The sequence below is a fragment of the Etheostoma spectabile genome, chromosome 15, assembly GCF_008692095.1.
Source record: "Etheostoma spectabile isolate EspeVRDwgs_2016 chromosome 15, UIUC_Espe_1.0, whole genome shotgun sequence".
NCBI lineage: Eukaryota > Metazoa > Chordata > Actinopteri > Perciformes > Percidae > Etheostoma > Etheostoma spectabile.
Window position 1 is genome coordinate 23,677,031 of NC_045747.1, and position 60,948 is coordinate 23,737,978.

Genomic DNA, 60,948 nt, shown 5'->3' on the forward strand with positions numbered 1-60,948 from the left:
CGAGTTGTTTGGGCTCTAAAAGGTCAGAAAATGGTGAAAAATGTGGATCATTGTTCCCCAAAAAGACCGAGACGACGTCCTCAAATGTCTCGTTTTGTCCCCAACTCAAAGACATTCAGCTTCCTGTCCCAGAGGAGAGGAGACACTAGAAGATATTCAGCTTCCTGTCCCAGAGGACAGAAGACACTAGAAGATATTCAGCTTCCTGTCCCAGATGAGAGGAGACACTAGAAGACATTCAGCTTCCTGTCCCAGAGGACAGAAGACACTAGAAGACATTCAGCTTCCTGTCCCAGAGGAGAGGAGACACTAGAAGACATTCAGCTTCCTGTCCCAGAGGAGAGGAGACACTAGAAGACATTCAGCTTCCTGTCCCAGAGGAGAGGAGACACTAGAAGACATTCAGGTTCCTGTCCCAGAGGACAGAAGACACTAGAAGACATTCAGCTTCCTGTCCCAGAGGAGAGGAGACACTAGAAGACATTCAGCTTCCTGTCCCAGAGGACAGAAGACACTAGAAGACATTCAGCTTCCTGTCCCAGAGGAGAGGAGACACTAGAAGACATTCAGCTTCCTGTCCCAGAGGACAGAAGACACTAGAAGATATTCAGCTTCCTGTCCCAGATGAGAGGAGACACTAGAAGACATTCAGCTTCCTGTCCCAGAGGACAGAAGACACTAGAAGATATTCAGCTTCCTGTCCCAGATGAGAGGAGACACTAGAAGACATTCAGCTTCCTGTCCCAGAGGACAGAAGACACTAGAAGATATTCAGCTTCCTGTCCCAGATGAGAGGAGACACTAGAAGACATTCAGCTTCCTGTCCCAGAGGACAGAAGACACTAGAAGACATTCAGCTTCCTGTCCCAGAGGAGAGGAGACACTAGAAGACATTCAGCTTCCTGTCCCAGAGGAGAGGAGACACTAGAAGACATTCAGCTTCCTGTCCCAGATGAGAGGAGACACTAGAAGACATTCAGCTTCCTGTCCCAGAGGACAGAAGACACTAGAAGACATTCAGCTTCCTGTCCCAGAGGAGAGGAGACACTAGAAGACATTCAGCTTCCTGTCCCAGAGGAGAGGAGACACTAGAAGACATTCAGCTTCCTGTCCCAGAGGAGAGGAGACACTAGAAGATATTCACATTTAACGAGCTGACACCAGAGAAGATTCACATTTATTTTTATAAAAAAATGAGTCAAACGGATTAATCGATTATAAAAATAGTTGGGGATAAATTTAACAGTCGACAACTGATGGGTTAATCTCTACAGCTCTAAATAAAAGATCAAAAGTACTACCCTCCCCCCCGATTACTCCCCCCTCCAGACAGACATGCCTGGCAACAACACCTCCCTGGTGACTAAGCAGAAGCATGAACTGTTCATCCACTAGAGGGGGGCCTTTATCATGTATCGCACTACATTCCATTAGGGGTGGCAGTAGGCCAGGTGCCCTTGAGCAAGGCACTGTACCTCCCCCAACCGCTCAGGGGGCTGGTCCAGCAGGCAGCCCCCCCCCCCCCCCCCCACATCTCTCCATTTGTGCACCAATAGGTCCTGAGCATGTGTGTATTTCAGGCCTGTGTGATTGATGATTACTAACACACAGTGTAAATTGTAACATTAATTGTAATCAATAAAGTATAAATTAATTACTAATTAACTAATTAATTACATACTTGGACTAATACTCTGATGTTGATCCAAGATTAACGACAAAAACCAAGACATTTCAAAACGGTAAAACTTAAATATAAAGCAACTCAAAGCACTCAGAACAAGACGTCCCTAGTTTTGTTCCTGTTGAGATTTGGGTTATTCTGGTCATGATTAGGGACTGTTTGGTATTTATTTGGGGGGGGGGGGGGAGGGGCCACGGAGAGTTTCTGCTCTTTGCCCAAAATAGACTTGACTCTCCCTTCGCCAGCAATACGTTTTTTAATGACCCTGAAATAATTGGGGACAAGAAGCATGACCCCCCCCCCCCCCAAACAAGGTATTGATGCCTTCTGTTGTGGTGTTGCTCTTGGTAAAGATGTACAGACAGCCACTGATGTACAATTTATTTTATTACTGCTTTATTTTTTTTATTATTTTAAATTAAATTTATTATTTTATTGGTTTTATTTTAAATTTTAACTTTAATTTTTTAATTTTTTTATTTTCTTTAAATTAATTTTTTATTTTTTTTATTTTCTTTACATTAATTTTTTCTATTATTTTTTATTGTCTTTAAATTTAAAAAATATTTTATCTATTTATGTATTTTCTTTAAATTAAAAAAATATTTCTATTCTATTTTATGTATTTTCTTTAAATTAAAAAATATTTCTTTTTTATGTATTTTCTTTAAATTAAAAAAATATTTTTATTCTATTTTATGTATTTTCTTGAAATTAAAGAAATATTTTTATTCTATTTTATTTATTTTCTTGAAATTAAAGACATTTTTATTCTATTTTATTTATTTTTTTAAATTTGTTTATTATTTTTAATAAAAAAAAATGTATTTACTACTACTACTACTACTACTACTACTACTACTACTACTACTACTACTACTACTAATTCATCCATTGTCCCCTCACTAAACAACTTCTAATTTATCGAGCCAGAAGGCAAAGCTCTCCATCTATTGGTCGGTTTTCGTTCCTACATCACCGCGTTATTAACGGCGTTAACGCTAACCCATTTTGACGGTGTCAATTTTTTATTTATTTTTTTTATCGCTAGATTAACGATCTTTTCGGCCTTGCAGACTTTGTAGTTTTTTTTCCCAAAAGTGTTGAAAAACGGGACAAAAACGTAAGAAAAACATCAATAAAAAAGCGTTGATTTTCAACACGAGGACTAAGTTACGAGGCAGCCAATCGTAGACGTCGTTCTAGCGTCGTGCATGCTAACCATGCTAACAGTTAGCCAAGCAAGTAGCAACTATGAAAACGTCTAATTTACACGAATAGGCAGAATTACCCGTGGAGAAGAAAGCCGGAAACGTCGGCGTCTCTTTGACCATCCTCGCTCTCTCCATCTTGGGAAAAGCTACTCCAACATTACCCTTTTGGTTGTTGTTTAAATTCTCTTTAACTCAGTTACACGTCCTCGAGAAAACAGTTCAAATCTGTCTGCAGTGGAATAATGCATCAATGCCTTCTGTTGTGGGTTTGTCGCTTGGCAAATATGTACACATTTATTTTATTACTGCTCTCATTCTTTTTTAATTAAAAAGTTATTTTATTTATTTTTAAATTAAATATATTCTTATTTATTGTATTTATTTACATTAAAAAAATATTTTATTCTATTTTATGTATTTTCTTTAAATTAAAAAATATTTTTTATTTTATTTAAATTTTTAAAATATTTTTATTCTATTTCATGTATTTTCTTTAAATTAAAAAATATTTTTTATTATTTATTTATTTTATTTTAAGTTAAAAAAATATTTTTATTCTATTTTATGTATTTTCTTTAAATAAAAAAAATATTTTTTATTATTTTATTTATTATATTTAAATCTTTAAAATATTTGTATTCTATTTTATGTATTTTCTGTAAATTAAAAAAAATATTTTTAGTCTATTTTATGTATTTTTTTAAATTTTTGTATTATTTTTAATAAATAAAATCGGTTTTCGTTTCTACATCACCGCGTTATTAACGGCGTTAACGCTAACCCATTTTGACGGTGTCAATTTTTTTATTTATTTTTTTTATCGCTAGATTAACGATCTTTTCGGCCTTGCAGACTTTGTAGTTTTTTTTCCAAAAGCGTCGAAAAATGAGACAAAAACGTAAGAAAAACATCAATAAAAAAGTTGTGCATGCTAACCATGCTAACAGTTAGCCAAGCAAGTAGCAACTATGAAAACGTCTAATTTACACGAATAGGCAGAATTACCCGTGGAGAAGAAAGCCGGAAACGTCGGCGTCTCTTTGACCATCCTCGCTCTCTCCATCTTGGGAAAAGCTACTCCAACATTACCCTTTTGGTTGTTGTTTAAATTCTCTTTAACTCAGTTACACGTCCTCGAGAAAACAGTTCAAATCTGTCTGCAGTGGAATAATGCATCAATGCCTTCTGTTGGGGTTTGTCGCTTGGCAAATATGTACACATTTATTTTATTACTGCTTCATTCTTTTTTAATTAAAAAGTTATTTTATTTATTTTTTTAAATTAAATATATTCTTATTTTATTGTATTTATTTTACATTAAAAAAATATTTTTATTCTATTTTATGTATTTTCTTTAAATTAAAAAAATATTTTTTATTTTATTTAAATTTTTAAAATATTTTTATTCTATTTCATGTATTTTCTTTAAATTAAAATTTTTTTTTTATTATTTTATTTATTTTATTTACATTTTTAAAATATTTTTATTCTATTTTATGTATTTTCTTTAAATTAAAAAAATATTTTTTATTATTTTATTTATTTTATTTAAATTTTTAAAATATTTTTATTCTATTTTATGTATTTTCTTTTAATTAAAAAAATATTTTTTATTATTTTATTTAAATTTTTAAAATATTTTTATTCTATTTTATGTATTTTCTTTTAATTAAAAAAATATTTATTATTTTATTTAAATTTTTAAAATATTTTTATTCTATTTTATGTATTTTCTTTAAATTAATCAGTGGAATAATCCTCTCCCTCCCTCCCCCCCCTCCCTCCCCTCCCTGGCATTCCTCACATTCAATGCCCCCGAGTGAAAAGAACGAAAGGTGGAGCAGGACGTCCCACTCGTCCCTCGCCCGCTAACGTACAGCATTTACAAGATGGCGCGTGACTACGGAGCGTCTTCCCCACTTCACGCAGGCGTAAACGTCCAATTCCAAGCTAATGGGAACGCTTAGAGTTGATGGTGGTGGTCGATGTTCATACAACAAGGACAAGGTTGAGAACCGCAACACAGATTTTAAAACACGAACAACCAAAAAACGTTACGCAACGTAGCTTTAAGTAGAACTCCAAGTCTTGAATCTTCCAGATATGTATAGATATCACAGACATATAAGTAATAAATAAATGAATCTTCCAGATATGTATAGATATCACAGACATATAAGTAATAAATGAATGAATCTTCCAGATATGTATTGATATCACAGACATATAAGTAATAAATAAATGAATCTTCCAGATATGTATTGATATCACAGACATATAAGTAAAACCTCTAAAACACTTCTCATATGTCCTGGGAGTCACACTGTGAAGAAATAATCATTATAACTTATACAGTTGACCAAACACATGCATTTTCTCCAAAAAAGTCAAGACGTTTTGCTCTCATGACATTTACTTACGCCAATAATAACATACTAATGTCATATTTATTGATATTACACCCACAGCAATGTTACACAAGCAAATATGTGTCTAAATAGTGCAACATTTGGCCTTTAATAGAGTCTATAGGCATTTTTGTCCCCTCTGGCCTTCCATACAACAGGGGTGCCTTTATCTCCCATATATGGGCATGTACTTCCTAAAAATAGACAGAACAGACAGAGAGAGAGACGGAGGAGCGATCCAGCGGCAGAAATGAGCCAAAACGCGATGAATTATGGACATAAAGTGGATCAATCTTGGATATAACAGTATGGATTTAAAGCCCAAAGAGGCTGAAGTTCCAGGCTGGATAGAAAACCCCCTGTAGAGGCTAGAAAGACCCGGGAAAGACCGCCGTAAAGATGAAAACGTCAGGATTTAAACAAAACCGAAAGTAAGTAAATCGCTTGTATGGTTCAAAAGTTATTAAACTATGAATCAGAGGTGCTTTTTTACTCGTGGGCGAGTGTCTCGGGCTCAGAGGGTTAAGAATTCAAGAATTCAACTTTATTGTCACAAGTACAAGCAACGAAATGTGGTTTACATCTATCCAGAATTGCTATACAGGGTATAAATATTGTATATAATTTTATGTATAACCAAATGTAATAGTAAGGAACTTTAAGATGTGTAAAAATATAAATATGGGAGCTAGCGTGCTACTAGCTTTCTAGGCTAGCATAGCGTCCCTTTAAAATTAAATTTCCTTCCCAGACTACCACATCATGTGTACAGTATACATGTACATTGTCATGCTATGATTAGGAGATTGATTGTTATGATATCTTTCCACAGTTGGAGACATTTTGGCGAGGAAAGAGGGGAAAAACTGTGCTTTACGTACCGTCTCTGCACAAAATAAAGCACCTTTTCTGTCTCTATGCAACTTTTTTTTAGGGTCTTTTAACAGCATTATTATTTTTAACCCTCGTGTTGTCTTCTCGTTAACCATTGACTTGTCCTCCCAGGTCAAAATTGAATTTATTTTGTGCTTTTCTGATGTTTTTGCCGCTTTTTCTGATTTGTCACTTTGCCAGCTTTTGGCGTTTAAAAAAAATATATATATTTATTTTTTTATTCTTGGAATTCATGGTCAACAAACCTCATTTATAACAAATCATACATAAGCATTTTTAGTTTAAAAAAAGGCAGAAGTTAGGAATTATTTTAACTAATAGTTAAGATCAGAGGATGTTGATGCCAAAGTTTAGTCCGGATACTGTTTCGAAACCATTAAAAAAAAAAAGAAATTCAAATGCTATAAGATTAAATAATTTTTTTTTTTTTTTTTTAAATTCAATGAAAGTAATCATTAAATTTACCTGAAGAATGTTGTAGGGAATCATCCATGTTATTTTTGGGCAATTTGGTTGAAAGAAATCTAATATTTCTAATATAAAACCACACTGAAACGGGTCAATTTGACCCAAGGACAACACAAGGGTTAAATTTAATTTAATTCCCAGACTACCACAGCATGTACAGTGTATATATATATACATATATATATATATATATATATATATATATATATATATATATATGTGCATTATGCAGCACTGGAGTCTAGATAGAAGCTTGGTCTGTGGAGTCTCTGCATATTAATTATGTATAATTATATTAATTATGTATGTGATCTGCAGCAAACAATTACCCAACGAGCCCTGATTTGGCTTTTAGAGAAGGCCCAGCTTCCTGTTAGAAAGAGCATGGGGGGGGGGGGGCGGTTAGCGCCGTCGATAGAGCGGGTGCACATGTGTAGAGGTTTGTTCCTCGACGCAGAAGGTCAAGGGTTCGAGGCCAACCTGTGACGGCTTCCTGCACGTCTTCCCCCCCCCCCCCCCCCCTCCTTCATATCTGACCATTCCTATCCTTTAAAAAAGGCAGAAATGCCCAAAAATAATCTTAAAAACAAAGAGCACGGGTGTCCTTGTTAGGGCTGCGTTTACAAAAACAGATTTCCTGATTCAAATGAATCTTCGTTGTTTCCACCCAACGCTCTTTGCCAAGTACAAATCTCTACTTTCATTAATTTTGGGGCGTCTTATTCAATTTTATAGCATTGTAAAACAAAGTGAAGTGTTGTTGAAATAGTGTTGAGTAAAAGTTGACATATTCCAGTCTGAGATTATCATCAACATCCATTCCTTTAATTTTAGTCTCAATAATTCCTAATTTCTGCTTTTCTAACTCCAACATTAGGTATTATTTCCTATAAATTGGGTTAACTAGAAGTAAAAAAAATAGGTCTTTAAAAGTACAAAACGTGAACAGTTACAGACTCAAAGAAAAGGGGAAGCCGTGTTAACTTCAATATGTATATTAATATTTAGGAACCAGAGACAGGCGTGGTGAAGCATTACAATAATAAGCAAGAAAAGCCTTCAGCACAGGGGTGTTTGTGCAAGAGAAAACACTGATAAAAGAACTCCCTGTGCACACACCTGAACAATCTCACACACACACACACACACACACACACACACACGCACGCACGCACGCACGCACGAACACACACACACACACACTTCATTCCCAGGCCCATTTCTAAAAGGGGCCTTTAACCTAATTCTAACCCTAAAACCAAGTCTTAACCCTCAAACTTTAAAGTTGTGGGGTCCAACATTTTGGCCCCACAAAGCTGTCGGGACCCCACAAGTATACTGAACTCCGGTCTCACTCACTCACTCACATACTGACTCACACACACACACACACACACACACACACACACACACCACACACACACACACACACACACACACACACACACACACCACACACACACACACACAGTCTCACTCTCATACATATACAACACACACTGTGTCACTCTCACACACAGACACACACACACACACCCACACCCACTCTGTCTCACTCTCACACACACACACACACTGTCTCACTCTCACACACAGACACACACTGTCTCACTCTCACACTCAGACACACACTGTCTCACTCTCAAACACACACACTGTCTCACTCTCACACACACAGTCTAACACACTGTCTCACTCACACACACACACACACTGTCTCACTCTCACAGTGTTACACACACGAGTCCTTTGACTTTTCTTAGATGAATACATAATGATGAAACAACATAGAGCCGTTACCATTCTTTCCATAAAACTCTCCTTCCCTTTCCTCGGGCATGTTGGTATTCCTCTCTGGGCCGAATGTTGAAACCTACAAGAGGAGAGGATCCTTCCAAAGCCACGTTCTCCCCGGATCAGTCCTCTTCCTGCGTCTCTCTGCTGCTTCAGCGGGGGAGACACTGGTATTGTGGCGCAAACCAGTCCAACCTGTCCCCCGAATGAATAGCTGAGCCCTGAGCAACGCTCCACCTCCCCTCCTTCTTCCCTCTGCTCACCCTGCAAACTAACCGGCTCTTCCCAATCGGCTTCCCACCTGTGCACCCCCCCCTCCCTCTCCCTCCTCCTCCCACTCCCAGAACACCTCTACCTGTCTATTTTCTTTGTGTCTGCCTCAAAAAAAGAGCAGAAAGGTGTAGTAATCCACCCGAAAAGCTGCCGGTGAAAAGAGAAGAGGCGTGGACACAGTCAGGGTGGAGACGGTTGTTGTTGTTGTGTGCGAGCAGGAAACTCAATTTCCATTAGTTGTTATCAAGAACATGTGTGTGGAGTTTGCCGCCTAGTGGTGAGTTATGGCACTGCAGAGGAGGAGGAGGAGGAGGAGGAGGAGGAGGAGGCAGGATTAGATTCAGGTGTGCAGGACAGATCAATCACCTGCAGTGAATGAATGATGTTAAAGTGTAATTTAGGTGTTTTTTGACCCTATTTTCTTGTTTTTTTGTGACCGATGGGAACAACAATCTCTGAAATGGGTCCAGTATTAACCCTTGTGTTGTCTTATTAACTTTAGTTTTACAGTTATTTTTGGAATTTATGGTCAATAAATCTCATTTATAGGAAAATATACCTAATGTTTGAGATAGAAAAGCAGAAATAAAATGTTTAAAATACGAACTTAAGATATGAAACTTAAAGTCCTTTGAACAAAAACACAATAACAAAAAAAATAATCAGTGTTGCCAACGGGGACGATGTAGAGCGTCCTCTGGTGGACAGACTATGCAACACCATCACTAACAGGGACGTTGTAGAGCGTCCTCTGGTGGACAGACTATGCAACACCATCACTAACAGGGACGTTGTAGAGCGTCCTCTGGTGGACAGACTATGCAACGCCATCACTAACAGGGACGTTGTAGAGCGTCCTCTGGTGGACAGACTATGCAACGCCATCACTAACAGGGACGTTGTAGAGCGTCCTCTGGTGGACAGACTATGCAACGCCATCACTAACAGGGACGTTGTAGAGCGTCCTCTGGTGGACAGACTATGCAACGCCATCACTAACAGGGACGTTGTAGAGCGCCCTCTGGTGGACAGACTATGCAACGCCATCCCTAACAGGGACGTTGTAGAGCGTCCTCTGGTGGACAGACTATGCATCACCATCACTAACAGGGACGTTGTAGAGCGTCCTCTGGTGGACAGACTACACATGTGTATATTATATGTTATATATATACACTCACCGGCCACTTTATTAGGTACACCTGTCCAACTGCTCGTTAACACTTAATTTCTAAGCAGCCAATCACATGGCGGCAACTCAGTGCATTTAGGCATGTAGACATGGTCAAGAGAATCTCCTGCAGTTCAAACCGAGCATCAGTATGGGGAAGAAAGGTGATTTGAGTGACTTTGAACGTGGCATGATTGTTGGTGCCAGAAGGGCTGGTCTGAGTATTTCAGAAACTGCTAATCTACTGGGATTTTCACGCACAACCATCTCTAGGGTTTACAGAGAATGGTCCGAAAAAGAAAAAACATCCAGTGAGCGGCAGTTCTGTGGGCGGAAATGCCTTGTTGATGCCAGAGGTCAGAGGAGAATGGCCAGACTGGTTCGAGCTGATAGAAGGGCAACAGTGACTCAAATAACCACCCGTTACAACCAAGGTGGGCAGAAGAGCATCTCTGAACGCACAGTACGTCCAACTTTGAGGCAGATGGGCTACAGCAGCAGAAGACCACATCGGGTGCCACTCCTTTCAGCTAAAACAGGAAACTGAGACTACAATTTGCACAAGCTCATCGAAATTGGACAATAGAAGATTGGAAAAAACGTTGCCTGGTCTGATGAGTCTCGATTTCTGCTGCGACAGTCGGATGGTAGGGTCAGAATTTGGCGTCTACAACATGAAGCATGGATCCATCCTGCCTTGTATCAACGGTTCAGGCTGGTGGTGGTGGTGTCATGGTGTGGGGAAATTTTCTTGGCACTCTTTGGGCCCCTTGGTACCAATTGAGCATCGTTGCAACGCCACAGCCTACCTGAGTATTGTTGCTGACCATGTCCATCCCTTATGACCATAATGTACCCAACTTCTGATGGCTACTTTCAGCAGGATAATGCGCCATGTCATAAAGCTGGAATCATCACAGACTGGTTTCTTGAACATGACAATGAGTTGGCTGTACTCAAATGGCCTCCACAGTCACCAGATCTCAATCCAATAGAGCATCTTTGGGATGTGGTGGAACGGGAGATTCGCATCATGGATGTGCAGCCGAAAAATCTGCGGCAACTGTGTGATGCCATCATGTCAATATGGACCAAACTCCCTGAGGAATGCTTCCAGCACCTTGTTGAATCTATGCCACGAAGAATTGAGGCAGTTCTGAAGGCAAAAGGGGGTCCAACCGTTACTAGCATGGGGTACCTAATAAAGTGGCCGGTGAGTGTATATCATGAAATGAAATAAGAAATAGTATCGGTCAGGCTCTATCAGAGACTGTAGGTTGCAATGACCAATGCTCCACACACACACACACACACACACACACACACACACAACACCACACACACACACACACACACACACCACACACACACACACACACACACACACACACACACACACACACACACACACACACCACACACACACACACACACACAACACACACACACACACACACACACACACAACACACAGTAAATCACTCTGTTTAACAACCAAAGGCAACCAGAGCGTGTCAGATGGATTCATAACTCTCACACAGGAGCACTAAATGCTGCAGATGTTTTTAACAGAAACTTTCATTTCAGCTGAAAAGACTGAAAGTTTCCAACTTTCATTTCAGCTCGAATGGCTTAAAGTTTCCGTGCTCTCTGTTCCTGTTTCACGGCCAACGTTTCTGCACATGGAGCCCTTCCCGTTACCAGTTATTATTTCCAAAACAAACACGTGACTCTGAACCAGAGTCCAGCACTTTCTGGGGAATTTGATTTCTTTCCTGCATCCCTACAGATACACAACAATACTTAAATATTACTTCACTCTACTGTCCTGTGATCTTGTCGTTTAACTGTTTAAGTGCAATTAATCTGAACCCTTACCTTGGACAGTTTTAACCCATTTGACCCATTTTCAAAATTACTATATCATAAATTTGGGATTCTTTTAACCACACTGCTCCAAAATCACATGGATGGTTCCCTGAGATGCTCGTCACAGAGGAAATTAAGGATCAGGTCTCTATTTTCGGAGATCAACTGTATAGCATTATCCAGACTAAACTTTGACAGATCTGTGATAATCCATTACCTTCATTCATTAATTAATCCATTCATTATTTAATAATTAATCACAGTTAGAAAGGGGAGAAATCTTCATGAAAACACAAAAACAACAAATGTCCTCGGGTCAAACTGACTCATTTCAAAGTGTTTTATATCAGAAATATGGATTTCTTCAACCAAATAGCCCAGAAATAAGATGGATGATTCCATACAACGTTCTTCAGGTAACATTCATTCAATGAATTTGGGTGTTTTACTTAATCGTATAGAATTTGAATTCTTTTTTTTAATGGTTTCTAAACAGTATGGGGACTAAACTTTGACATGTACCCATCTGAGATCCACTCAACATCCTCTGATCTTAACTATCAGTCAAAAATAATTCATAATTTCTGCCTTTTTAAATAAATACTTGTGTATAATTTGATATAAATGAGGTTTGTTGCATTTCCAAGAATAAGTGTAAAACCTATTAAACCATCTCAGGTTTTCTATATATATATATTTTCTTTTTTATAAAAGCGCCAAAAGCTGGAAAAAGTGACAAATAAACCAGAAAAAGTGACAAAAACATCGGAAAAGCCCAAAAAATTAATTTTAAATGTTGACCTGGACTCGAGGGTTAAAGGATCAAAGTTACTGCTCAGCTGTAGTAAGTGAAAGTGAAAGAGAACTTGACGTTTGGCATTGTTTCTTTCCGCCTTTTGTTTCTTCCTCAGTGGTTATTTATTTATAAAGCGTCCCGACATTCCTCAATTTCCCGCCTTTATTCTGTTGCCACCGCCCTCCTAAAGAAGGGAGGGGCAGGCCGGGAGGTTGTTGGTTCGATCCCCGGACAGATCTGGTTAGGGAAAGGACAACAGAGACAAAGTGGTGCTTTCTGCTCCATAGCTATGTGTATGTGTGTATATGTGTGCGTCTGTGTGTGTGTGTGTGTGTGTGTGCGTGTGTGTGTCCCTGTGTGTGTGTTTGTGTAAGGGAGCGTGGGCCCGGGAGGTTGTCGGTTCGGCGGGACAGTGGGACGGCGGGAAAAGTGGGACAGCGGATGGTGGGGCAGTGGGACAGAGTTGGACAGTGGGGCAGTGAGACAGCGGGACAGTGGGGCAGTGAGACAGCGGGACAGTGGAGCAGTGGGACAGTGGAACAGCTGGACAGTGGGACGGTGAAACAGCTGGACAGTGGGATGGTGGGACAGTGGGACGGTGGGACAGCTGGACAGTGGGACGGTGGAGCAGTGGGACGGTGGTACAGTGGGACGGTGGAACAGCTGGACAGTGGAACAGCTGGACAGTGGGACGGTGGAGCTGTGGGACGCTGGACAGTGGGACAGTGGAACAGCTGGACAGTGGGACGGTGGAGCAGTGGGACGCTGGACAGTGGGACGGTGGAGCAGTGGGACAGCGGGACAGTGGGACAGTGTGAGGCCGGGAGGTTGCTGGTTCATAACCCCGGACAGATCTGCGTAGGTAAAGTAAAAAAGAGACAAAGCGGCGCTTTCTGCTCCATAATCACCCCCACCGAGGTGCCCTTGAGCAAGGCCGTTCACCCCCAACCTGTCTCACCGAGTGTCTCCCCCCATGTTTCCTAAACTTTTCATCCACGTCTTATTTTTTTTAACTTTGAGTTCCTGTGAACTAAAACAACGGTTTTCTATATTCACTTTTTCTATTGTATGTTGGGATTTTACTCATTTTGTCAAGCACTTTGGACCCTGCTGGTTGGTGTAAAGTGCTACATCAATACATTTTGATTGATTGATTGATTGATTGATAATATATGGATAATATAGTCGTAATAATATATAGATACTATATAGATAATACATAGATAATATTTAGATAATATAGCCGCGGATCAGACTTTGAAACCGACAGGTTCCAGCTGCTGCTCTTCTCTTTCATTACGGGACCACATCTATTTTAGTATAGTTTAAAAAGGAAGACAACACACACACACACACACCACACACACACACACACACACACACACACACACACACACCACACACACACACACACACACACACACACACACACACACACACACACACACACACCACACACACACACACACACACACACAGGCGCCAACAAACACACACGCACACAGGCGCCCACAAACACACACGCACACACAAATTGTCAATCTGCCACATGTGACACACAGTAGCACACACACAGAGGCGCGCACAAACACACACATGCACACACAGACACACACTTACACAGCCAAATTGACAATCTGCCTCTGTGACACATAGTAGTGCATGCATACACACCACACACACACACACACACACCACACACACCACACACACACACACAACACACACCACACACACACACACACCACACACCACACACAACCACACACCACGACGGGCACAAACAGACACACACCACCACACACACACACACACACACACACAAGGCGCCACAAACACACACGCACACGCACACACAAATTGTCAATCTGCCACATGTGACACAGTAGCAAACACACACAGAGAGCGCGCCACAAACACACAATGCACACACAGACACACACACTACACACCCAAATTGACAATCTGCCTCTGTGACACATAGTAGTGCATGCACACACACACACACCACACACACAACACACACACACGACGGGCACAAACAGACACACACACACACACAAATTGACGTTCTGTGACACACAAAATACACACACACACACACACAAATACACACACACACACACACACACACACAACACACACACACCCACACACACACACACACAGCACACACACACCACACACACACACACACACACACCCACACACACACACACACACACACACACACACACACACACACTAGCTACACTAACATGTTATAACATCTGGAAGTCGAGCAACAAAGAAGCTTCCTTCTTGTTGACGCAACAGCTGGAATCAGAGCAGTATCTCATCTACACGTGGTCTCTAACTTCTCTCCATCTTTTTAACGTAACATCTCGTGTGAAACTCCCGACCGCACAACCCCGGTGGAACGCCACTTCCCCTTTCTACCAAAATAATGAACGGCGCCTTGTTATCTCTGATGTTTCACCGGCTGTAGCTAGTGCTGTAACACACAGACGACAGAGAGTGAAACAAACGTTCATGCACGCAGGCAATACAAACTAAGCGGCAACAAAGGGGTATTTTTTATTTTTTTCCCAATTAACTGTGAAATTCTAGAGCCCAAAAGATTTCGGGGGGCCCGATATTATCCCCCCGATATTAGGTTTTCCCGTTTTATTTTGGAAAAAATCGGCATTTAAAATTTCTGATTAAAAAAAAAAAAGATATAAGTACTGCCCCTTTTTGGGGGTATTTGTAGGCATGTATTTATGTATGTTTATGTAGGAAAGTGGGGCAGCATATCCAACACACTGTAGTATGTGTGTATGTTGTATGTATGCTACCCAAACAAAAGGTAGGTAGTGTTATGTTGTATGTAGCATATGCAAACAACGGTATGTGGGTTTTAGGGTGGATGTTTTGCAAAATGCAAACACATGTAGTGTTAGTAGGGAGTATTTTGTGTGGTTGTAGTATGCTTTGCATATGCAAAAAAACACTGTATGTGGGGATGTTGGGTATGTATGTGTGTATGTATGCATATGAAAAACCAGGGTATGTGGGTATGTTGTATGTATGTATGTTGTATGTAGAAGGTTTTTTTTTGGGTAAGTGTATATGTTCTTTAGATTTTTTGGAATATAATTTAGTTTCTTTCCTGTCTTGTAGATCTTTTTGCTTGATAATGGGTTTTTGTTAGTTTAAAAAAGGTGCCCAGGGGGGGGGGGGGGGCTGAAAAAAGGGCTGAAGCCTCTGCCCCTAGGCCCAAAATGAATTCATTCACAAATTTAAAAAATTTTTCCCCATGAAACAAGGACGTTTCATTTGACTCAAGCGATGGGATGTTTACCAAAACAGCTGTCGAGTAATTTAATAGCTGACGACCAATCTCTGCAGCTCTAATGCAAATTAGACAGAATGAGTGAATCTCAATGAAAGAGGAAAAGAAGACATTTTCGAGTCCAAATATTCTCTTCATGGCCCAATTCCTAAGATACAAACGCCCATTCCTGACTAAACTGTAAAGGAGACGTTGCGAGGAACACTAGGGGAACACAACAGCTGATAAAAGCTGCTTTCCTAATTACAAAGAGAGATATTCCTCATAATGAGGAAGGTCAACGCGATCAGCCAAGATCAACAACCAGCAGCCGGCTGGAGGAAGAAACTGGCTAATGGGGCAGATGAATACATAAATACAGAGGAAGAGATCACAGGGTGGGTCCTGCTTCCACGTACTCATTAATCTCATTAGTGTCTCCTCATTTCCCCAGACCTTAACAACCGGTCTCACACTCCCACCAACACGCCTCATCTCAGACGATATGTATCCAAGCAGGGCGGAGTTTGTAAAACCCATTTGAATAATTCAAATCAAATTTTCCTGTGAATAATTCAAGACTGACGCAAAAGATTCAAATCCAGAATTGACCTGTCAATTATATAATAAACACTAAATATAGCAGCTTTTCCATCAGTGCAGGACTCAGAACATGATCAAGGCGGGGAGCGCTCCGTCTGAGAGGAGGGGGGGTCCAGCTCAGTTCTCTTCAGGTTGCGTCCCTCCTCGTGGAGGGGGGGGTTAACTCACATCCCTGCTGTTGTTATAGTCACATGCATGAACCTGGATGACCTTAGGAATCAGCCTCCCGATACGATACCATCACGATACTTATGCTACAATACGATGATATTGCAATTTTAAACATATTGCGACATATTGCAATTCATAACCTTTTTTCCAACGCGCACGCACGCACGCACGCACGCACAGAGGCGCCCACAAACACACACACGCACGCACACACACACACACAGAGGCGCCCACAAACACACACACACGCACGCACACACACAACAGAGGCGCCCACAAACAACACACACGCACGCCACACGCACACACAGAGCGCCCAAAAAACAACACAGCCACGCGACCCCACAACCACACAAATGTCATCTGCCACGTGACACACAGGCGCACACACATGCACACACAGACACACACACACACACACACACACACACACACACAACACCACACACACACACACACACACACCCCACCCCAACACACACACACACACACCACACACACACACACACACACACACACACACACACACACACACACACACACACACACACACACACACACACACACACACACACACAACACACACACACCGTTATAACATCTGGAAGTCAAGCAACAAAGAAGCTTCCTTTTTCCTAAAGAAAAGTTGACACACAGCTGGAACACGGAGCAGAATCTTATCTACACGTGATCTCCGACTTCTCTTCATCTTTTCAACGTAACATCTCGTGGGAAACTCGAGATATTCTCTTTGTGACCCAATTCCTAAGATACAAATGCACATTCCTGACTAAACTGTAAATTTAGTCCTTTTAAACCTATTTTAAACCTATTGCGATATATTGCAATTTCTTACTTTTTTTCCAACTTGTAATTTTTCCCCAATTTCAACGACGTCCCCAAAAGGAAACTTATCAACATCTGTTTCATCTAAAAAGAAACATTTCTCGGTTTGTTCATCTCACTTCAATGTTATTAATGGGACAAACTGACCAACACATATATAATATATAATATATAATGACAGATCCATACTTGGCGCCTGTGTATCGATACAGTATTGCCACTGAAAATATCACGGTACTATGCTGTATCTCTCCCCCCCCCCGTACCAACAATATCATGCTAGCTTGTCAGGAAAATGCTCCAAAAGTCCTATGGATGGCGGGCCTCGGGTCAAACTGACCCGGGACTTATTTGGGGTTTTAAAAGCAATTCTGAAATAACATTTTCCTTCATAATCTATTAACAAATATTGTCTTTATCTCAATTTCACACGGCTGAGATAACATCTATGTTTAGGGAATGCATCAGTCTCTACTAGCACACTATTAAACATGGAAGTGGGGTTTGTTATTTGTCATCAGGTTATAATTCATGTTAAAAATCCACTATGGAAACAACATAAGTGTCAAATCCAGAATAATGTTCTGAGTCAGGAATACATGTTTATCACAGGAAAGATGGAGATTCTGTGTGTTCGTATCGGGGAGATCACAGGAACTGAACGGAAGTGAAACAGAATGAAACTAAAGCTGCAGATGTTTGCTCTCACAACTTTTAACAAACTGCTCGAGGAAACTGAAAGAGAGGCTGGACCGGCTCGGCATCGGGTTCCAACCACCCCCTCTCCTAAATATGGCTCCTAATTACATCTGTGCCGCTTCAGATCCTGTCATTGAGGTTTCTTCTTCAGCCTGAAATTACTCCAACATGGGAAAATAAAGTGGATCCAGCAGTAGGTTCTGAAATGTTTTTAGGTTTTTATGCACGACTCCTTTTTTTTTTTTGTTGCCATGCCGTTGTCCTTGGTTCAAATTTAACCCCTTTTAAAAATGTCTACATCAGAAATATGAGTTTCTTTTTAACCAAATTACCACATAAAAAGGATGGATTCCATGCAACGCTCTTTGCAAAATACAAATAATCACGTTCATTGAATTTTATGGTGTAAATTGAAATGGTTTAAAATCGGCATCCTGACCGAACTCATCCCCTCAACATATGCTCCTCTGATCTTAACTATTAGTCAGAATAATTCATAATTTCTGCTTTATTAGCTCAAATGTTACATATAATTCTATACAAATGAGGGTTATTGACCCTGGATTCCAAAAAGTTAGTGAAATAGAAAACAAGTAATGCGTTGCAAATGTCAAAGGTTGAAAATAGGGCAAAAAAAGTGATGATCTTTTTGACCCAGAAGGTTAAACTGGGTTTTCCTGAAGTCTAAAGATGGGCCAATGACTATCAAGGTCTGTGTTGCAATAAAGGTTTTAACAGGGTGTTATCTCAGACCTCAAATAGTCATCATTCCAAACTGATGGATTGATGAACTGAGGTGTTTTTGGTTTGGGCTGCGTATCGCCACTGATTTCTGGAACTGATTTGGGATTTTTGAGTTACAATACCAATGTATCCTGTATATGAAAGAAGAGAACTAATGCTGTAAATTGTAGAAGGAACCCTCTTAAGCCGCCTACACGTGATAAGCCATTTGCTTTCTGCAGAGCAACGAGCAGCGCAGGTAAACATCACCAAGGGTGGCTATTTCCCGTCGCCAGTTAACGACCTAATGCTGTTATCTCATTGGTTGCGCTTTAGAAAAGGTCAGAGGCAACCAGGTCAACGCTGAAATAATTTAAACAAAGTGGCAAATCTGAGCAGTGTGCAGCGCCAGGGGTAGTGCAGGGTATAGTTGGGCGTCACCGGACGTTTTTGGTGAAGCTGTTCGGTTACTAGTCGACTCGGAAGAAAGCGAACGTTTTGACAATCAACTCCATCAACCCAACAGTACGTGGAGTTAAACTGGACGCACCCAATCTCTGAATAGTTCTACTTGTAGTTAAATTGCAATGTGAGCTGCAGCCAACGGTGGGGGGGGTGCATTACGTCCGCAGGATCATTTAAAAAGGCAACCGCGACTACATTGTGCGTCTGGCCTATTTCTGATACTGTGGTGGCAAGAATTGTGCCACGGCGGGCCGCCACTACAAAATCAACATGAATCCGTATCTCATCATTTGAATGAAGATGGATTTAAATCGGGGGAAGAGTGGGAGAGAGAGTCTGCAGAGAGAGAGAGAGAGTCTGCAGAGAGAGAGAGAGAAGTCTGCAGAGAGAGAGAGAGAAGTCTGCAGAGAGAGAGAGAGAGAAGTCTGCAGAGAGAGAGAGAGAAGTCTGCAGAGAGAGAGAGAGAAGTCTGCAGAGAGAGAGAGAAGTCTGCAGAGAGAGAGAGAAGTCTGCAGAGAGAGAGAAGTCTGCAGAGAGAGAGAAGTCTGCAGAGAGAGACGTCTGCAGAGAGAGAGAGAAGTCTGCAGAGAGAAGTCTGCAGAGAGAGAGAGAGAAGTCTGCAGAGAGAGAGAGAGAAGTCTGCAGAGAGAGAGAGAGAAGTCTGCAGAGAGAGAGAGAGAAGTCTGCAGAGAGAGAGAGAAGTCTGCAGAGAGAGAGAGAAGTCTGCAGAGAGAGAAGTCTGCCGAGAGAGAGAGAAGTCTGCAGAGAGAGAGAAGTCTGCAGAGAGAGAAGTCTGCCGAGAGAGAGAGAAGTCTGCAGAGAGAGAGAAGGGGAGAAAAACTCTTGAAGCCACTTCATAAAAAGGCAGCAGACAGAAGAAGTGCCTCCTACCAACTCCGTTAACATTCAGCAGAAGCTGAACATGCTCAAAATGTTGCTGCACAACAATCTAAAATAGCCGGATCTCTGTTTCAAAAACTAAAAGAGCATCATTGTGTACAAAAGACAACGTCATTGGCCCAAAGAAAAGCTTTTTCCGACGTTAACCACGCTTCCTAAACGTGCTTTCTCTTCTGCTGTGAATGGTTCATGGTCTTTATTTCTCTGGAGGAAATGCCCTTCCCCTGTAGGAAGCAACGAGCTGCGTATCACACCCAGCCTACCACAGGGCGAGTCCCTGTGAAGCACATTAATAAGACATATTTAGGGTAAAGGGGGGCATCGTTACAACCACAAAGCACTAGAGAGGCAAGCCAGGCCGCTAAAGAGATCTGGTTTCAATGGTACAAACAGGGGAAATGGATTTTAAAGTGTTAAAGGTGTGGCCTGTAGAGCTGCATTTAAATTGGTTATTGAGTGAATTGACAATTATTTTCATAATCAATTAATGCGAAAAAAAAAACTTTGGATTTCAGCTTCTTAAGTGTGAATATTTTTCTGGTTTCTTCCCCCCTCTGTCGATCCCTGATGACTAATCTGTCCCTGCATTCCTGTTCTAAAAAGGTCCCATGACATGGTCTCTTGGATGCTTTTATATAGACCTTAGTGGTCCCTAATACTGTATCTGAAGTCTCTTTTATATAGACCTTAGTGGTCCCTAATACTGTATCTGAAGTCTCTTTTATATAGACCTTAGTGGTCCCTAATACTGTATCTGAAGTCTCTTTATATAGACCTTAGTGGTCCCTAATACTGTATCTGAAGTCTCTTTTATATAGACCTTAGTGGTCCCTAATACTGTATCTGAAGTCTCTTTTATATAGACCTTAGTGGTCCCTAATACTGTATCTGAAGTCTCTTTTATATAGACCTTAGTGGTCCCTAATACTGTATCTGAAGTCTCTTTATATAGACCTTAGTGGTCCCTAATACTGTATCTGAAGTCTCTTTTATATAGACCTTAGTGGTCCCTAATACTGGATCTGAAGTCTCTTTATATAGACCTTAGTGGTCCCCTAATACTGGATCTGACTTTCTGAAGGCATGGAGCTGGCCAACGCAGACTCTCTTCACGTGTTTGAGGTATTTTCTAATGAGCTCTATACATAGCTGGGCGTCAGCTGAGGAATGTGGCATCAACTGGACAAGCAGAAGATAAACTGGGACATTGTACCTCCTGACAATATATCAATATATCAGCTGTGTGTGTGTGTACCACCAGCTTTACACACAACGTACAACCTGCATTTTAAAAACTGACGGACAAAAAAAAAAAAAACGCTGTATGGAGTAGGGATGCACAATTAACCCCAATTGGTATCAATGGGGAGACAGAAAGAATTGCATGTAATGTGTAATATCCAACCTGCAGTGGGGGGGGGGGGGGGGGGGGGGGGGCTAGTCTATATCCACAACCTTCCACTTCTGGACTAACCTTTAAAAAACCTTAACCACCATGATACCAGTTTATCATCCTATACTCGTGAGCAGCACTGTGTATAGTAGGTCATAAAAAAGGAACCCTCCAGTCACCAGGCTGTAGCTGGTGGACCCCCCCCCCCCCCCCCCCCCCCCCCCTGTGGCTGTAGTCCAATCTTAATTTTTACGTCTTTCCTTGTTCATTTTTGGGTTTTTTTTTTTTACCAAGGTCTATTTTTCGGTGTGTGAGAGCAGCAAGGGGGGAGGTTTTCCCCTGTAACTTAGTTTTTTTTTTATTTTTGAATTTAATTGTTGGTCAAGTCATTTAAAGTTTCTAAGAGAAAGGGGCCCCACAAAAAACCCCGGCTAGAAACACAAATAAAAAACCGGGGAATGGCCTAAAGCTAGCACAAAAACGCCATGTTATTGTGAATACCTAAACAGTTCCAAGGAATATTTGCAGCCAGTATTTTTAAATAGTTCGTTCGGTGGGGGGCAGAAACCCGGGGAAAAAGTGAGTAAAGCGACCCCCGTTTTGGATTTTGGAAATAGTTCCCAATTTTTTCGGTTTTCCTCCAGTTCCATGGGACGGAGTTTCCTTCTGAGCAAAATTGTTAAAAGAGAAATAACCAGATATCTCAGGGGGACAGGGGTTTTTGGGGGGAACAATTTGTGTAAAAATCCGCTAAAAAAATCTGACCGCCCGACAAATTTAAAAAGGAAATCCCTGAGGGGGAGGCCGGGCCCAATGAGAAGCGGACGCCGGTTGACAAGGCGCTAAACTAATCGCGAGCGAAGGCGGGGCTTTGACGCCCAAATGAGACGGCGTTCGTCCAATGGCTTTCTTTTTAAACAGAAACAACGCGCAAAAACAAAATTTTAACGTTTTATGAAAAACAACGAGGGCCCGATATTGGTTGTCTTTTATCATTAAGCGAAAATGTGCTCAGTCAGCCAAGAAGCAGCAAACAAAAGAAACCCCCGGCTAACTTTTTTTGGGGGGTGTTTTAAATTCAAGAAAAATTAAATTTAAAAAGGGAATATTTATTCCTAAATTTAAAATTACAGGCTTCGTTTCCCGGGGAGTCAGACAGCTCTAGTGGTGCAGAGAGTAGAGGTGATAAATCTAATTAATTCAAGTAAAAAAATACTCCATTTCAAGTACACATCTACTACAATGTGTCTAAAAAAAAACCCATTTCAAGAACATCTACCAAATGTAGTCTAAAAAAAATTTTACAAGTACACATCCCACTACATGGGTCTAAAAAATCCCTCATAGTACACATCCTATCAATGTAGTCTAAAAAAATCCTTAAAACCATCCTAACAAAGTGTCTAAAATACTCCCTAAAAAACACATCCACCAAAATTTGTCTAAAAAACTCCATTTCAAACATCTACCACAAGTGTCAAAAAAAATCCACACTGTAACATTTAAAAAATGTAGTCTAAAAATATCCCTTACAAGTAACATCCTATACAAGTAGTCTAAAAATAACCATACAAGTACCTCCTCCCAAGTAGTCTAAAATACTCCCTTACAAATACAACCATACAAGTAGTTTAAAAAATCCCTTACAAAAATCTACCCCAATGTAGTCAAAAAAAATCCCTTACAATACACATCCACCAAAGTAGTCTAAAAATACTCCATTAAAGTCAATCCTACACAAGTGTCAAAAATACTCCATTTTTCGTCAATCCCAACCACAATGTAGTTAAAAATACCCTTTCAAGTACACAACACCAAATGTAGTCTAAAAAAACTCCATTTCAGTCCCATCCTACCCCAAAGTAGTTAAAAACCCATTACAATCTCTAAAGTGTTAAAAATATCCCAAAAAGTACACATCCACTACAATGAGTTAAAAATCCCATTACAAGTACAATCCTCACAAAGTAGTTAAAAAACCCCTTACAAGAACTATCTACCACAATGTAGCTAAAAAAACTCCCTACAAGTAACATCCTAACAAGGTAGTCTAAAAATTCCATTTAAAATACACATCTATAAATGTAGTCTAAAAATACCCCTTTCAAGCCATCCACCACAAGTAGTCTAAAAATACTCCATTACAATACACATCCCTCCCCCAATGTAGTCTAAAAATACTCCTTTAAAAGTACCATCCTCCCACAATTAGTCAAAAATACTCCATTAAAAGTACACATCTACAAAATGTATAAAAGACAAAAAAACCAGACTGTCAAAATAAACCGGAAACAGAGCAAAAAAAACAAAAAAAGTATAACAAAAAAAAAAACCCCTAGCTTTTTTGGGTGGACCTTGAATTTAAGATGAATCTTGCCATACCCGTTAATATTGATTTTTAAATTTTAACACAATTCAAGGATTTTCCTGGCTGAATCCAATGTTTTAGATATGTTGTGGTTTTTATGACCATGACTTGTGAAATACAGGAGCATTTCAGTGAAAGATCATTCCCCCAGAAGCCCCACGAGGCCACGGAAGTCTTTTTCTCCCTGGGCCCCATAAAAACTTTATAACTCCCCCCCAAGGTCTGGAAAACCCCCAAACACACCCACAAACAGACACAACCAGAAAACAAAAAACCCCCAAGACACACACACACCACACACACCACACCACAGACACAACCAGACACACACACACCACCCCACACACACACGGGAACAACACACACACAAAACACAACACAGACAAAAACCCACAAAAACCCCACACACACAGAACAACAAGACAAAAAACACACACAAACCACCACACACCCAAACCCCACACAACAAACACACACTCCCACACACACACAGACACACAGACCACCACTCCACACACACAACACATCAACACACAGACACACACCCACACCCCAGAACCCCAACACAACACAGACACAACACCACCCACAACAAACCACCCCACTCACACACCAGACACACCCCACACAGACACACAGACACACCACAGACACACACAACACACTACACACCACACAACACACAAAAAACCATAACACCACCCCCCAACACACAGAAACCACACACACACCCCCCCCCAACAACCACAGACAACAGACCACACACACGACCAACAGAGAAAAAGAAACACAGAAACAACCACAAAACCCACCAACACACACCACTCACACACACACGGGGAACTTCACACACACACACACACACACGCCAAACACCCCCCACACACACAGACACTCAACCCCAACCACACACACCACAGCCCACAACACCACACTCACACCACAAAACACACATTTTAGAGAGGTGAAATGGACAATTACACTTTTTTTGTGAAAAACCCCGGCTTAAAATGTGTGCAATATAATGATACTTTTATTATTATTATTATTTTTAATTATTTTTTAATTATTTTTATGTCACCATAAAACCCCTAATTTAGTTAATTTGTAAACCCATCAAAATTTCTAAACTAGAAATACCAAATATCCCACCATTATTTTCCCTTTTTTCAATTCTTTTGATATTTTACTATTAGCTATTAACTTTATTATGAATTTTTGCTGTTTTACCAAAAAAAAAAAATTTTTTTTGTTTACTTCATGAGTAAAAAATCAGAAATTCCATGGGATAGTAAAGGGAACATTTTTCGGTTTTTAGTGATAAAACAAGAAGAGGTTATGTCACGCTATGTTTGGGTTTTTTCAAAAATTTCCCCCAATGGGATTCTTTTTTTCTAATTTAGGAGTATTTAGGATACAAAACAGAGCTTTGTTTCAGTTTTACGTTTACCCCCATTTTGGTTAAAAAGACGGGAAATTTAGGGAAAAGCTTTCTTTAGAACCCCGCACTTAAAACGTTCGGCAAATTGTCCCGGAGCAGCTTTTTTGATAAAATTGTTAATAAAGGGGGAGAAAGTGAAGAAACGGTAGCAGAGGGGCCGTTGCTGTCCCGGGAAAAGGGTTTGGGAGTGGGTTTTCTGGGGAAATGGGGGGGTTTTTCGGGAACTGAACCAGAAAACACCCCCAAAAAATCCCCCCTCCCACATCCAGCCTTGCTAAGAGCCCTCAGAATCGTTTCCCCTTTTTGAAGTAGCCCCGAGCCAGATGGGGCAATGCCAAATTAAATAAAAACGCCCCCCCATAGACAAAAGACTGGTTTTGTGAGAGAAAAGTGATCTAGAGCCTATTCTTGGCAGTTTCATTTTACGCGAATCAACACGGCACGTCCAGCTCAGCGTGCTTTACGTGATGACGTCAGGTTGTGTTTTGACGTTCGGCGTCACTACTGCGCCGTAAACCTGAGCTTTCAAGGATAGTTGTCCCATTTAACACAGGTAAATACAACTTAAACAACTTCCACTGTGGTTTTTAAATGATATTGTCAACCCCACAGCGCTCTTACAGTACATTGTAACCGTGGTTATTTAGGAAAAGCTGCGTTGTTACACCCATATTACTAGTTAACGTCGGCTAGCGCTGTTAGCTTGTTGCTAGCTAACGCTATTGCCGTAATGTCACACACAGGTTAACGTTGGTTGAGCTAGCTTAGCGTTAGCTAGCCTGTGTAACAGGTTGCTCCACAGATACTACGGTATGTACATTTTGACGTAGATAAAGGGGAATAAAACCGCTATTATACGTATATTTGTATGTGTTAAAGGTTTATGAGACACTGATTCAGGGCTAGTAGACCAGCTTCATCTGATGGCAGCAGCAGTTTAACTGTTAGTGCTTTTAAAAATCTTTTAAATGTTGTTGTTGTTGTTGTTGTTGTTGGGTATGGAAGCCCATTCCTGCCAACTGTCTCAAATACTGACTTAGTGTATTTTGAGATAGTATATTTTTTTTGAAGTCCTTATTTTGAGGACAATTCTCATTATTTTGACAAAGTCTTGCATTATTTTTGGAAATTGAGTCTTCATTTTGAGAAAAAAACTGATTATTTTGAGGACAATTCTCATTATTTTGACAAAGTCTTACATTATTTTGAGAAATTAAGTCTTTATTTTGAGAAAAAAACTGATTATTTTGAAAAAGTCTTGCATTATTTTTAGAAAGATTCTCATTATATTGAGAACAATTATTTTGAAAGTCTTTTATTTTGAGAAACCAAGTCATTATATTGAGAAAAAGTCATTATTTTGAAAGTCTTTTATTTTGAGAAACCAAGTCATTATTTTGAGAAAAATTCATTATTTTGAGAAAAATTCTTATTTTGAAAGTCTTTTATTTTGAGAAACAAGTCATATTTTGAGAAAAAGTCATTATTTGAAAGTCTTTTATTTTGAGAAACCAAGTCATTATTTTGAGAAAATTCATTATTTTGAGAAAAATTATTATTTTGAAGTCTTTTATTTTGAGAAACAAGTCATATTTGAGAAAAAGTCATTATTTTGAAAGTCTTTATTTGAGAAACCAAGTCATTATTTTGAGAAAAAGTCATTATTTTGAAAGTCTTTTATTTTGAGAAACCAAGTCATTATATTGAGAAAATTATTATTTTGAAGTCTTTTTTTGAGAAACCAAGTCATTTATTTTGAGAAAAAGTCATTATTTTGAAAGTCTTTTATTTTGAGAACCAAGTCATTATTTGAGAAAAATTAATTATTTTTAAAGTCTTTTATTTTGAGAAACCAAGTCATTATATTGAGAAAAATTCATTATTTTGAGAAAAAGTCATTTTTGAAAGTCTTTTATTTTGAGAAACCAAGTCATTATATTGAGAAAAGTCATTATTTTTAAAGTCTTTATTTTGAGAAACAAGTCATTATTTTGAGAAAATTAATTATTTTGAAAGTCTTTTATTTTGAGAAACCAAGTCATTATATTGAGAAAATTAATTATTTGAAAGTCTTTTATTTTGAGAACCAAGTCATTATTTTGAGAAAAAGTCATTATTTTGAAAGTCTTTATTTTGAGAAACCAAGTCATTATTTTGAGAAAAAGTCATATTATGAAGTCTTTATTTTGAGAAACCAAGTCATTATTTTGAGAAAAAGTCATTATTTGAAAGTCTTTATTTTGAGAAACCAAGTCATTATTTGGAGAAAATTAATTATTTTTAAAGTCTTTTATTTGAGAAACCAAGTCATTATATTGAGAAAAATTCATTATTTTCAGAAAAAATTCTCTTTATTTTGAAAAAAGTCTTACCTATTTAGAAAAAACAAATCATTATATTGAGAAAATGTTCTAATTATTTTTAAGAAAGTCCTATCATAATGAATTACAGATTATATTCATTTTCATGACATTGTTTTTCACTTAATTCCACTTTAAAGTGACACTAAGTCATTATCTTGAAAAAGTCTTACATTATTTTGAAAAACTAAGTCATTATTTTGAAAAAGTCTTACATTATTTGAAAACTAAGTCATTATTTGAAAAAGTCTTACATTATTTTTGAAAAACTAAGTATGACTTAGTTTTGAAAAACTAAGTCATTATTTTGAAAAAGTCTTACATTATTTTGAAAAAACTAAGTCATTTTGAAAAACTAAGTCATTATTTTGAAAAGTCTTACATTATTTTGAAAAACTGTCATTATTTTGAAAACTAAGTCCATTATTTTTAAAAACTAGTCATATTTTGAAAAAGTCTTACATTATTTTGAAAAACTAAGTCATTATTTTGAAAAAGTCTTACATTATTTTGAAAAACTAGTCATTATTTTGAAAAAGTCTTACATTATTTTGAAAAACTAAGTCATTATTTGAAAAAGTCTTACATTAATTTGAAAAACTAAGTCATTATTTTGAAAAAGTCTTACATTAATTTGAAAAACTAAGTCTTACATTATTTTGAAAACTAAGTCGTTATCTTGAAAAAGTCTTACATATTTTGAAAAACTAAGTCATTATTTTGAAAAAGTCTTACATTATTTTGAAAACTAAGTCATTATATTGAAAAAGTCTTACATTATTTTGAAAAAACTAAGTCATTATTTTGAAAAACTAAGTCATTATTTTGAAAAAGTCTTACATTATTTGGAAAACTAAGTCATTATTTTGAAAAAGTCTTACATTATTTTGAAAAACTAAGTCATTATTTTGAAAAAGTCTTACATTAATTTGAAAAACTAAGTCATTATTTTGAAAAAGTCTTACATTTTGAAAAACTAAGTCATTATTTTGAAAAAGTCTCACATTATTTGAAAAACTAGTCATTATTTGAAAGTCTTACATTATTTTGAAAAACTAAGTCATTATTTTGAAAGTCTTACATTATTTTGAAAAAACTAAGTCATTATTTTGAAAAAGTCTTACATTATTTTGAAAAACTAAGTCATTATTTTGAAAAACTAAGTCATTATTTTGAAAAAGTCTTACATTATTTGAAAAACTAAGTCATTATTTTGAAAAAGTCTTACATTATTTTGAAAAACTAAGTCATTATTTTGAAAAAGTCTTACATTAATTTGAAAAACAAGTCATTATTTTGAAAAACTAAGTCATTATTTTGAAAAACTAAGTCATTATTTTGAAAAGTCTTACATTATTTAGAAAACTAAGTCATTATTTTGAAAAACTAAGTCATTATTTTGAAAAACTAAGTCATTATCTTGAAAAAAGTCTCATATTTTGAAAAACTAAGTCATTATTTTGAAAAAGTCTTACATTATTTTGAAAAACTAAGTCATTATTTTGAAAAAGTCTTACATTATTTTGAAAAAACTAAGTCATTTTTTGAAAAAATAAGTCATTATTTTGAAAAAGTCTTACATTATTTTGAAAACTAAGTCATTATTTTGAAAAGTCTTACATTATTTTGAAAAACTAAGTCATTATTTGAAAAAGTCTTACATTATTTGAAAAACTAAGTTCATTTTTGAAAAAGTCTTACATTAATTTGAAAACTAAGTCAGTATTTTGAAAAACTAGTCTATTTTTGAAAAAGTCTTACATTATTTGAAAAACTAAGTCATTATTTGAAAAAGTCTACATTATTTGAAAACTAAGTCCTTATTTTGAAAAAAGTCTTACATTATTTTGAAAAACTAAGTCATTATTTTGAAAAGTCTACATTATTTAGAAAAACTAAGTCATTATTTTGAAAAACTAAGTCATTATTTTGAAAAAGTCTTACATTATTTTGAAAAACTAAGTCATTATTTTGAAAAAGTCTTACATTAATTTGAAAAAACTAAGTCATTATTTGAAAAAGTCTTACATTAATTTGAAAAACTAAGTCATTATTTTGAAAAACTAAGTCATTATTTTGAAAAAGTCTTACATTATTTTGAAAAACTAGTCATTATTTTTGAAAAACTAAGTCATTATTTGGAAAAACTAAGTCATTATTTGAAAAAGTCTTACATTATTTTGAAAAACTAAGTCATTATTTTGAAAAAGTTCACATATTTTGAAAAACTAAGTCATTATTTTGAAAAAGTCTACATTATTTTGAAAAAAAACTATGTCATTATTTTGAAAAAGTCTTACATTATTTTGAAAAACTAAGTATTATTTGAAAAAGTCTTACATTATTTAGAAAAACTAAGTCATATTTTGAAAAACTAAGTCATTATTTGAAAAAGTCTTACATTATTTTGAAAACTAAGTCATTATTTGAAAAAGTCTTACATATTTGAAAAACTAGTCATATTTGAAAAGTCTTATATTAATTTGAAAACAAGTCATTATTTTGAAAAACTAAGTCATTATTTTGAAAAACTGTCATTATTTTGAAAAACTAAGTCATTATTTTGAAAACTAAGTCATTATTTGAAAAAGTCTTACATTATTTTGAAAAACTAAGTCAATATTTGAAAAAGTCTTACATTATTTTGAAAAACTAAGTCATTATTTTGAAAAGTCTTACATTATTTTGAAAAACTAAGTCATTATTTTGAAAAAGTCTTACATATTTTGAAAAACTAAGTCATTATTTTGAAAAGTCTTACATTATTTTGAAAAACTAAGTCATTATTTGAAAAACTAAGTCATTATTTTGAAAACTAAGTCATATTTTGAAAGTCTTACATTATTTTGAAAAACTAAGTCATTATTTTGAAAAAAGACTTACATTATTTTGAAAAACCAAGTCATTATTTTGAAAAAGTCTTACATTATTTTGAAAAACTAAGTCATTATTTTGAAAACTAAGTCATTATTTTGAAAACTAAGTCATTATTTTGAAAAACTAAGTCATTATTTTGAAAAAGTCTTACATTATTTTGAAAAACTAAGTCATTATTTTGAAAAAGTCTTACATCATTTTGAGAAAGATTCTCATTATATTGAGAAAGTGTCTAATTACTTTTAAGAAAGTCTCTCATAATAAATTACAGATTCTTTTTCATGACATTGTTTTTTCCACTTAATTCCACCTTAAAGTGACAGTTTATTGCCAGTTGACTGTAGACGATGAATGATTGTTTTGCAGCCTCGTCTTCATCATGGCCCTGAGGAGCGCCGTGAGTCGTCTCCTCGTTAACCCTCTCAGGTCGTTAACCTTCGTCTCAGCGTCCAGAGGACACGGCACCGCGGCCCCGGCCCGATGGGGTGAGTTCCCCAAATTAACCCTCGTGTCGTCTTCCCTCCAAAAATGAAAGTCAACACTTTTGTTGACGCTTTTCAATCAATGTTTTTAACATTTTCTTACGTTTTTGTCCCTTTTTTCAACACTTTTTTCAACGTGTGTCACATTTTTTGACGTTCAACTCTACGCAACACTAACTTATTAACTTTATTTTTACAGTAATTTTTGTAATTTATGTTCATTGAAGCTCATTTATAGGAAATTAAACCTAATGTTTGAGTTAGAAAAGCAGAAATTAGGAATTATTGAGACTAAAATTAAAGGAATGGATGTTGATGATAATCACAGACTGGAATATGTCAACTTTTACTCAACACTATTTCAACAACACTTCCATTTGTTTTACAATGCTATAAAATAGAATAAGACCCAAAATTAATGAAAGTAGAGATTTGTACTTGGCAAAGAGCGTTGGAATCAATCATGTTATTTTGGGGAATTATAAAGAACATTGATATAGGACAACATGGGGGCAACGTGAGGGCAACATGAGGACAACATGAAGACAACATGAGGACAACATGAAGACAACATGAAGACAACATGAGGACAACATGAGGACAACAAGGGGGCAACATGGGGGCAACATGAAGACAACATGAGGACAACATGAAGACAACATGAGGACAACATGAAGACAACATGAGGACAACATGTGGCAACATGGGGGCAACATGAGGACAACAAGGGGGCAACATGGGGGCAACATGAAGACAACATGAGGACAACATGGGGCAACATGGGGGCAACATGAGGACAACATGATGACAACATGAGGGCAACATGAAGACAACATGAGGGCAACATGAGGACAACATGATGACAACATGAGGAGAACATGAGGGCCACATGAGGGCAACATGGGGGCAACATGAGGACAACATGAGGAAAACATGAGGACAACATGAAGACAACATGAGGACAACATGAAGACACCATGAGGAGAACATGAAGACAACATGAGGACAACATGGGGGCAACGTGAGGACAACAGGAGGACAACATGAAGACAACATGAGGACAACATGGGGGCAACATGTGGCACCATGAGGACAACATGAAGACAACATGAGGACAACATGGGGGCAACGTGAGGGCAACATGAGGACAACATGAGGACAACATGAAGACACCATGAGGACAACATGAGGACAACATGAAGACAACATGAGGACAACATGTGGCAACATGGGGGCAATATGAGGACAACATGGGGGCAACATGAAGACAACATGAGGACAACATGGGGCAACATGGGGGCAACATGAGGACAACATGAGGACAACATGATGACAACATGAGGACAACATGAAGACAACATGAAGACAACATGAGGACAACATGAGGACAACATGGGGGCAACATGATGACAATATGAGGACAACATGAAGACAACATGAGGACAACATGGGGGCAACATGAGGACAACATGAGGACAACATGAAGACAACATGAAGACAACATGAAGACAACATAAGGACAAAATGGGGGCAACATGGGGGCAACATGAGGGCAACATGGGGGCAACATGAGGACAACATGAGGACAACATGAGGACAACATGAGGGCAACATGAGGGCAACATGGGGGCAACATGAGGACAACATGAGGACAACATGAGGACAACATGAGGGCAACATGAAGACAACATGAGGACAACATGAGGACAACATGGGGGCAACATGGGGGCAACATGGGGGCAACATGAGGACAACATGAGGACAACATGAAGACAACATGAAGACAACATGAAGACAACATAAGGACGAAATGGGGGCAACATGGGGGCAACATGAGGGCAACATGGGGGCAACATGAGGACAACATGAGGACAACATGAGGACAACATGGGGGCAACATGAGGGCAACATGGGGGCAACATGAGGACAACATGAGGACAACATGAGGACAACATGAGGGCAACATGAAGACAACATGAGGACAACATGAGGACAACATGGGGGCAACATGGGGCAACATGGGGGCAACATGAGGGCAACATGAGGACAACATGGGGGCAACATGAGGACAACATGAGGACAACATGAGGACAACATGAGGGCAACATGAAGACAACATGAGGACAACATGAGGACAACATGGGGGCAACATGGGGGCAACATGGGGGCAACATGAGGACAACATGAGGACAACATGAAGACACATGAAGACAACATGAAGACAACATAGGACGAAATGGGTGGCAACATGGGGGCAACATGAGGGCAACATGGGGGCAACATGAGGACAACATGAGGACAACATGAGGACAACATGGGGGCAACATGAGGGCAACATGGGGGCAACATGAGGACAACATGAGGACAACATGAGGACAACATGAGGGCAACATGAAGACAACATGAGGACAACATGGGGGCAACATGGGGGCAACATGGGGGCAACATGAGGGCAACATGAGGACAACATGAGGGCAACATGAGGGCAACATGGGGGCAACATGAGGGCAACATGAGGGCAACATGAGGACTGGATCTGGATTAGCTTTGTAGCAACTGATTTATCAACAGCCTGAATGTTAACGGACGTTCATTAATATCAGAAAGTTCTGCACTACAGCTTTAAGCAGTTTAGTTGATTGGGGTTTCACGTACTCGAGCATAATCAACATTTTTCTTCATCAGATTGTCAGAAATAACTTAGATTTCTGTCAAATAATAATAATAATAACAGAATCATTGCCTTTACTGTACTCCAACCACTCATGCTTTACCGTGGTGCGTAGTAGTGGTATATCGTATGTATATTTGGAAGGAGACTTCACTAATGTGGTTGTATATTTGTATATTCTTGCATCATATTGATCTGGTTTATATTTTCCACAGATGCAGAGAAGACTGGGCAGAAGTCCAAAGCACGTAGGTGTTGATATTGCTGTTTTTCTGAAATCTATGTCAAATACAACGTTTTTCAATGTGAATCCCTCACCACAAAACATGTTTTTAGCTCTGGGTTTTTAAGGTTTTTTGAAGTGTTGCTCCTCTAAATGTCTGACAGCGAAGGTGCAGTTCGACTGGCGCGACGCCCTGGACCTGGAGGGCCAGCTGACGGAGGACGAGATCATGATCAGAGACGCCTTCCGGACCTACTGCCAAGAGAAACTCATGCCTCGCATCGTCATGGCAAACAGACACGAAGGTCAGAGACTCATCTTCAATTTTTCTTCTTCATGCTTAACCGGGTCAGATTGACCCATTTCAAATTTTTTCAAGAAGAAACATGGCACAAGTTACATTTTTTTCTACCTGAAATCAGCGTCCTTTCCTCAGTTCCTGTGATAAACATGTATTCTTGACTCAGAACATTATTCTGGTTAAGGTCAGAGACCCATCTTCATGTTTCTTCTTCACGTTTAACCCTCGTATGGTGTTCAAGTTCAAGTTCAAGTTCCTTCATTTGTCCCCGAGGGACGATTCATTTTGCTGCAGTAGCAAAGAAATTGACATCCAGCACACGACAACAAAGACAACGACGTCCATTTAAAATACAGACCAAATGGGGAAATAAACACCACATTACAAGGTAAAAGTTTAAGTCCAAGTGTGCCTAAATGTGCAGATGTTACCTTTTCTTTACAGAGTTGAGCAGAGAGATAGCAGAGGGTACGAAGGAGAATCTATATCTATTAGTTTTGGCTGGGAACCAGAGGGCAGCAACTTAAATTCTGCATTCAGGGGGTGAGATCTAGACCCCTTTCAAATCTTTACAAGAATAAAAATGGTACAAGTTACATTTTTTCCACCTGAAATCAGCGTCCTTTCCTTATTTCCTGTGATAAACATGTATTCCTGACTCAGAACATTATTCTGGATATGACACTTATGTTGTTTCCATAGTGGATTTTTAACATGAATTATAACCTTATGACAAACAACAAACCCCACTTCCATGTTTAATAGTGTGCTAGTAGAGACTGATGCATTCCCTAAACATAGATGTTATCTCAGCTGTTGGAAATTGAGATAAAGACAATACTTGTTAATAGATAATGAAGGAAAATGTTAATTCAGAATGGTTTTTAAAACCCCAAATAAGTCCCGGGTCAGTTTGACCCGAGGGACACGAGAGGGTCCCGGAGGTGAAGACAACACCAGGGTTTAGCCAGAGTCCTTTATTCATTTTTTGGGGATTTTTCATTCATCTTAAATAATTTGCGATGTTGCCTTCGCATCAGGGACGATTTTAAATTGACGATGCGATTTTCTCGGGATGTTTTTTTTAAAACCCTCGTGTTGTCCTCCCTTCCACCAGGAATTAGTTGTCCTTCTGGGTCAAAAGTTCAAAAAATTATTTTCTTTTGGCACTTTATGTCAAAGCAATTTTTTTAAATTCATGGTCAACAAACCTAATTTATATGACATTATACCTAAAAAAAAAAAAAAAAAAAAAGGAGGAATTATGAATTATTTTGACTGATGGTTGAGATCAGAGACCGGTATCTGGTATCTGGTTTCAAATTCTATAAAATTTAACAAAACACCCAAAATTCAATTAAAGTTATCATCAATTGTGCGAAGAAGGTTGGTGATAAGGTGCATGCATCCATGTTATTCTGGGTAATTTGTAAGAAACCCATATTTCTGATATAAAAAACCTTTAGAAACGGGTGAATGAGCTGCAGACAAATGAGTGAAAAATATACCTTTATTTCTATAAACTGTGTGAAACAACAAATGTGTCCTCTTATCAAAAGTGACAAAGTAGATTACGCCCTAGGCCGTTTAAAAACTGCATCCCGATGAATTTATTATCTCTACCGGTTGTAATCTTCACACATATAGTATACATACAGTGGGGCTCGAAAGTTTGGGCCCCCCAGGCAAAAATGTGTATTAATGTGCATAAAGAAGCCGAGAAAAGATGGAAAAATCTCCAAAAGGCATCAAATGACAGATTAGACATTCGCATAATATGTCACAAAAAGTTAGATTTCATTTCCATCATTTACACTTTCAAAATAACAGAAAACTACAAAATGGCGTCTGCAAAACTTTCGGCACCCTTGGCTTCTTTATGCACATTAATACAAATTTTTACCTGGTGTCCCTAAACTTTTGAGCCCCCACTGTATGTCCATTTTTAACCGATTCCCTGTGTTACACCCCTACTTTGCATGCATGATGTCCATGTTAGGTGTCTTTAAGTGTTGATGCTAAACACAGATTGTTCACAACATCTTTTACATTCAATGTATGCATCAAAATGACCACTTTGTCAGTTTGCTGACGTGCTCTTAGTATAAATAAAGCAGTGGAACGCCTCTGACGCCTCATGTTACAGTTTGTCGTGTGATCTTCTTTTTTTCAGTTTTCCACAGAGAGATTGTGTCAGAGATGGGGGAGATGGGGGTCTTAGGCCCAACCATTAAAGGTGAGTTCAACAGGAACACTGTTCACTACAGGTATGTTGAAGAGGCAATAACACTCACGTATATACCCGTTATTTTTGCATGACTTAAAGTGATGGTTTGGAGTAATTTTACCCTAGGGTCCCCTCCCCAGAAGCTTTTTTCACTTGGGTTGAAAATGGGCGAGTTAGCGTTATCTTAACTTAATCATTAACTTATAGCGCTAATGGAACCACAAGTGTATCTCGTAAATTACCCCACTAATAATGCCCGAAATTATACCAAATTTCTACAGTACTACAAATAGGTTATGAACTCATAAAACAATGAATTGGGCAGTTTGTAAGTACACCAGTAGTTTAATTAAATAACACTTGCCTGATGGCTTCTGCTCTCTGCTGCTAGCGCTACCGGCAGTAAGACGAGTGCTTAGGGACGTCTTCCAACTACAACACCCAAAAGAGATACAACAAAAAAAAATAGTCTAATTAATTTATTTTTTAAAAGTAAGTCTTGTAGTACAACTAGGAGAAGACAGGTTATAATCAAGGTACATTTGGAGACGCTACCGTATTTAATCATTAAATTAATACATATTTTTGTTGCATGTCTTGTTGGTGTTGTAACGTGTAGACGGGTTGCAACACTTAGGCAAGGCAGCTTTATCTGTAGAGCACATTTCAGCAACAGGGCAATTCAAAGTGCTTTACACAAAATCAGTTAAACAGATATAAGTATAAACAGTTAAAAGCAAAAACATTAAGACAGATAAACCCTAACCCCTTAACCCCCTAACCCACTTGAGACTACCTTCACACTAATTAAGCCGATCTAGCGCTGCCTTTCGTGGCTACTCAACAACCGTCTTTGCGCGATTTTCAGATCTTTCGACACTACACATTCACACTTTTTTTTTAAAATGCTACCCTTTGAGTCTGCTTTCTCTGTATAAAACCCTAAAACCCCAACCCCTAAAAACCCCCTAACCCCAACCCTCTTGAGATACCTTCACACTAATTATCCTGTTAGTGCTCCTTTTGGGGATCCCCTCAGTGTCTCTACCCTCACGACTCTATTTTTAGAGCGTTACTTTGTTCCTTGGGACTCTTCTTCCACTAATTGAGCCCGATCTAGCGTGCCTTTGTGTCTACTTTCGACACTACACATTCACACTTTTTCTTTAAAGTGTTACCCTTTGAGTCTTTCTTTCTCTGTAATACACAACCTTTATGCTTAGACGGTAACTGCTCTTCCTGTGTTTGGTTTGAAGGTTATGGCTGTGCCGGCACCAGCTACGTGGCCTACGGTCTGATCGCCAGAGAAGTGGAGCGAGTGGACAGCGGCTATCGCTCGGTCATGAGCGTGCAGTCGTCCCTGGTCATGCACCCCATCAACGCCTACGGCACCGAGGAGCAGAAGCAGAAGTACCTCCCCAAGCTGGGTAGGAAGGGAGAGAAAACACCCACAACAGTGTTTTGTCAGTCAGTTCATCTGTTAATTACTAGAGACGGGGAGTTCCTCCACAGCGCTGTGGAGGAAGGTCTGGCTAGTCCACACAGCATTCTGGGATGGGAGGAAAACGTGCTCTGGTTTATCGGCATTTCTTTAAACCAATCACAATCGTCGTGGGCGGGGCTAAGCGCCGGACGGAGCACGGTTTTGGGGCCCCTGCAAATAGCCTCGGGAAGGAAGTAGTTTTGGTGGAAACATGTGTACGTTCAGAAGTAGTTTTAGGTGTCAGCAGAAAAAACTACCGATTGGACAGATAGTCTAGCTAGCTGTCTGGATTTACCCTGCAGAGATTGAGGACCAGGTAACCAAAAGTCCTCAGATTGGAACAGATAGTCTAGCTAGCTGTCTGGATTTTCCCTGCAGAGACCGGGGGACCAGGTAACCATTTGTCCTCAGATTGGACAGATAGTCTAGCTAGCTGTCTGGATTTCCCCGCAGAGATCTGAGGACCAGGTAACCAAGTCCTCAGATTGGAAGATAGTCTAGTAGCTGTCTGGATTTACCCTGCAGAGATCTCAGGACCAGGTACCTAGTCCTCAAATTGGACAGATAGTCTAGCTAGCTGTCTGGATTACCTGTAGAGACCTGAGGACAGGTAAACCATAGTCCTCAGAAATCAGCCGCAGGTTAGAGCGCCGACACAGAAACAGAGGACGGGGACGGACATCCGGCAAAAAGAGTGAAATACGCTGGAATTTCATGGTTGTGGCGCAGCAATCCCGGAAGTGGAACGTCGTGGATATATATACTGAACAGATAGAGACAAATAATTATTTGATCCCATTTGAATTGAGCTAGGAATTACAGATAAGGTGTTTGTCAGACTAAAAGATAATTTTGCAAGTGAAGAAAAAAAGTATCAGACTGTGAACATACGTAGTGTCCAAGTGACGTCCTTCTGGAGCTATGATGTCTGTGCGTTTGCTACCGGTTTATAATGTTACTCACACGCTGGTATCAGCCTTAAAAATCCTTTACCGGTCTGGCTCTAGTTTCCAGTGATGGTGTTGTGCCAATCTGTTGTCAGACATGAATGCATTAATCCTAAAAGCCTAAAAGTGATGAGTGGCTGATTTCTTTGGTTTACTGTCCAGCTTCTGGAGAGATCCTGGGCTGCTTCGGCTTGACGGAGCCGAACCACGGCAGCGACCCGAGCAGCATGGAAACCAGAGCCAGGTACAACCCGTCCAGTCGCACCTACACCCTCTCTGGATCCAAGACCTGGTGAGTAGCGCATAGATAAACTAAATAAATACAATGAAATAATAGTAACGAGATATGTTTCTTGAACAGTGGAGACAGATCGTGTCATTGCAGAGTTTAAACTTTCCCAATCAGTCGTCTCCTGTACACTTATATGAGGAGAAAACACCAAATCACTGGTGAAAAACGTCTGTTAAGATGTACGAGCCTAGTGGAGTTTGTGTGTAGTTTGTGTGTAGTTTGTGTGTAGTTTGTGTGTAGTGTGTGTATTTTGCGTGGAGTTTGCGTGGAGTTTGTGTATAGTTTGTGTGTAGTTTGTGTGGAGTGTGTGTGTAGTGTGTGTGTAGTGTGTGTGTAGTTTGTGTGTAGTGTGTGTATTTTGCGTGGAGTTTGCGTGGAGTTTGTGTGGAGTTTGTGTGTAGTTTGTGTGTAGTTTGTGTGGAGTGTGTGTGTAGTGTGTGTGGAGTTTGTGAGGAGTGTGTGTGGAGTGTGTGTGGAGTGTGCGTGTAGTTTGCGTGGAGTTTGCGTGTAGTGTGTGTGTAGTGTGTGTGTAGTGTGTGTGGAGTTTGCGTGTAGTTTGTGTGTAGTTTGTGTGTAGTTTGTGTGTAGTGTGTGTGTAGTTTGCGTGTAGTTTGTGTGTAGTTTGTGTGTAGTGTGTGTGGAGTTTGCGTGTAGTTTGTGTGTAGTTTGTGTGTAGTTTGTGTGGAGTTTGTGTGGAGTTTGCGTGTAGTGTGTGTGTGGAGTTTGCGTGTGGTGTGTGTGTAGTTGTGTGTAGTGTGTGTGTGGAGTTTGCGTGTAGTGTGTGTGTAGTTTGTGTGTAGTGTGTGTGGAGTTTGCGTGTAGTTTGTGTGTAGTTGTGTGTAGTTTGTGTGTAGTGTGTGTGGAGTTTGCGTGTAGTTGTGTGTGTAGTTTGTGTGTAGTGTGTGTGGAGTGTTGCGTGTAGTTTGTGTGTAGTTTGTGTGTAGTTTGTGTGGAGTTTGTGTGTAGTTTGCGTGTAGTGTGTGTGTGGAGTTTGCGTGTGGTGTGTGTGTAGTTTGTGTGTAGTGTGTGTGTGGAGTTTGCGTGTAGTGTGTGTGTAGTTTGTGTGTAGTGTGTGTGGAGTTTGCGTGTAGTTTGTGTGTAGTTTGTGTGGAGTGTGTGTGTAGTGTGTGTGTAGTTTGCGTGTAGTGGTGTGTAGTTGTTGTAGTGTGTGTGTAGTTTGCGTGTAGTGTGTGTGTAGTTTGCTTGTAGTGTGTTTGTATAGTTTGCGTGTAGTGTGTGTGTAGTTTGCGTGTAGTGTGTGTGTAGTTGGGGTAGCTGTGCGTGTGTTTGTGTGTAGTTTGCTGTAGTGGGTGTGTGAGTTTGATTGTAGTGTGTGTGTAGTTTGCGTGTCGTGTGTGTGTAGTTGCGATGTAGTGGGGTGTAGTTTGATTGAGTGTGTTGGTATAGTTGCTTGTGTGTGGGTGTGTTTAGCAGTGATGGTGTGTGTAGTTTGCTTGTAGTGTGTTGTATCGTTGCGTGTAGTGTGTGTGTAGTGTGTGTGTTAGTTTGTGTGTAGTGGTGGTGTAGTGGTCTTAGTTGGTGTGTAGTGGTGTGTAGTGTGTGTGTAGTTTGTGTGTAGTTGGTGTGTTAGTGTGTGTGTAGTTTGTGGTAGTGTGTGGTAGTGTGCGTGTAGTGTGTGTTGTATTTGAGTGTAGTGGGAGTGTAGTGTGTGTAGTGCTGTTGTGTCGTAGTGGTGTGTAGTTTGTGTGTAGTTGTGTGAGTTTGCAGGGAGTGCAGATCGGAACGAGCTCGAGGGAAAACTTGAAATTGAGCATTTCTGTAATCCATCTTCAAAAAAACTGCATCCATATTGTTGAGATTTGGGATCTGTGTTTGTTTTTGTTTGTTTTTGATCTGTTTTGCTTTTTGTAAATGTCTTTATTTTGTCCATGGTAAATTTGAGTTTGGTTGGTATGTATTTGTTGATATTTTTATTGTTCTTAGGGCCCTGTATCTGAAAGCTTGAGCAGCTATTCGGGGGACAAATTTCACGCGGGCTTGTATATGATAATGTACCCGAAAATTGTGTTTAAATATAATTGAGACGTGTGGAATAAACTTTGTAAGTAAGTAAAACTGCCACGTTACCCCAGCACTTACTGTGCTCTATGATTAGAGGACGCAACTGAAATATGTTTTATACCAGGGGTCTTCACAGGGGGTCCGCTTTTACCCATAGGGGGTCCGCGGAGGAATGCATGGGGGTCGCAAAAGTTTGAGTTTTGATTAGACTTTTTTTATATTCCCCCAACCCCCCCCTGCAATTTTTTTCCAATGATTGAAATGTCGGCTCGTTGATGCACAAACACAAAGAAAATGGCCGGGGTGTGTTTAAAATTAAAAAAAAAAAACACAAATATAGATGGGATAGATGATGGATAGATAGATGGCTGATAGATGGAAGATAGATAGATAGATAGCTAGATAGAGAGATAGAGAGAGAAGAGGCGAGAGCACGAGAGCGAGGCTAGCGAGATGAGAAGAGACAAGCACCCGAGGGAGGGAGGGACAGGGAGGGACGGGAACAGACAGGGAGGGATAGCTAGAGAGAGGACGAACGGCACGAGGGACGAGAAGGAGGGAGAGAAGAGAGGGGAGGGGATGGAGAGCTGCGCTGAGGGCTGCACACCACGACGAGAGGAAGAGAGAGTGGGCGGAGACGAGAGGGAGGGATGAGAGAGGGGAACGAGGAAGAGGCGAGAGATCGAGAGAGACAAGAGAGAGGAAGGGACGGGACAGGGATGGAAGAGGATGGGGGATGGAGAGAGAGAGAGAGAGGAGGGGGGAGTCGGGATCGTGAGGAGGTCGGGGAGGAGAGAGACAAAAATGGAAGAGAGAACGAGAGGGAGGAGAGGAAGAAAGAGTGCGGGAGCGAGAGATTAGGAGGGGAGAGAGAGAGAGCGAGGGAGGGATTACGGGATAGAGAGAGAGAGGGGAGAGGAGAGGGCGAGAGGAGAGGGAGGGAGCGAGCGAGGGAGGGAACTGGCGAGGAGGGAGCGAGAGAGAGCGGAGAGAGGGAGGGATGGAGAGAGAAAGAGAGAGAGAGCCTCTTAGAGAGAAGAGGCGAGGGAGGGATGGAGCGAGAAAGACGAAGGGAGCGAGAAGATTAGGAGAAGACGAGAGAGAGGGAGGGCTGGAGAGAGAGAGACGAAGGAGAGCGAGGGAGGGAAGGATGGAGAGGGAAAGAGAGAGAGAGGAGCGCTAGAGAGAGAGACGAGAGAGAGGAGGGATGGAGAGAGGAGCGAGAGAAGGGAGAGAGAGAGGGAACCCGGGAGGGAGGGATGGAGAGAGAGATAGAAAGATAGAAGAAGACCTAGATAGATAGATGCTATCTTTATTAGACTCACGGTCCATAAAAACAACAACAACAACAAAGATACAAATATAACAAAAACAGGATTATGTAAAATAAGAGCTACATTTTTAAACCTCACAAGCATAGAAATAAAGCCCCAACGATTTATCGGCAGGCCGGTATTATCGGCCGATATTAGGCATTTTCCAAACTATCGCTATCGGCATTTATAATGTCCGATAAATGTTTAGTTTTTGTTTTTTTCAACCATGTTATGAGTGTGGGCGTAGCGTAGTTAGTCCACCAGAGGGCGCTCTACAGCGTCCCTGTTGGCAGCTCTTTCATTTTCTTTTTGTTATTGTGTTTTTCTCAAAGGACTTAAGTTTAAATCGTAGGTCAGTATTTCTATACATTCATTTATCATAACTTATATATTGATGATTCTCTCCGTATGTTCTGCCACATACAAACAAATTATATCATTTATTATTTAGTGAGACCCCTATAAAATTAATTAACAAAATAAACAAGTTAAGGAAATCGGTCTGTTTTGTAAAGCAGTCGGGATTTTTTTTTTAAAATATATATATTAGCCGTAATCGGAAAACGGATTGTAAATCACAGAATATTTTTATCTATCGGCCTTAAAAAATCTTTAGTGCACACACCAACACATATATATACAACACACACCCACCACACACACACACACACACATATGTATACACTAGCTATTCGTTAGATACTTTACATAAACCTTTATATGCCGTCCAGGATGCATCGGCTGTTATTGACACACTTATTGAGCGCAGTAATGACAAAGGTTTTTTTGTACACATGGGGGAGTCTTCACAGTTAAAGGACGCCAACAGACCTCAACAAAACTGATTCTGCAAGGCCCAGATGACGTCGTGGGGGGGGATCTGGGACTCTTGCGGGGTGTCAGAGAGGAGGACGCTGTCCAAATACACGCCAGCTTGGACAATGTCTCGCACCCGACTCATGGATTGTGCTCAATCACAGGAGGCACTTTCAGTGATAGAACTCATTCTACAGAATGCACCACAGAGCGCCACAGGAAGTCATTTCCGCCTGTGGCCATCAAACTTTTTAACTCATCCCTCTAAGTGTCGGAAACACACACACCCCACACACCACACACACACACCACACACACACACACACACAACACACACCCACCACCACACACCAAGCACACACACACCACACACACACACACCACACACCCACACACACACTTAGAGAGGTTGAAACTGGACAATATATCTGTAGTATCGGTTTTGTGCAATAACACTGGCTGACATGTGTGGCAATTTCAAAATACACAATGATTTTATATTATGATTATTTAACTTTCCACCATTCCAAACCTTAATTATGTAGAATTATGGTAAAGAATGTAAAACATCCTTTATGTAAATACCGTACTTCAATTCCTGATATCTTAATTTCTTGGTATTTTACTCTATTATAAATTTGTGAACTACAACACAGAGTTTCCCTTCGGGGGCTCAATAAAGTATTTTATGATATGATTCTGATTGGATTACTGATTATGATAAATACGGATGAAAAATCAACCACGTCGTGCCCCGTGCCTCCCCCCTCAGGATTCACCAACTCCCCCGAGGCAGAAGTTCGCTGTGGTATGGGCCAATTGGACGACGCCAAGATCGCGGCTTCCTCTTGGAGAGGGCAGGAAGGGGCCGCTCCACGGCCGAAGGATCGAGGGGAAAGTTCTCCTGAGGGCTCGGCCACGGCAATGATCGTCATGGACGGACGGGAAGTCCCCGAGGGAAACTGCTGCTGAATCGCCTCGGCCTCGAGGGTCGAGTGGAGGGAACCCGGGAACCTTCGAGATGACTAATAGAACAGAAAGCCTTGTGTCATTATACGATATATATAGCCGCTGTGCTTGTTCTGACGTTGCAGATTTGAAAGCAGCCGCACAGGCAACGGGATTGAAGCAAAACATAAGTGTCAAAACGAAATATAAAAAAGAAACGTAAGTAGTGGAATAGAAAGCTTTATTGTAAAATAATTATTAAAAAATATAAAAACGGAAGTAGTAGAAGTAGAAAAAGTCTTTATTTAATACAATTATAAAAATATAAAACGAAAGTAGTGGAATAGACAGTCTCTTTTATAATACTAATTATACAAAATAAAAACGTTAAAAGTAGTGGAATAGAAAGTTCTTATTATAAAAATAATTATAAAAAATAAAATGTAAGGACGTGGAATAAGAAAGTCTTTATTATAAAAATAATTTAAAGTCTTTATTATAAAAAATTAATATATTAAAAATATAAAATGTAAGTAGGGGAATAGAAGCCTTATTATAAAAATAATTATTAAAAAAAATATAAAAGTAGTAGTGGAATAGAAGCTTATTATAAAATAATTATAAAAAGATTAAAATGGAAAGTAGGTGGAATGAGAAGACTATTTAATAATAATTATAAAAATATAAAAAGGGACGCGAGTGAATAGAACGCCTTTTATTATAAAAATAATTATAAAAATATAAAATGTAAGTAGGGGAAATAGAAAGCCTTTATTATAATAAAATTTAAAAATATAACTGTACAGTGAGTGGAATAGAAAGTCTTTATATAATAATATTATAAAAAATATAAATGTAAAGTGTGGAATAGAAAGTCTTTATTATAAAAATAATTATATAAAAATATAAACGTAGTAGTGGAATAGAAGTCTTTATTATAAAAAATAATTAGAAAAAATATAAAAGGTAAGTAGTGAATAGAAGCCTTTATTGTAAAAATAATTAGTCTTTAGTATAAAAATAATTATAAAAATATAACAATGGACGTAGGGGAATAGAAAGCCTTTATTATAATAATAATTATAAAAATATAAAGTGTAAGTGTGGATGGATAGAAAGCTTTATTATAAAAATAATTATAAAAACATATACCAAGTAAGTAGTGGAATAGAAAGCCTTGATTGTAAAAAATAATTATAAAAAGATAAAACGGAAGTAGTGGATAAGAAGGAATTTATTATAAAAAATAATATAAAAATAAAAATGTAAGTAGTGGAATAGAAAGTCTTTATTAGAAAAATAATTATAAAAATATAAAATGTAAGTAGTGGAATAGACGTCTTTATATAATAATAAATTAAGCTTATATTATAAAAATAATAAGTCGTTTATAATATAATTATAAAAATATAAAAGTAAAGTAGGACTAGAAAGCCTTTTTTATAAAAATAATTAATCTTTCTTATAAGATACTTATAAAAATAAAATGTAAGTAATGGAATAGAAGGATTTAGTATCAAAAGGAATTATAAAAATATAAAACGTAAGGCAGTTGGAATAGAAAGTCTTTATTTAATAAATATTAAGTCTTTATTAAAAAAATAATTAAGCTTTATTATAATAATAATGAAAAAATATAAAATGTAAGCGTAGTGGAATAGAAAGCCTTTATAAAACTATTAAGTCTTTATTATAAAATACGTATAAAAATATAAAAGGTAAGAGTGGAATAAGAAAGTCTTTATTATAAAAATAATTATACAATATTAAAATGTACGTAGTGGAATAGGAAATTCTTTATGATATATAATTTATAAAATATAAAACGTAAGTAGTGGATAGAAGAGTCTTTATATAAAAAGAAATTCATTAAAAATAGAAAAGTAAGTAGTGGAAATAGAAAAGTCTTTAGTATAAAAATAATTATAAAAAATAAAACGTACGCAGCTGGATAGAAAAAGTCTTTATTATAAAAAATAATAGTCGTATTATAAAATAATTATACAAAATATAAAATGTAAGTAGGGGAATAGAAAGTCTTTATTATAAAATAATTAAGTCTTATTATAAAAATAATTAAAAATATAAAACGTAAGTAGGTGGAAATAGAAAGTCTTTATTATAAAATAATTATAAAAATAAAACGTAAAGTAGTGGAATAGAAAGTCTTTATTATAAAAATAATTATAAAAATATAAATGTAAGTAGTGGAATAGAAAGTTCTTTATTATAAAAATAATTAAGTCTTTATTATAAAAATAATAAGTCTTTATTATAAAAATAATTAAGTCTTATTATAAAAATAATTATAAAAATTATAAAACGTAAGTAGTGGAATAGAAAGTCTTTATTATAAAAATAATTAAGTCTTTATTATAAAAATAATTATAAAAATAAAAAATGTAAGTAGTGGAATAGAAAGCTTAATAAAAAATTTAAGCTTATTATAAAAATAATTTAAAATATAAAGTAAGGGGGAAAATAAAAAGCTTATTATAAAAAAAATTATAAAAATATAAAAGTAAGTAGTGATAGAAAGCTTTTTATAAAAATTATAAAAAAAAAGTAAGAGGGGAATAGAAAGCTTTTTTATAAAAATAATTAAGGTTTTATTTTAAAAAAATTTTAAAAAATATAAAAGTAAGGGGAATGGAAAGCCTTTTTAAAAAAATAATTAAAAAAAAAACTAAGGGGAAAGAAAGCTTTATATAAAAATAATTATAAAAATAAAAAAAAATAAGTAGGGGAATAGAAACTTTATAAAAAATTAAAAAAAAAAAATAAAAGTAGTGAATAGAAGTTTTATTATAAAAATTTTAAAATTTTAAGTCTTTTATTATAAAAAAAAAATTTAAAAAAAAAAAATGTAAGGGGTGGAAAAGAAAGCCTTTATATAAAGTAATTATAAAAAAAAAAAAATGAAGATGGAATAGAAAGTCTTTTATTATAAAAATAATTAAGTTTATTAAAAAATAAATTATAAAAATAAAACTAAGTGGGGGAAATGAAAGCCCTTTATTAAAAAAAATAAAAAAAAAATAAAAATGTAAGTAAAAAAATAGAAAACCCCCTTTAAAAAAAAAATAAAAAAAAAAACAATGGGAATAGAAGCCATTAAAAAAAATAATAAAAAAAAAAAGGGAAAAATAGGGAAAAATAAACCCATTAAAAAAATAATTTAAAAAAAAAATAAAAAAATAGGAAAAACCCCCCAAAAAAAAAAAAATAAAAAAAAAAAGAGGGAATAGAAACCCAAAAAAAATAAAAGCAAAAAAAATTTTTAAAAAATTAAAATGAAAAAATAGGGAATAAAAATTTAATAAAAAATTAAAAAAAAAAAAATTAAGTAGGGAAACAGGGCCCCTTTAAAACCCCATCAAAAACCCCAAACACCAAAACATAAGGGAAATTTCCCCAAAACCATATTCTTTTAAACATAGGGTAAAAATACAATTTTAAAACCCCCCCAAACGGTCCCAAACCCCCCCTTTAGGCCACCCCTAAATAAAAAAACCCACCCCATCCCCGGGGGTTTGGGGGCCCCCACCTAAAAGCGCTGCCAGTACCACTCGACATGTGTGTTTTTTCCCCAAAAAAAAAAAACACACACGTTAGTGGTTTTTGGAAGAATCTGGTAGGATGATTTCCCATTGCCCCCTTTGCATTGATGGGGTTTTAAGTTCGACGGAGGTAACCTTCAGGTATTTTAGGGCCCGTTACAGCTTTAAAATGTCGTTATTTTTATTTTATTAAGATTTTATTTTGAAAAACACGCAACGTGGCAGGAGAGGGGGTTCCCGAATGGGGCCTTTTTGCCTTAAAAACTGAAAACACCGGCAAATGAAACCCAAAAAAAGATACACAAAATCGCGCAGAACCACAACCAAAAAAAATCCGAACACAACACAACCAAAACCACAGACACACAACACAACCAAAACACAGGGCCCCCAAACAAAAAAAATACACGACGACAACCAACCAAAAAACCAGACGCACAAAAACCAAATAAGGGCACAAATAACCAATACACAGACGCACAACACAACCAAATACACAGACGCACAACACAACCAAATACACAGACGCACAACACAACCAAATACACAGACGCACACACCAACCAAACACAGACGCACAACATAACCAAATATACAGACGGTCAACACAACTAAATACACAGACACACAACAAAACCCAAAATACACGACCACAAAACAACAAAATACACAGACACACAAAAACCAAAATACACAGAACACAACACAACCAAATATACAGACGGTCAACACAACTAAATACACAGACACACAACACAACCAAATACACAGACGCACAACACAACCAAATACACAGACGCACAACACAACCAAATACACAGACGCACAACATAACCAAATACACAGACGCACAACACAACCAAATACACAGACGCACAACACAACCAAATACACAGACGCACAACACAACCAAATACACAGACGCACAACACAACCAAATACACAGACGCACAACATAACCAAATATACAGACGGTCAACACAACTAAATACACAGACACACAACACAACCAAATACACAGACGCACAAAACAACAAAATACACAGACACACAAAACAACAAAATACACAGACACACAACACAACCAAATATACAGACGGTCAACACAACTAAATACACAGACACACAACACAACCAAATACACAGACGCACAAAACAACAAAATACACAGACACACAACATAACAAAATACACAGACACACAACATAACCAAATACACAGACGCACAACATAACCAAATATACAGACGGTCAACACAACTAAATACACAGACACACAACACAACCAAATACACAGACGCACAAAACAACAAAATACACAGACACACAACATAACAAAATACACAGACGCACAACACAACCAAATACACAGACGCACAACACAACCAAATACACAAACACACAACACAACCAAATACACAAACACACAACACAACCAAATACACAAACACACAACACAACCAAATACACAGACGCACAACACAACTAAATACACAAACACACAACACAACCAAATACACAACACACAACACAACCAAATACACAAACGCGCTGCAGATACACACAATACAACCAAATACACAAACACACAACACAACCAAATACACAAACACACAACACAACTAAATACACAAACACACAACACAACTAAATACACAAACACACAACACAACCAAATACACAAACGCGCTGCAGATACACACAACACAACCAAATACACAAACGCGCTGCAGATACACCCAATACAAACGAGAATAACACAATGTTTTGGTTTTCCGGACCAGAAACAAAATACACACACGTCTAGCTGGCTTGGACAGATATCTTTGTGTATGTATGATTTCCCCATTGTCCCCTTTGCATTAGATGTGGTTTAAGATTCTGACGGTATGGTAACCTTCAGGTATTTATGGCCGTTACAGCTTTAAAATGTCTTGTTATTATTATTATTATTATAGGTATTTTATTTTGAAAAACACTGCAACGTGGCAGGCAGAGGGATTCCTGAAGTGCACTTTCTGCCGTTAAAAACATGAAAACACCAGCAAATGAAACCAACAAAAGATACACAAATGCGCTGCAGATACACACAACACAACCAAATACACAGACACACAACACAACCAAATACACAGACACACAACATAACCAAATACACAGACGCACAAAACAACAAAATACACAGACACACAACACAACCAAATACACAGACGCACAAAACAACAAAATACAGAGACACACAACATAACCAAATACACAGACGCACAACAAACCAATACAAAGACGCACAACATAACTAAATCCACACAAACCACACACAAACACAACCAACCAATACACAAACACACAACACACACCAAATACACAGACGCACAAACACAACACAAATACACAACAACACCACAACACAACCAAATACACAACACACAACCAAAATCACAGCGCACACACAACCAAATACACAGACGCACAACATAACCAAATACACAGACGCACAACATAACCAAATACACAGACACACAACATAACCAAATACACAGACGCCAACACCAAACAAACGCACAACAACAATACACAGACACACAACAAACCAAATACACAGACGCACAACATAACCAAATACACAGACGCACAACATAACTAAATACACAACACACAACAGATAACCAAATACACAGACCAACAACATAACCAAATACACAGAACACACAATACAACAACACAAATACACAGACACCACAAACATACACCCAAATACACAGACACACACAAACAAACCAAATACACAACACACAACAAAACCAAATACACAGACGCACAACACACAAACAATACACAACACACGAAGCAACACAATGCACAGACGCACAATACAACTAAAACACAAACACACAACAACCAAATACACAACACACAACAACCAAATACACGAGCACAACACACCAGATACAACAACACAACCAAATACACAACACACAACACAACAAATACACAAACACAGAGCAACCAAATACACAGACGACACCAAATCACAGACCACAACAACAATACACAAACCACAACACAACCAAACACAACGAACAAATGCACGAACCACAACCAATAAATACACAAACACACATTACACAACCGAAACAACACACACGCGTGCAGTACGAACAACACAACAATGACACAGGACTGCCACAACACACCAAATACGCAACGCGCTGCAGACTACGAATACAAAACGAGAATAACACCATGTTTTGGTTCTCCGGGACCAGACAAAACAGTTCGATGGCTGGCAGAATCAGCTGTAGCAGAACAAGATGGGGACATGTCACGGATATCACCTCGGATGAGGCCTGTTGCAGTGGGGAGGCTGATCGATGCCAAAAAGTAAAAAACACTCCCCAGTTATAATGTAGAGTGTAACAGCGCTGTGTGCACTGTAATCAAATATAGAAATGAAATGGTGCTAGTGTGTTCTGAAAGTAAGTTGCACAACTTAAAGGCAATGTTTATGGTCGTTTTATAATCTATTGTTTTAATGGTAATGCTTAGAATTGAGGTTGCTTGCATTTCAGAAAATTTTTCTTCAAAAAAACAAAACAGTGACTATGGCACTAATGCAACATAAACAGGGTTAGTTCTAGTTAGCACTAATTAGGGTTAGCAACCTAGGGTCTTATTGTGAATGTACCTGAGTCAAAGTTTCTTTAAAAGCTTATTTTAGGACGGAAACGCCACTTTTAAGATCGACCGTATTCTTGTTTTTGGGTCAAATGGCCTTTTGAATGGGAGAGCTAGGAGCGCTACTATGATAGCATCAAAATCAACATTTTAAATCACCAAGAAGGCTCAACACAACAGGAGACTTTGCTCCAAGCATCACCAGGACCATGGACTCAGCTTCACCAGGGTCTCTACACATGAACCGGGGTCTCTACACATGAACCGGGGTCTCTACACATGAACTCAGCATCACCAGGGGCTCTACACATGAACCAGGGTCTCTACACATGAACCAGAGTCTCTACACATGGACTCAACATCACCAGGGTCTCTACACATGGACTCAGCATCACCAGGGTCTCTACACATGGACTCAACATCACCAGGGTCTCTACACATGGACTCAGCATCACCAGGGTCTCTACACATGGACTCAGCATCACCAGGGTCTCACACATGGACTCAGCATCACCAGGGTCTCTACACATGGACTCAGCATCACCAGGGTCTCTACACGTGGACTCAGCATCACCAGGGTCTCTACACATGGACTCAGCATCACCAGGGTCTCTCTACACATGGATTCAACATCACCAGGGTCTCTACACATGGACTCAGCATCACCAGGGTCTCTACACGTGGACTCAGCATCACCAGGGTCTTTACACATGGACTCGGCATCACCAGAGTCTCTACACATGGACTCAACATCACCAGGGTCTCTACACATGGACTCAGCATCACCAGGAACATGGACTCCGCATCACCAGGGTCTCTTTACATGAACCAGGGTCTCTACACATAGACTAAACATCACCAGGGTCTCTACACATGGACTCAGCATCACCAGGGTCTCTACACATGGACTAAACATCACCAGGGTCTCTACACATGGACTCGGCATCACCAGGGTCTCTACACATGGACTCAGCATCACCAGGGTCTCTACACATGGACTCAGCATCACCAGGGTCTCCACACATGGACTCGGCATCACCAGGGTCTCTACACATGGACTCAGCATCACCAGGGTCTCTACACATGGACTCAGCATCACCAGAAGACGGTTAATCCTAATGTCCGTGGAAACCGTGTTTTCAAGAAAGTCTGGAGTGGTTTTTTTGGGGCTTTTCCTTTTCTTTGTGACAGTGGATAGACAGGAAAGGGAGGAGAAAGATGGGGGATGACACTCAGCAAAGGGCCGCAGTGCGTGAGTTAGAGGGCGCCCCAGTCCGTCTTTTTTGCGGCTCAAAGTGTCTTTTTGAAGTTCAACTTTTCTGATGATAACGCCCTACGTCTACGCTTTTTTTTTTTGGACAGTTGATCATGAAATGTGGTGTTTGTCCCCAGAGCGGCCCCGGACATGATCTCCATGCTGAAGAGGAACAGCTGCGGTAAAGCCTCGACGTGGCCAGGCAGGCCAGAGACATGCTGGAGGGAACGGCATCGCAGACGAGTACCACATCATCCGCCACGTCCTGAACCTGGAGGCCGTCAACACATACGAGGGTGAGGAGGAGGGGGGGGGGAGGAGGGGGAGGGGGGGGGGGGAGGGGGGGGAGGAGGAGGGGTAAAACTAAGGTTGTAGTTACATCGCTACGTTGGGTTTAAAAAACGTCTTCTGCTATGTTTCCCCCTCTCATTCCCCCTGCTCTGGCATTACCCCTCTCATTCCCCTGCTCTGGCGTTACCCCCTCTCATTCCCCCTGCTCTGGCGTTACCCCCTCTCATTCCCCTGCTCTTGCGTTTCCCCCTCTCATTCCCCCTGCTCTGGCGTTACCCCCTCTCATTCTCCTGCTCTTGTGTTCTACCCTCTCATTCCCCTGCTCTGGCGTTACCCCCTCTCATTCCCCCTGCTCTGGCGTTACCCCTCTCATTCTTCCTGCTCTTGCGTTTCCCCCTCTCATTCCCCCTGCTCTTGCGTTTTCCCCTCTCATTTCTCATTCCCCCTGCTCGTGTTTCCCCCTCTCATTCTTCCTGCTCTTGCGTTTCCCCCTCTCATTTCTCATTCCCCCTGCTCTTGTGTTTCCCTCTCTCATTCCCCCGTCTCATTCAAATTGACCCCTTTTCCTATATCAATGTTCTTTTTAATTCCCCAAAATAACATGATTGATTCCAACGCTCTTTGCCAAGTACAAATCTCTACTTTCATTAATTTTGGGTCTTATTCAATTTTATAGCATTTGAAAAACAAATGGAAGTGTTGTTGAAATAGTATTGAGTAAAAGTTGACATATTCCGGTCTGTGATTATCATCAACATCCATTCCTTTAATTTTAGTCTCAATAATTCCTAATTTCTGCTTTTCTAACTCAAACATTAGGGATAATTTCCTATAAATTCTGGTTAGACCCAAACTGCATTTTGTCACCTTGTACCTGTGTAATGATAATAAAGTTGAATCTAATCTAATGTAATGTAATGTAATCTAATGTAAACCTGTTGAATCTGGTCCTGCAGGTACCCATGACATCCACGCCCTGATCCTGGGCCGAGCCATCACAGGACTGCAGGCCTTCACCGTGGACAAGTAGCCCGGAAAACCCCAGACCTCTTCAGAAAAACAGTCAGGGTTTTTCCACAACCTCTTGCATAGGCGGTCTCTGTTTCATCACTTTTTAGAACATGTATCCGAGGTTTGGTTGGACAGAGAGAAAAAGGTTGAACTTTATACTTTTTGGGGAAATGTTTAATTCAAAAAGCGTTTTTCACCCCAAAAAAAGATATTTTTGTACTCTTTATTTAAGGATTTATTTCAAGTTGTATCATAAACAAAAACCATTGTAAAGTTGTCATGGAATAGGAAAAAGGCTTTGTTTGTGTTAATTAATTTTATATTTTTAATTTTGGGCCATTTTGGACATATTGGGGAAAAACACCTTGAATTAGTTTTTTATTTCGGGAAAAAGTAGGTTTTCTTTTTTTTTTTTGGGAAAAATTTTTAGGGTTCCCTTTATTTAGAAAAGTGAAGGAAAACGGGGGGGGGGAGGGGGGGAGGGAAGGAGACGGGGGGGGAGGGAAAAGAGAAGAGAGGGGGGGGGGAGGGGGGGAGAGGGGGGAAGAGAGGAGGGGAGGGGGGGGGGAGGGGAAAAAAGAGAGAGAGGGGAGGGGAGAGGGAAAAAAGAGAAGGGGGGGGGGGGGGGGGGAGGGGAAACCCGGGGGGGGGAAAGAAGGGAAGGGGGGGGAAAGGGAAAAAAAGGGAAGAGAAAGGGGGGGAAGGGAGGGGGGGAAAACAAAGAGAAAGAGGGGGGGGAAAGAAAGAAAAAGAAAGGGTGAAACATCAAAAACTAATGGTTGTTTTTTCATGGGTGTTTTGATTAAAGGGGGTTAAATTTTTAATTTAAAATGATTTTCTTTGCAGTTCCTGCTCCGTCTTGCGTTTTTGTGGTTTTTTGTGGTTTTCCAAAGGTAAAGAGTGTAGAGCTTTTAAAAAACTAAACTTATTTAAGTTTTTCCAAATGTTTTTTGACTCTCTTTGAAACCCCTTTTTTTAGAAAAAAATCTCTCTCTCATTTTCTCTTAGAAAATTTTTTCTCTCCATTTTCGCTCCCTCTTCTCTTTAGAAACCCCTTCCTCTTTTAAAACCTTTCTTTCCCCTCTCTTAGAAACCTTTTTCTTCCCCCACTCTCTCTTAGAAACTTCCTCCTCCATCTCTCTTAAAAAACTTTTCCTTCCATCTTTCCCCTTTTTCCTCCTCCTCTCTTTTCTCCTTCTCCACCTCTCTTAAAAAAACCATCTTTTCCCCTCCCAAAATTCCCCTCTCCCATTTTCCTTTTAAAAAATTTTACTTTTCCCATCTCCCCTTAAAAAACCCCCGACTCTTATCCCCCCATCTCTTTTAGAAAAACTTCCTCTCCCCCTTTTTCTCTTCTAAATCCCCTCTCTTTTAAAAACCCTTTCTCTCTTCCATCTCTCTTAAAAAACCTTTCTCTCTCCCCAAACCTTCCCCTTTGGGAAACCCAATCTCTTTTCCTTCTCTCTCCCTTCTCTCTCCCCCTTTTTTAAAAACCCATCCCCTTTTCCCCCCAACTCTCTCAAAACCAACTCTCTGCCCTCCTTTAAAAAAAAACCTTCTCTCTACCCCAAAATTCTCTCTCCATCTTTCCTTCTTTTTTAAAAACCTTCTCTCTCTAAATCTCCCCCCATTCTCTTTTAGAAAAATCCTCTTTTCCCCCCAATCTCTCTTTAGAAAATTTCCTCTCTCCATTCTTCTTAAAAAACCACTCTCTCTCCATCCTCCCATCTCTCTTTTTGGGGGAATCCATCTCTCTCCATCTCTTCTTAAAAAACCTCTTTTTTAAAAAAAACCTCTTTCTCCCCATCTTTTCCCCTCTATCTTAGAAACCATCCCCTCTCTCCATCTCTCTCTCCATCTCTCTCTTAGAAACCATCTCTCTTCCTTTCTCTCTCTTAGCCCCCCTTCTCTCTTTTTTAAAAACCCCCCTCCCCAAACCTCCCCCCATCTCTCCTTAGAACCTTCTCTCTCCCACCCTCTCCCCCTCTCCCCTCCCCAAACCCTCTACGAACCAAAAACTGTCTCCCCCGGGGCGCGAAAATCTGCCGTTTTTTTTTCTCTTTTTTTTTTAAACCCATCATGGGACCCAAAGGAGCGGAGAGAGGAATTCCTCTTTTTTTCCCGTCGGGCCCCGGGCCACCCTGAGAGGGGGAAATTTAAAGAGCGGGAAAAATCCCCCGTCCCCCCCCGTGCCAGGGTTTTCTCCCAAAAATTTAGGGAACACCCTTTTCATCGTTGGTGTTTTAGTTTTGTTGTAGGACCAATGACGCTTTTGTCCTCAATGAAAGGCGAGATTTCAGCTATTTTTGTTGCTCTCTCCAGTGTTTTTAACACTTTTGAATCTATGTTTTTTCCAACTATTTAGCGTTTTTCCCAAAGTTTTTTTTTTCCTTTTGACATAATATTTTTTATTTGTTTATTTTTAACGTTTGGGGGGATTAAAGGATGCTGATGATTTGGACATAAATCTACCTTTGTTCTGTTTTGATCCCGCGTTCTCTGTAAACTTCTTTTGTTGAATTTTTTGGCATTAAGATTAATTTCCAAAAGATGTTTTTTTATTCCTCTTTTTAACTTTAGCATGGGGGTGTAAACTTTCTCAAGCCACTGTAGAACCCATAGTCTGTAAAATTATTGGGACGAATCTTCAGGGTCTGAGATGTGAAGCTGAAGCTCCTTGAAGCTGCGTTCCCTGTACCGTCCAGCAGGGGGCGATGTTTCTACAGAAGTCTATGAGGAAATGAGCCGACTTCTCACTGGATTTATTACCTCAGGAAACATTCTCATAATGAGTTGATGGTCTCAATCGCTAGTTTCAAGTCTTTTTTAACACATTATGATGTTCATTTAGTAAATTATGGCCCCGTTTATTTTAACCCTCATGTTGTCTTCATGTTGTCTTCATGTTGTCCTCCTGTTGTCCTCATGTTGCCCTCATGTTGTCCTCATGTTGCCCTCATGTTGTCCTCATGTTGTCTTCATGTTGTCCTCATCTTGTCCTCCTGTTGTCTTCATGTTGTCCTCATGTTGTCCTCATGTTGTCTTCATGTTGTCTTCTTGTTGTCCTCATGTTGTCCTCATGTTGTCTTCATGTTGTCTTCATGTTGCCCTCATGTTGTCCTCATGTTGTCCTCATGTTGTTTTCATGTTGTCTCTTGTTGTCCTCATGTTGTCCCCATGTTGTCATTCATGTTGTCCTCATTGTTGTCCTCATGTTGTCTTCATGTTGTCCTCATGTTGTCTTCATGTTGTCTCATGTTGTCTTCATGTGTCTCATGTTGTTTATGTTGTCTCATGTTGTCCTCATGTTGTCTTCATGTTGTCCTCATGTTGTTTTCATGTTGTCCTCATGTTGTCTTCATGTTGTCCTCATGTTGTCTTCATGTTGTCCTCATGTTGTCTTCATGTTGTCCTCATGTTGTTTTCATGTTGTCTTCATGTTGTCCTCATGTTGTCTTCATGTTGTCCTCATGTTGTTTTCATGTTGTCTTCTTGTTGTCCTCATGTTGTCCCCATGTTGTCCCCATATTGCCCTCATGTTGTCCTCATGTTGTCCCATGTTGTCCTCATGTTGTCCTATATCAATGTTCTTTTTAATCCCCCAAAATAACATGATTGATTCCAACGCTCTTTGCCAAGTACAAATCTCTACTTTCATTAATTTTGGGTCTTATTCTATTTTATATCATTGTAAAACAAAGTGAAGTGTTGTTGAAATAGTGTTGAGTAAAAGTTGACATATTCCAGTCTGTGATTATCATCAACATCCATTCCTTTAATTTTAGTCTCAATAATTCCTCATTTCTGCTTTTCTAACTCCAACATTAGGTATAATTTCCTATAAATGAGGTTTATTGACCATAAATTCCCAAAATAACTGTAAAACTAAAGTTCATAAGTTAGTGTTACGTAGTGTTAGATGTAAAAAAAAGTGACAAACATTGAAGAAAAGTGTCAAAGTGATTTTCAATTTTGACGGGAAAACAACAACAAGCCCTCCCAGTGAGGCCATAGGATAGTGTGTGTGTGTGTGTGTGTGTGTTGTGTGTTTTGTGTGGTGTGTGTGTGTGTGTGTGTGTGTGTGTGTGTGTGTGTTCCTGGATTGCACGTTAACGTATAGCGTGTTCCTGTCGTCAAGGAAACGGTAAACACCCGGATCAGCCGTCTACGCATTGGAAAATACCTTGATTGATTTCCTACGAGGAGACTTCTCGGTAAATTGAGGGAATTAAGAGAGTTAAGACAGCCGCATTAGACGTGTAATCCTTGTGTGTGTTGTGTGTGGTGTGTGTGTGGTGTGTGGTGTGTGTGTGTGTGTGTGTGGGGTGTGTGTGTGGGTGGTGTGTGTGTGTGGGGTGAGTGAGTGAGAGAGAGAGGAGGTCCAAGTGGGCGGAGCTGGAAGTTTGTAGCTTACCTTCTGGCACAGGGTACGCTTCATTTCAGCACCAAGGACAGAGACACAGACACAGAGGAGAGAGAGAGAGTGAGAGAGAAAGGGAGATAAAAGGAGAGAAAGAGTGAGATAGAAATGGGGCAAAAAGGAGAGGAGACAGAGAGAGAGACAGAGAAAGAGTGAGCGAGAAAGGGAGCGAGACAAAGGGAGCAAAAAGGAGAGAAGACAGAGAGAGAGACAGAAAGAGAGACACAGCGAAGGAGTCAGAGAGAAAGGAGAGAAGGAGACAGAAAGAGAGAGAGAAAGGGAGCAAAAAGGAGAGAAGACAGAGAGAGAGACAGAAATAGTGAGAGAGAAAGGGATCAAAAAGGAGGAGACAGAGAGAAAGAGAGATATAAAAGGAGAAAAGGAAACAGAGAGAGACAGAAAGAGAGAGAAAGAGTGAGATAGAAAGAGTGAGATAGAAAGGGAGCAAAAAGGAGAGAAGGAGACAGAGAAAGAGTGAGATAGAAAGGGGGCAAAAAGGAGAGGAGACAGAGAGAAAGGAGAGAAGGAGACAGAGAGAGACAGAAAGAGAGAGAGAAAGAGTGATATAGAAAGGGAGCAAAAAGGAGAGAAGGAGACAGAGAAAGAGTGAGAGAGAAAGAGTGAGATAAAAGGAGAGGAGACAGAGAGAAAGGAGAGAAGGAGCCAGAGAAAGAGAGATATAAAAGGAGAGAAGGAGAGAGAGAAGACGAGACAGAAAGAGAGAGAGAGAGAGAGAGAGAGAAAGAGTGATATAGAAAGGGAGCAAAAAGGAGAGAAGGAGACAGAGAAAGAGAGAGAGAAAGAGTGAGATAGAAGGAGAGAAGACAGAGAGAAAGAGAGATATAAAAGGAGAGAAGACAGAGAGAAAGAGAGATATAAAAGAGAGAAGACAGAGAGAAAGAGAGATATAAAAGAAGAGAAGACAGAGAGAAAGAGAGATATAAAAGAGAGAAGACAGAGAGAAAGAGACATATAAAAGGAGAGAAGACAGAGAGAAAGAGAGATATAAAAGGAGAGAAGGAGACATCATCAGATAGACTCGTGAGGTTCAGGAAACCAAGGACAAAGACTCCTGGATCACTGGGACGGACGTGGACCTTCACCCAGGAGGAAGGTAAAATACTTTCGTTTCTTTTCATCTCGTCCGTCCGTTGTTTTCCTTTTTGTTTGAAGATTTATATAAAATAAAGTCGGATATTAACCCCCGGGTTGTCTCCGGGGTCAAAAAGGGACAAAAATTGGACATTTTTGTCCCTTTTTCAGACTTTTTTTTTTTTTTTAGTTTCCACCAGCACCACCTTACTAGTTTTACTCCTTTTTAAAATTCATGCTCAATAACCCTCATTCATATAGAGTTATACCTAATATTGGAGTTATTTCAGGTATGTGTGTGAGTGATGTGGATGTGTTTTGTATTTTGCACTTTTTGGGCTTTTTTTCTGAAAGAAAAAATATGGAAAACGCACAGACATATCTGTAGAAATAAATTCATATAAAATCCATTTTCTGAGTGTTTTTCTTCTGGATTTTTTCTGTTTTAAGCTGAGACATGTGGCTAGGGTACTAGTTTTGTATCCAGCCCATGTAACATGCTTACAGTAGTGTTTTTAAAGAGGTTAAAAAAGCAGAAATTATGAATTATTTTGACTAATAGAGGAATGAAAGTGATCAGTTGTATTTTGCAAAGAGCGTTGGAAGGAATCAGATCCATTTTTTATGGTAATTTGGTTAAAAAGAAACTCATATTTCAGATATAGATATTTATTAAAGGGGTTAAATTTGACCCAAGGACAACAGGAGTTTAAAAAAGCTTTTTCTCAGATGGTTTTTCTGCCCTTCCCCGTGTTTCTCTCGTCTCCTCTGCAGGTTTTGGAGAATCCTCCCAACTGGACTTGATGTCTCGTGTGTCTGTCCAGCTCTGAGTGAGCAGGAAGAAGCCAAAAAACTACAAATCCCATCATCATGAAAGCCTATGATGCCAATAACTCCCCCAACTTGAACTCCATTGCCAAAGCCCAGGCTTAACTGGAAAAAAAAAAACACAAATCTCCACAAATTTCTTGGTGAAAGCACCAATCGTCCACCAGGAATCCCGGGACCCCCCATCACCATGAACGCCTACAACGCCCCCACCCTGAACCTGACCGGGGGGGCCCATGCGTACCAGTACCCGGCGTCCCTGGAGGACCCCCTGTACCGGCAGTACAAGCCCGTGGTGAAGGAGCTGATCCCCCTGCCCAAGGCCGCGGTCTACCTGCTCATGGCCGCCCTGGTGGTGG

At 39.1% G+C, this 60,948-nt stretch overlaps 1 protein-coding gene and 1 pseudogene across 1 annotated transcript in view; one reads left to right on the forward strand and one right to left on the reverse strand.

Moving 5' to 3' along the window:
- Positions 1 to 8,906, reverse strand: part of LOC116702255 (choline transporter-like protein 2) — a 47,649-nt gene extending 38,743 nt beyond the window's left edge. The window contains 1 exon segment of the mRNA XM_032536416.1: positions 8,469 to 8,906. Coding sequence (XP_032392307.1) covers positions 8,469 to 8,508 — 40 coding nt within the window. The 5' untranslated portion in view covers positions 8,509 to 8,906.
- Positions 8,907 to 25,848: 16,942 nt separating this feature from the next.
- LOC116702256 (glutaryl-CoA dehydrogenase, mitochondrial-like) lies at positions 25,849 to 54,709 on the forward strand (annotated as a pseudogene).
- Positions 54,710 to 60,948: the final 6,239 nt, after the last annotated feature.